The sequence below is a fragment of the Culex pipiens genome, chromosome 1 (genome assembly GCF_016801865.2).
Source record: "Culex pipiens pallens isolate TS chromosome 1, TS_CPP_V2, whole genome shotgun sequence".
NCBI classification, from domain to species: domain Eukaryota; kingdom Metazoa; phylum Arthropoda; class Insecta; order Diptera; family Culicidae; genus Culex; species Culex pipiens.
Genome location: NC_068937.1, coordinates 87,346,277 through 87,418,365, shown reverse-complemented (window position 1 = coordinate 87,418,365; position 72,089 = coordinate 87,346,277). Strand labels below are relative to the sequence as shown.

General features: G+C 37.6%; 1 pseudogene; it reads right to left on the bottom strand.

Moving 5' to 3' along the window:
- Window positions 1-52,787: 52,787 nt before the first annotated feature.
- Window positions 52,788-57,654, bottom strand: LOC120426901 (uncharacterized; annotated as a pseudogene).
- Between the last annotated feature and the right edge of the window lie 14,435 nt (window positions 57,655-72,089).

Genomic DNA, 72,089 nt, shown 5'->3' with positions numbered 1-72,089 from the left:
CCCTGTTCCGTTATAATATCTTGATTGAAAAGCGAATCGCGTCTTTAAAAAGTCATTTCTATATCATCATAGATCGGAAGGCTGTTGGCGGTTATGTTATGTCGTTAAAACGTTGTAATTTAGAGGCGCGGTTGAATTATTAAGAGCAACTATTAATGTCCTTCCCATAGCTCCGCATCGCAGCACGTCTTATCCTTTTTATCTCTTATATGATCAAAATAACTCTAAACATTTCATTATCAACAATTTTAATAATGCACCTGTTAATTAATGATAATGTTGGTTTTATCTTTCCGCAGCCGGCTGTCTAAGATCTAACCATTTTAGTATAAATCTTCAGCATATAATAGCATATACAGATCGCTGAAGCGTATGATCGGTTGTGCTGATAGGATATTACGGTCCTGTTCAGCAACGGAGAAGGACAACCATGCGTGCCCTCTCATGCTCTATTTCCAGAGCAACATTTGAAAGGGGCGGTACGACATTGCTCTTACGGCCTTTCATTACACGCGTTTAAATGGGACGAAAGGCCGTAAGAGCAATGTCGTACCGCCCCTTTCAAATGTTGCTCCAGATTTTATGATGTGATTATTGCATATTATTTTCAGGTGTTTAGTGGCAGTTTTAACAATTATTTATTTTACAGCTTCCTGGAATCATCTTTAAGTTTATTGCCCATATGTATTTATTCATTCACTATATACTTCACTTTGATTTCCATTTCAGTCCTTACCTCATTCCTCTTCCTTTATTATTCCATTCCTCGTACCATATATCATCAAACTAAATAAACTCATGACACGAACAAAGTGGAACCGGGGAGTTTAGACCACTCGCGCGTCCAAGTAGCCATCGCCATTTTGACATTGTTTTAGTCGTCGCGGGTGTGTGGTACCGATCATCTTAACCATCGTAATGGACTTATTTCCGGTGAGAAAATTCCAATCGTTATCCTTATTTCTATTCCAAATACAATCTAGTTTTGCTGCTTGATGTACGTCGCGATCTCGTTCGTTTACTTTTCTCGGTTGTCCTGATCGGTCGTTAGTTTGAGTATTTGCGTGTTTATCGGTGTAAGAGTAGGACCATCCGGTAATGTTTGTTGAGATAATTCGTTTGAGGTTTCAAGACACTCCTCCCCGTGATTATACAAATTCCCGCCTTATGTTTTAAGTATGGCCTGATAAATCATTCATATACGTAAATCATTTAGCATCAACTCGTGTTACCAGTGTTACGCGGAGTTTAATATCTTTCTAAATAATTAAACATAACATTGGTTCTATCTTTCCACAGCCGGCTGCCTAAGATATATACCATTTATATAACTCCATATCAAATAAACGGGAATTGTCTCAACAGCAGCATCCGATTGCTTGCCTTGAGAATAATATATAAACTATCTAATAAAAAAATATACGATTATTTGGGTCACATCATCATCTTCTATGATGAATCCTGACCATTACCCTTCCCTACTAACAAAATCCCAAGTAGAAGTAGTTTTCCGGCACACGCGGGGGTGTGGATATCGTATAGAACCCACCCTTGGTAGCAGCCTACAAACTGACATGGCGGGCGCCGTTGGTGGCCAATGACTGTTACCTATTTGCACACATTCGTGTTTCAGCGACCTTGGTGTTTTATCTTTTCGGCGCATTCATGCATGCTGTTGATAAGGGAAACACCACTAGATCGTTGAAGCGTATGATTGTAGTGCTGATAGCATATAACGGTCCTGTTCAGCAACGGAGAAGGACAACCATGGGTGGTCTCTCATGCTCATGCTCATGCTCATATTTGGGGTTACTCCGATGTAATGCAATCATTAATATTGACAAGAAAGGACTTGGGCGTAATCTAACCACAAGTTCTTCCAGGATGCTTTCTTCGGACTGGCTGCGCTTGTGTTCGATTAGATTAGATTAGATTAGATTAGGAAGTCATTTCCATCTTCTTAAATATTACGATTCAGCATGAATTTTCTTCGGAAAAATCGACAAAAAATCACACTGCATCGATTTTCGACGCTTCGTCGCCATGTCGATAAGTTTTCAAGTTGAGCTTCGAATACTGGCGCGAGAATGCTGGCGCATATATTTTGTGGCTCGACTTATACTCGTTTTGTAGTAGCGATGTTTCCTACAACATGTAAGATACCGTAGCTTTTCGGTTTCTTTTGCCCTGTCCGTTTTTGCATAACTGTCCAATGTTTATACAAAAACTTTTGTGACATAAGACATTCATTCGGCTACAATCAATTTGTTTCCCGTGTGCTCCTAAATCGCTTAAATGTAGACTTCATTTTTTCGTGATTTCGTAAGTTTATTTTACTGGGTTCATTGGATTCCAATAGGAGCTTTCTAAGCTTTTCATCGTTTATATCGTTTTCAAAGTTTTCAATGCTGGCGATGCCAAATTAAACCCCGAGTAGGCCGCGGGTAATCGGCTCCCCTCCCACTAACATTTACACACAAGATCCTCTGTAATTACTCTTAGCTTTAAGAAAAATGTAATTACAAAAGCCGACTCGGTCCTAACCAGGTCCCAGCACCGGAAAGGACCCACTTAAAATAATTTTATGAAAAAAAAGAAAATAAGAATGCTGGCGATGCCAATGGCTTTCTACCTAAGGCACTCGCGATTGAGTGTGTTGTGGTGCGGTTGTAAAAATAGCTATCTCTGACTCTGTCACTTTTGTAAAAACTGAATGGCTAGCTTCCCTGCACCGTGCGGCACACGCGGTTCACTTGTACCTCGGTTTTGCTTGGCTTGGTGCGCTGGTACGATGAACCAAAATACCAACACACAAAAAGGCTCGTACCGAAGCTAGAAAACCAAAACCGCGGTGTGCGTTAAAAATATTCTTTTGATGAAGATTGCGTTTATTATTTCTTTTGGAAATCATATGGGTAATTCTCTACCAACTCACACGAAATCGGGAAAAGTTGCCCCGACCCCTCTTCGATTTGCGTGAAACTCTGCACTAAAGGGGTAACTTTGTCCCTGATCACGTATCCGAGGTCCGTTTTTTTGATATCTCGTGACGGAGGGGCGATACGACCCCTTCAATTTTTGAACATGCGAAAAAAGAGGTGTTTTTCAATAATTTGCAGCCTGAAACGATGAGATAGAAATACTTTTTTTTCGTAAAATCGCGATAACTCGTGATGTTTATAAGCAAACCCCTTATGTTTATATAACAATTTTTTTGTAATTGTTAGCTCTACAACTTTGTAAAACATTGTTACACTCTAAAAACTAACCCTGCAAAGTTAGAAATAACACGAAATTTTTAAATGAAAAAATTTGTTCTAAATGAAAAAAATGACCCTTCTGGGTCAATGTAGATTCGAAAAGAACGTTAAATTTCCCATAAAATGACATGTTCCAAAAAAATTACAGTTAAGTAATGGAATATGGCGGAGTTTTTAAAACTTTTTAATGTATTTTTCGATGAAAAATTTGTTTTTTTTTTTGGAATTTTGAGTACGCCATCAAATCGGGCGTCTAATTTAACATAAAAGTTCCTTTGACACCAAAATTCTATCTCATCACCGTTTCAGGCTTCAAAAAACGGACCTTGGATTCGTGATCAGGGACAAAAGTTACCCCTTAGGACAAAGTTTCACGCAAATCGAAGAGGGGTCGGGGCAACTGCTGTGTGAGTTGGCGGAGAATTACCCATATGAATTATAATACTTTGCTTTCATCATAAGACTTTCTTTTGTGCTGACGTTATAAATAAACAAAGTCGATGTTATGAATTGAAAGAAGTTTTACCATTGTTATATTCTGTAGTAAGAAAGGCTCTATCTCACCCCAGGTGGGATTAAATCGGGGTTTTCGAGTAATATGACCTAAAAAAATTGTAAAAATGTGAACTTGATGAATATTCACCAGAAACTGATGAAAATTCATATTCTTCGGATGTAACATTGCACTTTTTTTTGACACATAATGTGTGACCATTTCCTGATGAATATTCCCATCATTTTTTTTTGTTCTGTGTATATTAGGGTGCCCAGAATATGGCACTTTTTCTCAAAACCTCGCTCCACAAGCTGAATATTGATCCTTGAGCTATTTTAGGACTCTGGGCCAAATATGAGCAAAATCGGTCAACATTTACCCATTGATACTCGGAGGTGAAGTTTGTATGGGAAAAATCGAAAAAATGTATGGAAAACCCAATTTTCGTACGGTTTGGTTTGCACGGTGCGCTACTTCCATCCAAATATTCCCAAAAGTGAGATTCTTATTGAAAATTTAATGCTCTACAACATTGTAGAACATATCAAAGTTGTAAAACTCGATCCTGAAATGTTATTAGCGATTTAAAAAAGTCAATTTTGTATGAAAAACATTTTTTTCACCAACTTTAGGCTCGGGTATCAATGGGTTAATCTCAACCAATTACGCTCAAAATTTGCACAGATGCTTAAAATAACCCAAAAAACCGTTTTCGCTTGTGGAGAAGGGGGTCTTTTTTTCTGGGCACCCTAGTGTATATACATGTAAATCGTCAAAAATTTCCGAGGTTGGTATGAGCACACATTTAGTTTTTTTTCAAATCTTTTTAAAGGGCATTAAAATAAACATTTTCATCTACTAACAAAATAAATTTGAAGTCATTTGGCTGTATCATTGCCGAGATTTTGCTATTTGAAGTTAGCAGTTTCAAAAACGGGTGTCCCGATATCTCAACACTGCCTTGAAAATTTTTAGTGAAGGCTCGTCAAACCGGTCCTGTCTGCAAAAACATAATTTTTAAGAAAGATAAAAATATTGTTCTGTTTTTCATGTAAAAAATCGTTAGTTTTTGATTTCTGTATTTAAAAAAAATCATCCCAAATTTCAGCCAATTTGGTCCATTCCATCTCGAGATATCGTGGCACCCGTAAACAAACTCGGTGTTTAGAGAAAAACGTTCACAAAGTTTGACAGTTCACTTTGCGCATGGTAAAATTTTGAGCTTAAATCGTCTCGTACTCAGTAAATCATGAAATATCTTCATGAAATTTTCAGGAGTGAAGGAGTGAATCACATAGAATGTTTTTTTGAAAATTAATAGCTACCAAAATGAGGCCATTGCAACTGTTTTTTTTTTTTAAATTTTATCACCTTTGTGATCGGTTTTTATAGGATATATTTGGCTATAATCTTTTAAAAAGAATTGATTTAGAATGGTTTTAAAATGTGATGATTTGATATAACCTCTTTTTGTTTGTAATTCTAATACAATCTATGTTGGATAACTCAAATTACACATACAAAGTTTTTACTTCCACATTTTGTTCTGTCAACATTCCCCATTCCCCAATATTACCATGATTTGTTTGAATGTGTTATTGTAATAAACACTAATACTTAAAAAAAACTGAAAATTGGCATTAACCTATCCTGGGATCAAAACTTTTCCGGATCAAACTTTTCCTCCCCTCCTCTCTTTGGCGCTTACCTATCGTGTAGTTTGCCAAAAGTTTTCTTATAGCACATTTTGCTAAAAGCACCGGTGCCAGTTCGAAACTTTCCAGAGAGAGATTTTGTTGTGGTTTTAAAAGTTCTTGAGTGTAGCCTCAAAAATGTTTGGTTGTTTGGGGTAATTGAACCATCAGTTTCACACTGAGAAGCTTTTTTGATCGATTGAGAGCTGTATAGTTTGTTTTGCTGTTATCACATATCGGATGATTTTTTGAATATAGAATACTAAAATATGACGAGATCTATCTCAGAAAAAAAATGGCATCTTTAAATTAATTTGTTTAAGTCCAGCTAAATGTATCAACTTAGATCATTGGATGCAGATATTAGGTACCAAGCAAATGATTATCTATACATTTTCTCAATAGAGGCTTGCTTAAAATGAAATGTTATTAAACTTATTGTATATTATCTTTCATTAACCAGAGAAAAAACAATCTCTCTGCAAATTCTGGTATAGATTACATCCTAAGAGATTTCACAGCTTAAATTTTCAGCTGTTCTTTGCATATTAAATTTTTGCAAGTTTTACGATGGGATGTAAAAAGACGCTTTCTTACAGCTCATTGGCAAATGTTACCAGTCATATCAGTTTTAAAACTTTAAAGCTTAGTTAAGTACCTCTATAGTCATCCCCCCTTGTCTATGGATTGGTATCTTTGGCAAAAATATGATTGTAAAATCGCATGCAAACAGAAAAGCTGATATGGTGAAAAATACAAGACAAAATGTGTAAAATATATTATAGGGTAGCGTAGTCATCAATGAGACACTTTCAGTTTTCAACTTTCAATTATTTATGTATTTTTTTCATTATCATTTTATAACGAGCTTTACATTGCATTTTCTTTCTTTCAAAATGTTCAAACATTGACCAAAATATGAGATTGATCCGTCCTCTACAGCCAGATCTATTCAACTGTCTCATTGTGGACGCACTTGACAGGAATAATGAGACAGGTCGTCGCCATCGTGCTAACTTGTCGTACGTGCATTTTGGGCCAAATTGAGTTAAGAACGCCATTTTGTGCAGCTCACAATGCCTCACCTTTTGACCTTCACAGATCCCCAAAATTCGATTTCAATCCTGAGATATTCAACAAAAACCGAAAAAACTCCGTGCATTTTTGTCACTTTACATATGAAAGCAGTTTCAATCTTGTCGTGCTATCTTGTCACTCCATGAAAATTGATGTAAGTGCGACAAAAGGCCAAAGAGATTTCAGGCCAGGAAAGTCAGGATGCGTTTGTCGCACGTACAAGCTAGACTACCGTAAACATTTGTAATTATAACTCAGGACTCCAGCAACCAACTTCAACCAAACTTTGGGACAATGCACAGAATGGTCATCCAAACAAAACGTGTTTGTTATTGTTTACATTGCGTGCTCTCGTTTTTGTATATTCAAGGTCAAACATTAAAACTCGTTTTTCTCGGAACGTCAAAATGGCGGGTGCGACAAGATAGCACGACGACGTCGAGGTGGGGAACAATGAGACACTCTACGAAAATCAATACTTTTCGAACTTAACATCATGTTTTTGTGTTGTATCATTGCAGGTTTTTTTTTGATTTTTTTTTTCATTGCAGGTGACTTGTCTTGGACATTCAAAAGCAATTCTGCAAACTTGAAACTTCAATTGACAAAAGTTAACCTAAAAAGTATTTAAATTATATAAAAACCTTATATTTATACCAATAAATTTATATTTTTGATTAAATGAATTTAAATCTCGATAAATGTGCCAAAAATTACCTCCAATGCATGTTTTGGAATATTGCCATGGATTTTGAACAGTTTAATGAAGAAAAATCAAAATGTCTCATTGTTACCCATAGCTAAAAAGAGAGGGGAACAATGAGACAGCTCTGGATTCTGGGTGTATTCTAAAATTTGGTCAAACCTAATGACAAGACATTGAAGCTTAATTCATGCGCTATGAAATGACGAAAGAAATTTGGAGAAATATTAGCTTTTGTATGAATGGCAGCCTATGAGCGAAAATATAATTTTTAGTCATAATTTACTTTTACACCCCAGGATCAAACATTTATGAATAACTTTGCAAGGAAGTGTCCATATCCAAAGCCACTATTATGTGAAAAGGGTATCCAGTAGACACAACTTTCTCCCAAATATGAGACTGATTGGATTAAACAACGAATTGTTTGAGCCATTTTATCATTGTTTCCCGTGTCTCATTGATGCCTACTCTACCCTACTGTTAAATAGAATATCCATGTGACCCACCGGGAGCGAATGACCCATAGGGTTAAAGTTCCCCTAATAAAATCAACAACAACAACAACATGTGACCCACACCTTTGTCTGTATGGCTAGCTGCCCGTTAAAGGATTTATAAAATGATAATTTTTTACCAACTTTCCAAATACATATCCAGTCGTCACCAATGAAAATATCACAGCTAATAGAAAGAACAACGCATTTGCATATTTTATCTGAACCGCTCATCATCAGTTTGGGCCCAAAAAGAAAAAGTTAAAGGATTTAAAGAAAAAGGAACTACAGGAGTAAAAATCTCTTTCTCCACGTAGCGTTCACTGTCGCTGTCATGTGACGAACCTTTTCCGTTAGTGGCTGATACAAGCGAAAAAATGATGTTTCCGGAGGTTGTTCCAATACTTTCACTCCTATCAACTATGGGACACCCAAGAGCTAGAACGAATAATATTGAGCTAGAGTGGTTTACCTTCAGGGGGTTTGCCTGAGCAAGTGTGACAATGCATGTCAAAAGTATAGAAAAAGCGAGAAAGGGACGGAGGGGTTTTTTTCATGATGTACTTTATGAATGAAGCCTTAGTGTTGAGATAAAAATTAAGAGCGAGTCCACGAGCAAAGCATATTCATCTCGCATCGACATCACCAATCTGCCTGAAATTTTCAGGGGTTGTTTGTACATATAAAACTAGCATCTGGCCAAAATATGAGCACTCTAGGTCAACGGGAAGTGGGGCAAATCGGGACACAAAGTTTAAAGGTTTAAAAACGTCAAAAATCTTAAAAAGGCTATAACTTAGGCAAAATTCAATTTATTTTCAAAATTCAAAATGCATCTGAAAGGGCTCGAAAAATGCAACAAAATGCAGGGTAGAGCATCCCGATTGGTTAAATCTAAAAGGAGTTATTGGCATTTTAGTGAAAAAATAGCATAATTTTCAAAATCAAATAAAAAAGTGTTCCATCCAGATATCAACTCGATTCGACCTGCAGCTTGTAGGGGACATCTGGGACTACCATCTGAGACTGAGAACGCTTTGTGTAAGGCAGTTGAACATATTAAATAGACACTTTTACTTTTAGTGATTTTTTTGGTTGTAAATTTTTGCTCGGGGGACCCCTTAGATCCCATTTTCTGGTAATAATTTTATCATATTCGTGTTCCTGAGACAATTTCACAATAGAAACATGCATAAAAATGTTTATCTTGATCCATTTTAACCCTTTAAAAAAACGACGTCCCATACAAAGGGGTATGCCCTGTTCGTGGACTCGCTCTTAAATTTTCATTAGAAATTGTTTATTTATGGTTTTTTCGATGCTGATTTTTTAAAATTATAATTAACGTCATTTAACGGTTCCAGGGTACTGGACTTTGCATGCAGCAAAATGCTCATCACTACAGCTCCTCGCAATGATAAACATTTTTAACTTTTGCCAACTCGGCGAGGCGAAAAACTAAACGGAACAGAAAAAAATATCCCGTCCGTAACAAGAGGGGGCAAGTGCAGGTTGCATAAGCATGGTTTCAACTTTTTCCACGTGAAATAATAAGCTGCTGCAAATTTGAATACGAAGCCACACACAAGTTGTCTCGTAAGTATTAAAACGCAACGTTGGCAGATGAAAATGAACGTATAACATTGGCTCGCCCGTAAGAACAACTTGCTGGCGCATTATTTTCCTCATTTTTTAATCATAACAATTTCTATGACAACAAAAGACGAAAGATGTCGATGGTTAAGTTGCAGTGCAGTGGAAACTTTCATATTTGCAGGCTCCTTCCTGTGCTGTGCGCGGGAAAATTTATGAACGTCAGAAATGGAACGCTGTATTCTAGGAAAAGCTATTTCCATAAATGCAGAGCAGTGAAAACAGATTTTTCTGCAACTTCCAGCTGAGTCCTTGCAACATTTCATTATTTTTTCCGAGAAAACGTTTTCCTTCATTCCGTTTCCCCAGAAGACCATGGAACCATGGAAAATGAGCTGACTGCACTGTGCAAGAGAGGTTGCATTAACATTTCTGCGTCACCTGGTGAAACAACAGTACGTCCGCTTGTTACAACACTGAAATTCAAATGCAAATGGATTTTAACTGGAAAATGTTGAGTCTTGCAAGCATTTGATGCTCAAGTGGAGGCAATGCTTTCTAAATTGCATACAGAAAAATGTGAAGAATTGAAGCGGTTAAATGCAACTCAACTAAGCTCATGCTAGTGGATAGCATATAAGAAATCAAACTGTAAAACCTTATTTTGCGCGTCGAGAAGTGTTATTTACCTTCGGGAAGTCGCGTGTTTTCGCCTTTCTTACAAGTGCCCTTACAAACTGTGTACAAAGTACACGTACGCGACCTCCGGTGGGTTTAGGGAAACATGGTTATTGGTTAAAAAAAGTTTCTAGGTTAGAGCTACAATAAAAATGTAATTAAGGGTGCACAGCAACCAAGGAAGTTGTTATCTTCTTATTCAAAATTTGTCAAACTTACGGACCCAATCGTGCAAGAATCTGATTGAAAAAATAGTCAAACCTTGTTGTAAATAACTACGAAGACAGTAATTTAGGGGATGAATAAAAAAATATATCGATAGTTCCCGTAGTTTTGAAGATACTAAAATGTCTGTAACAGAAATCTGGGTGCAAAAGCTATGGTTGATGTGTACCGTTAAACAAATTTTATAATATTTTTGAAATTGATTTGTAATATCTGGTCGAGAACAGTTTGAACAACCACTAAAACGCATAATGATTATATTTTTCATAACTTGAAATATATAATCAAAATTCAAAACATTTTTGTGTCGTTTTCAATAAGATCAAACAAAATAAAATAAAATACTATTGTTGTCCACTTCGGTACTACTTTGATGTAAGAAGAAAAGAAACCTTAACATGTACAAGTTGAAAATGCTAATGAACGTAAAAGCTTTAACAGTACACACAGAACTCCAAGCTGGTTGAGCTCCTTTGAGTCCACTTATCTAACTTTAACGATTGACAAACGAAACTTTCATCTTGAAAAGGAAAACTGCTCTGGTAACTGCAAATCCCTTTTCGAGTTTGGCCATCTCGTTAGCATACAAATTCAATTCTAATGGTTTATTTTCAGGAGTAGGTCAACCATCACCGGCTCGAGTTGTTACTTTTGGTAGCCAATGACAAAGTGAAATCCGTGACCACACATAACAGTTGTCGCGCTTCCTCTTTGATTTTCGTAAACTTTATGATCGTGATCACGATTTCAAGATACATTTTTCAATATTTCGTGGTTTTTCTGTATTTTTGAAGGTATTAATGCTTCCAAATCATTCATGAAGTAGAGGCCCTGACATTTTCTCGTATATGAACATTTTCCATTTAAATAGAAGTATTTTGTTCAACCGGTCCATAGGGTGCAATTTAATTTGATACTTAGCTTTGTACATTTTATTTCCTTTCATTTTCCTTCCCTTCAACAATTCCTTAAAAAACTTGTTGGCTTAAAAATAAATCATTCCTTAAAAAAAAGACATTTAATTTAAAAATTATTTTACTTCACTCATATATTAAGATAATTATAGATTTTTGAACCATTTTTCAATCTTTCGATACTTTTGTTTTCAATTTACAGAAGATAATTTTTCCATAAATTAACATAGTCTCACTTGGTGTTGGAAAGCGCGTGAAAGCTCTCTAGAGTGTGCAAAGTGGCCTCATTTACGCTTCTTACACGTTGCACTGAAAATGCACATGCCAGCGAAAAGACAAACCACTCGTCGGTTGGCACTAACTTTTTGTATAATTATGTAAATCACTGTACAATACGTACGGAGATACATTTTGACGCAGCGCAAAAATAAGAACTTTTCAGCAGCTCTTCTTTTTCTCACTATTTACCGGGAAAAATTTTTCTTCACGAAAAGGTAGAGCTAAACACTGGTTTGGCTAAACTTCACTGACAATATCTTGGCCAGCCTTTACAAGATTTTAAAGGCGAAGTCATTTAGCAGCTATTTAGCATATGAATAAGATTATGCAAAGTGTGTTGAAAGTGTTGGATGTGAAGATAATTAACATGATAAGAGTTTTTAAAAACAAACGAAACTCAATGATTTCCTTACAAATAGTCAATTGATTTTCGATTATTAAGTGGTGAATGCAATTGAAATGAATCTAAAAACTACTTGCATTAACACAAATAAAAAAATATAAAAACAAAAAAACGAAAGAAAGAAAACTTCAACAGCTAATATCTTATAACACTTTTGTGCATAGATGATTCTAACAAATAGTAAAACTTCAGCTCCGCTCACCTCTAAAAATTACAATAATGTCACCTAATCAACATTGCAAACTGGCCTTCGCAAACTTCCTCTGAACCTGCAGTCATAGCTTTGTTTTTCTCATTATAGAAAGAACTTTCAAAACGAATCAGCTGTTGGCAGAACAAAATTCAAAATCAACGATTGGCAAAAATTGACCCAATTTCGCCTACTTCCGGAAATTCGGTTGCAGAAGGAGAAAAAAGAGGTTGCGATGAGCGTTTAATTTTTTGTTGAATTTGAATTTGGGTTCCAATATAAGCGTTAATCATCTGAAAAATCGATTACAGAACCCTTTTATTTGCGAATTATTTTTTTCCGAGAAAATTACTTTTAAACATTTTCACACGAGTCTTGAAGAGGATTGATGTTTGCTTTATTAATAACTTTTTTTTGCTTTTTTATTGTACAGCATGAATTGTTTTAGGCTTAGGCTATTATCTAACCTAAAACAAATTCTTTAAAAACGAACAAAAAGTATTAATTTGATTAGTTTTTGACAGGCGCAAAACTTTGCAAGAACCATCAGTTGAATAATTCATCGATTTGGTCTCAGATGGTGTTCGACTCGGTGTTATTCTAAATCGTACAGCCCACACGAACACATTTTTCTCTGCCCACCCATCATGGTTTGATGCTTCCGGTTTTGAGAAAGATCCTTCCAAGATGGCAAATATGGTCGAAAGCCGGTAGGCTAATTTATCTTCGCAGCAGCCCCTCCTTTCATCATCTCATGGTAGTAATAAATAAAGTTTTTCCTTTGGATCTCTGAGATCTACGAGGAATTCAAGTTTTCTGCAAGGTGCTACAGCAACTTCGATTAGATGAAAGAATTTCATCATTAAAAAACGAGCTGCCGTCTGAAAAGTACGATACGAAAATTAAGAATGGAATAAAATGTACCCAATTTAAATTTCTGAGAGACGATTTGCGAGTGATTTGATTACCATGCAAGCTCTGTAATTGAATTCTGTCAGCACAAAAGTGACAGGCTAAGTGTGTGAGTAATAACTGTCAGCAGCATTATAAAGCAATTTATCATCATTATTTCGTATAGTTCCCTCACAAGATCCATGTCCCCACAGTTTATGTACAATAATAGAGACATTAGCTTAGGTGTCTAGCAAACACCTTGGCATTGGTTTTCTCAACAGATGGCCGCAGCAACGGCAGCTGTTCCAAACCAAAGACTGTGTAAAATGAAACAGACAGAGAGGACGTAAGCTTAATGTATAAGTAAACCACATCAGACTTTAGGTATAATTACAAACAGGCCACGCCTCACCAGCATTAGCCGCAGTGGATTGTTGGGTGCGTCGAGGTTGGATAGAGGACGCAGGTGAAAGTCTCTTTCCTTGAGGGCACAGTAGATTAGGCTATAATGAAGGACTAGGTATTTTATTTTTGTTTTTCATCTTGGAGCACAAAAGTTTCTCGGCTAGCCTTATCGAGTGGATCCATTGGGAATCGGGACAGAAACCTGAGATTTTTTGGAGAAAAAGATGAAGTTAGTGAACAAAAATGTGTGATGAATAACCGTCAGCTGTCTTCGAGTGTTTTAGTTTAATGTATACCCAAGTAACCGCGAGGCACTAAATAGCGGCATTAAATCAGCATTATATTGGCATTTAATACCAGCAAATAATGCTTCAAAACATTTAATCAGCACTTTTCCCTTGAGAAATATTTCAAGTGGCGCACAGTGATGCTGATTTAATGCCACATCGAAAGCTCGAACAAAAATAAACTGCTTTATCGACGTCAAGGCTGGAAAAAAACAGCTGCTCCACACACTTGGTGGTGGGCCTCCTTTGTTTTTTTTTTTTCTCCTGTTGCGTTTCATGTGTGAGTGTGACACTTTGATGTAATTCTTGCATTTTTCTCGTCGATCTCCAGGATGCGCGCCAGCCAACTGATGCATTCTGAAATGTGTGTTTGTTATGAAACTTTTAATCGATGTGGTTGATGCATCGAACATTAATTAAGACATTCTTCCTGCTGTTTCGAAATTCTGGTTCATGGTTCTGGTTCAAAAACACGTTGTCTTTTCCTTGAACGGAAATTATTTACGAGTCACTCAGCAAATTGCGGCCAGCCAGTAAGTGCAGTGCAATCAATTACAAAAAGCTTGAGGTTAATAGGTACATGTACTGGCTAACGGCTAACAGGAACTGTTTTTCCGAGGAGTGCTTGGTCCACGGTTGGCAAAATTTCACAAAGTGTATCAGACTTCCGGAAAGCAGCTTTTTGCTTGCGAGAAAAGTCATTCAATTTACCAGAGAACTTTTGATAATGTCCTTTGTGCTATGGGCATATGTTTTGAAAAATTTGGCTTCATTACAACCTGCAGTTTTCCACAAAACAAAAAAAAACACTTCAATCAGCGGGAATTGAACCCAGTCCATGCAAAAATAAAACTGATGCACGCCTTAGCCCGCACGCTTATTGGAACGGTTTGACGGGAGAAGGATAAAAGTCAATAAGAGCGTGCCTGGCTGAAATGTTTCCCGTATCGATGGGTTACTTTGTTGATAAACATCAAATGCTTTGAAGCACATTTTCAAGGTCGTAAATGGTGATTTAATGCCAGTTGTAATGCTGCAAAGTCTTGGTACTTTGAGGCATTCGCAAAGCTTATTTACTACTTCAAAACATTCCAGTGCTAATTTAGTACTGAATTAATACTTCAATTAAGTGCTTGTGGTTACTTGGGTATATCCAGAATTATTATACATACTTATGTAGAGAAGAGACATGCAACATCGTAACGCCTTCATGTAACAACTGCACAAAAATGCGATTGATCCATCTTATCTTTAACAATCTTTATCTATCTACTTCGTCCACGCCATACGATAAGCTTCATCCATTCCATTCTTAAGTGGGTAGGTGACTAATCTATTGTTAAGGGGTTACATACATGTAAACCGTCAAAAATGTCAGAGGTTGGTATGAGCACACAGTTAAACTATTTTTCAAATCTTTTTGCGGGTTTTTAAATTATACATTTTCATCAATTAACAAAATAAATATGAAGACATTTGCCGAGATATAGCCATTTTAAGTAAGCAGTTTCAAAAAACGGGTGCCACGATATCTCAACACTGCTTTGACCAGATCGGCTCAAAATTTTGAAGAAGACTCGTTAAACCGATTCTGTGTGCATGACGAAGGCCGATTTTCAAAAACTTAATTTAAAAAAGGAAAAAAATATTTTTATATTTTTCAAATAAAAAATCGACAGTTTTTGATTTTTGTATTTTTTCAAAAAGCAACATTTCAAAATCGGGATTCGTCATGCACATGGGATATGTCTTGAGAGTCTTCACCCAAAATTTCAGCCAGTTTGGTCCATCCCATCTCGAGACATCGTGGCACCCGTAAATCAACTCGGTGTTTAGAGAAAAACCTTCACAAAGTTTTGACAGTTCGCTTCGCGCATGGCAAAATTGTGAACTTGAATCGTCTCTTACTCAGTTCAGTCACGAAATATCTTCATGAAACTTTCAGGATTGATTGAAAATCATCTTTGAAAGAATTTAGTGATTTTTCTATAATATGAAATTTTGTGATTTTCCACATGTATGTAACCCCTTAACACTATAGCGTCTATAGATGAATGGTTTTCCGAGACGTTTGAAATTATCTTCCCATTTTAGTGTTGTGTTGATTGACAGGAAATAGAGATCAAGTGGTGCTCAATTAAAAAGGTAAATACTGGAGTGGGATTCATGGACTGCAACCTGTAACCTGTCTGATATTAAATTTAACCTTATTTAAGACAATATTTATAAAAGTTTCTTGTACATTTTGTACAATAGAAATGCGCGATTTGGGAAATTATTGAAAACAAATAGATGAGCATTCAAATTTTAATTGAAACTTCGATTAACTTCACGGTCACATAAAAAAATAACTAGTAATTAATTCTTAAAAAGTAACTAAAAGTATTAAAACAGTACATAGACAAAAAGAGTTCCCAACATCGTAAACAAGCGTTCAAAAAAAATGGGAACCACGAACGAAGTGTTCAAATTTCATAGGACATTTTAAAACTACTATGTACTAAAATAATTTGAACTTTTGAATCAAATGAAGACTACTTAGTGAAGTATTTTTTTCATGACTCATGAAGAGCATCAACAAAGCAGATTCAGTGACATTTTTTTCTAAACTTGATTTTAATATGGTAAGAATAATGTTAACATTGAATACCTTCCCTTCACTAAGCAATCGAATCCAGAAGAGAAAACATCACCAGTTGTGTGAGTCCGAGCCGGAATTTGTACCCCGATCTACCCCTTACGACAGACCACCTAAAAATGCAAAACATATATTAGAAGCGAAACTTGACGAAAATTTACTAATTGATATCGATATCACATTTCAGAAGCAACTGCAACTGAAGAAACCGGAAGATAAATTATTGTTGAACAGTTCGCCTTTCATTGCCTTGTACGGGCCAGAACATTCCCAAGTGTCGTAACCAGGCGCCAAACGAAAGCACGCACACGGACAATGATTGCACTGATAATTGTCTTGAATTGCGGGGGCAGTTTTGGCGAGAGGAAAAGTTTTCTTTTGAATTACACCCACGAGCAGAAGTGCCGCATGAAGAAAAATCTTCTTCATTCAGTGGTCTACATCGACAAAAGAAAGTGAATTGCCATGGGCCCCTTCCAACTTTTGTCATTATTCTTGCAACGATGATTTATTGCACTGCGGACAAATGTGAGGCAAAGAAAGGCTAAACCCTTGAATTGAAAACTTTAAAAGTTTAAAATGCTCTAATTTCCCTTAGGATTTGAAAAATAACATAATCCTTTTTTGGTTTTGATATTTTCTGTTACCTTTTCATCATTCACTAATTATATGATGTCTTCACCTCAGTTACAACCAAAATTCATGAGGGTTTCTGAAAAGTGAACCTATTACATCACATCAATTGAACTAGTGCGTCCATCCCGTAAATTCCCGGGACAAAATTCCTAGGATTTTTCCAAAACCGGGAATTCCCGAAACTAAAACAAATTAGTCTGGAATTTCAAATTTTGTTGTGGAAATAGATTAACAGTTTAATACCTCATAATCGATAATAATATTAAAGCTTTAAAATTTGTATTCGACATAGGGGAAATATACCCTTTCTAATCAAACACCAATCTTCGTCATATGGAGAGTTTGATGCTCGATTAAAGCTCCAAAAATACTATTTAGGCTATAAACTTACCAGCAACAGCACCGCCTCAAGTAAGCACGCAAATTTATGCCATTTACTGGCCAAAAAGATTAATTTTAATGCACTTTTGATCATAATTTCTATTTTGCGAGACCATTTCTCATCATTTTGGTGGCACACACATCCACACGCAAGATCAGAGGTTAACTGCTTAACGAGAGTCACCATCATTATCTTTTCACTTGCGCAAACGATTTCAAAGCACTTAAGATATAAAATTGCTTCCAACTACCGGCAACATGTTCTTTTGCACATTAGTTAGTCACTCACTTGAACAATAATCTCGAAACATGTAAATAATTAGCAAGCGCCATCAAAAAAACAAACGCGCTGTATTTTGACGTTTCAATTTTGACTACCCATTCCAATCGAAGGCTGAAGAAAACCGAGCGAGAAGCGAAGGCAAATAGAACAAAGGGTGGCCACCAACAACACCAGCAGCGCCTGTGAAGTGAGCCAGTGATGCCAGGAAATATTCTCTATAAATGCTACTTTTCGTGAGTGTTCGCATAAAATTTCATCAATTTTGGCAGCACGAAGCAGATCCAAAAGAGCGCTGGAAGAAAAAAAGAACTAAGCTGAAAATAGGAAATGGGCGTGGCCCAATGAACTCGACTGATTAGAATGCGTTTGGGAAATATTTTTTTTAAATGCTTGTAAAAGGAAATAGCATAACTTTTAATAAAAGTGAAGATAAACAGAAATGCTCACAAAAAGTTGCTCTACTCCTTGGTGTATTTGGTTTTAGAAAATTTCAACGAACACTCCAGATTATCCAGCATCATTCAAACACGACCGCTTATTAGGCTTAAAATGGGTATATTTCCCCTATATCAGAATTAATTTGGTTTATTTGGGAAAACTGTTGAAAATTTATTTTACCGATCTGCAAAATGCTAGGCGCTATTAATATTTCCTATCTGATTTTATACATTTTTAAAAGATTGAGATATCCACGTATATTTATGATTTAAAATTTGGAAAAAAAAACTAAATCAAATCAAATTATTTTTCATCAAACACTGGCCCCACAATCAGGACAAATGAAACGAATTAAGACAGCTATTTAGCAATTTTTGGCATGTTGTTTTGAATGACTTTTAATTTATTGCTCTGAAATTTCCGTAACTATTCAGACTGCATTCCTGTTTTTTCCTAGTTGGCGGTAGTTACTTAAAGAAAATTTGTAAAATATGTTTTTTGCAAATTATTTTTGTGAAAGTTGAACTTTTCAGCACTAGTATCAATGAGTAAAATTTTAAATATATTTTTTTTTATTTCAACGGTGAATTCATTTAACACATGGATGTTTGTAAAAATTCCAGTTCAAAAGTTTATTCGGGATTCAAAAAATGTTGTTAGCAACTTGTTGAAAAATTTGTTTTTTCCAGCACTTGTCGTATTTCTAGATTACTTTTTCAAAACAACCAATACACCAAAAGTTTCCTTTGTACATAGGACATTTTGAAAAAATAATCCATATTTATCCGATAAATAAACGACTCGAAAAAATCTTCTTTTTGCCACTTGTTGCATAAACTTTTATTATTTAAAACATGAAATTCAAAACTTATCTAAAATTTTACACTTACTGGTGTTATTTCATTTGTTGTCGCCTCTTGTTTTTTTTTAAAGATATTTTCAAAGAAATTTTTTAAGCTTTTCTTATCATGTCATATGAAAAAAAAATATATTTATATAAGTTTATTTAATTTGAATCAAATTGTAGTTCATTTCAAAACCCAAAGTACAACAAAAAACAAAAAAAAACTTATTTTAATTTCATTTAAGCTATTTAAAAACTGTCGTCCTTGTTTAGATTGAAGTGTAGATTATCACCAATTAATATGATTGAGCTAATTCTATGATTTTAAGCTTGAAAAACATAACAAATATAATGAAAACATAGATTTTATGACTGTTTCAAAAATTTCCCGGGATCCCGGGAATTCCCGGGATTCCAAAAATATTTTTCCCGTTTCCCGGGAAATTTGGACGCCCTAACTTGAACTGAAGTTTCTTTTACTTTTCAGTTTTGCTTCGTTTAATAGGCCACTGCAGAAAAGTTCTTTTAAATTTCAAGTTTAAATCCTGAATTGAGCAAATTTTTGGTTTAAATGCTGCACTAAGTGAAGAACCATTCTTATCTTTGAATCTTTTCGGCTCTTATGTGAAAGAGTAAAAAAAAAGCAAAGTAATCCACTTTAACAACCCCCGGGTCTTTTGTGGTCTCTGTTGCAAGTTTCTGCTCATTTCTAGGCGTCCGTAGGTTATGTGTGGTGAGTCACCCAAGACCTCTTTTACGCAAATGGACCGACGTTTTACTTCCCCATCCGGTATCCGGTATGTTAAAGAGTTAAAAGTACTAAATATTATGAAATAACAACAAAACTGTATTGTTAAGAATTGGTTATAATGATTGCATTTAAATTGAATAAATGCACACGGACAAAAATCAGTTCCAAAAATCTTGGAAAAGCGTTCATGCAATCGAAAACCTATTTTGAGAGCATTTTTTGTTCGTGCAGAAGTAGATACACAGCTAAAAAAGTAGTAATCCAGCTGCGTGTAAAAGGCCTGGGTGTAAAATAAATATTGCATTATTTTATGCAATTTTATGTGATTTTACACCCTGAAATATGTAGCCCATCAGTATGGGAAAACTACTTGACCGAAATGTCAAGCTCATATATGCGTTTATCCTTACAGCTTTACATAGGTCTGTTGGCCGAGTGGGCTAAGGCGCCAGTCCTTACTGTTGGTGCTGGGTTTGAATCCCGTCGGTTGCATTTTTTTTTTGTTTGCAAAAAATGTACATGCAGTGTGTAATATTAAGTGTTTATTTTGACGAAGGTGATGTGCATGCTTTTGCATGCGATTTTACCATTGGATTATTTGCTGTGTACTCAAACATGACCAAACCAAAGCAAAAGAAAACAACTTGCATGAAAACAATACCTTATGAAAGAATAGCAGGAGATATTGGTGGTTGAGAACTCTCGAAAGAGTAGCCGCGGCGCATATACTGCTGCTTGCTAGTCTATACTCGGAACGAAGCACGGTTGCGGTAGCCCCGATGGTAATTGCATTCCGAAACCCGGGAGTTTATGGAGCAAATCGACCGGCTGCATCTCATATCCTTGCACACTTTTCCGAGGCTTTAACCCCAAAGTGCGGCTTGCAGCACCCCAAGCCAGTTTGGACTGCTCTTTGCAAGCCTGATTTTGGATTCAAGTACCTGGTCCCGACTGCCGAAGCACCTATATACCCCATAACGAAATGTATCCACTGTGTGGCAGCTGAGCATTACGGTTACTCCTGACCATCACACCCACTCGAAAAATGTGCTCCTTTCGAGTCCTAAATAATACCAAACCGGAAGTGGAGGGTTGCTTTATTTGGCCCCCAATTCCCGATTTAGGGGTGGGTTCTCGCTGAAAGGGGCTGGAATGCAGGCCAACATTGAACTTTCTGACCAAGATTTATGTTTCTCTGCTCTTTGCTCTTCGGTTCAGGCAAGGTACAGCCTAACTCTTTTGAACATATTGTTGCCGATGCATTTGTTTGCTGAATATTACCACATTGACTGAGCCATTTTCTACAATTGTAGATTTGTATCTTCTACATCGAGATTGGACGTCATGTTGTTGAGGAACGTCAGTTGGGCATTTTCTGCTACATAATGTTCGAAAAACTTGAATTACCTTGTGGTCTTGACGTCCAGCAACATGTAAATACTAGGGTGGTCCAAATCCGGACTTTTTTGGGGCTACCCCCTGAAATCAAAGATTGACCCATCACTAGGCTAAATTCCAAATTTGAGCTTATTCTGACCACGGGAACCTTTCCCTCCAATCGCTTAAAGTTTGTATGGGAAAATTCGTCAAAATGTATGGAGAAAAGCAACTGTTTTACTTTTTTACCTGTGGAAGGCGCCATAATTATCCAATCTTCACCATTTCTCAAATGTAGAACCTTCATTATATTTAGAACAACTTTCCCGAAGACACCATATTTTTAGGATTTTTTCCCGCGAAGTTATTAGCGCCCAAAACTGACCCTTTTTGCGCGGCCAGCTGTAAGGGGCTACCTAACAACGATGTTTATTTCCAATTCGTACACGCACGTGCTCTCTCTCAGGTTCAAACTCTCTCACGAGCTTGCTCGCCTGCCTGTTTACCTACAAGCGCGCGCTGTTTCTCTGCTTGGACTTTTGTCGTCGTCGTCGTTTTCGTTTGCTATTCGCTGCGACGTGTTCTTGACATGTTTATTATAATTTTGAACTAAAATACCAGGTTTGTTTTGAGATATAAAATTCAATGTAATATGTGATCAACAAAACGAAAAAAAAAACAACAATAGATATCATGTTATAAGAGCGTGTGAGAGAGAATACAAATTTGATGAATTAGTTCATCCATGAATCGTCATCTGTTCTGATCCAAACCTATTTGCAAACGTTTTGGATTTTAATTTATCTGCTTTTGTTACAAGAAATACCATGCAGTTTTTTTAGATAAAAAAGGAAGGAATTTTCATTAGATAGATTAGATAGATTTTTTTTAAACTGATCTGAATGTAGTTAACGATTGTGCAGAAAGAGATGTTTCCTGAATCGAAAAATGTACAGGTAAACTGACAAAAAATGATAAACAGTTGCAATATTTGTTGCAGGTGGTCTAGGAACACAGAAAGAAATTTCCATAAAGAATAAAAAAATAACTCTAAAATTAAAATTTAAATAATAATTTTACAATGATTGCTGCAAATTTTCATTCATACTCTCTAAAGAGTATGAATGAGAATTTGCAGCAATAATTGTGAAATTGCCTTGATTTGTACTAAAGTATATTTTTGTTAAAGCAAACTACCTAAAGGAACAACATTTGTATTACCTGATTTTTTTAAAACAACTGAATCATTATCATGTTTCTTTAGCATATACGAAAAACTGCGTGTAATGCTTGGAAAAACAAACAAACCTTGTTCTCATTACATTTGCTGTATTTTGTTAACTGAGCCTAAGCTGTCTTTTCTTTAAACATTTTTTTTCAGCGCAGTTTTTTTTTATTTTTGACATAATTTAAGAATGTATATGCTAAATATATCTCAAAACAACCCTGCTATTTTAGTTGAAAATCATAATAAACATGCCAGAAACGCAGCGCAGCGGATAGCAAACGAAAACGACGACGACGACAAAAGTCCAAGCAGAGAAACAGCGTAAGTAGTAAGTAGCCCCTTACAGCTGGCCGCGCAAAAATGGTCAGTTTTGTGCGCTAATAACTTCGCGGGAAAAAATCCTAAAAATATGGTGTCTTCGGAAAACTTGTTCTAAATTTAATGAAGGTTCTACATTTGAGAAATGGTGAAGATCGGATAATTATGGCGCCTTCCACAGGTAAAAAAGTAAAACAGTTGCTTTTCTCCATACATTTTGACGAATTTTCCCATACAAACTTTAAGCGATTGGAGGGAGGGGTTCCCGTGGTCAGAATGAGCTCAAATTTGGAATTTAGCCTAGTGATGGGTCAATCTTTGATTTCAGGGGGTAGCCCCAAAAAAGTCCGGATTTGGACCACCCTAGTAAATACTTACAACTTGTATACTAAAATCTAATCTAATCTAATCTAATCTAATCTAATCAGACCCTAGCGCAGCCAATCTTTCGAAGGGATCCTGGAGAGTGCGTTAGGTTAGATGACGCCTTGCACTCTTCTTGTCATTCATTAACATTTGTAGTGCGCCATTGCATTAGAATGCATTGAAACATTACAAGTGTTAAAGCGGCCAGGCCTACTGCGTAAAGCCGTATCGCAGAGATGACTCGTAATTGGGTTGAGTTTGAGCACTGAGTGTTGGAACCAACGTTGCCAGATTATTTTATGGGAAATCTGTATTTACTTAAAAATAAATCTGTATTTTATCTGTATCATGTCAAATTCAAAGCCACAGAAGATTTTTTTAGACTTTTCACAACAAATTTAAGCTTTTTAATCATATTAAAGCATAATTCAATTACTAAATTATTGAAATTTTCAAATTAAATCATTTTTTAAAAATCTGTATATACAGATTTTTGGGATCAAAAAATCTGTATAATTCAGATTTATCTGTATATCTGGCATGGCTGGTTGGAACAACAACACAATTTTGAATCGACAGGGGAGGAAGAAGCGTGGGGACACACCACCATACGCTCCGAGATTTGGTTGTATTCGTTGGGAGCACCATGCTAACAACGTTTGGTACTCCGGGAAACTCTGGGATGGGACATTGTATTTCCACGAATGCCCTGGACACTTTTTGCCACTTACCAATCCAAAGGACGGAGGATCGAACCCCGCCTCAAGCGTCTTTGGTTTTTCATTCATATTCATCATTTCAAATATATGTGTTCTTAACTTTCTCGTTGGGAGCAGATGGGAATCGAACCCAGAACCATTCGCTTACAAAGCGAACACCGTAACCAGTCAGCCACGGCCGCTCCTATACTTACAACTTGTATACTAAAGCATATTTTGTCAATCTCAAAGCAGCTCTACCATAAGTTAGAACAAGTTACAAATGTTTAATAGTTTCGGCGAAATCGGCAATTAGCCAACAAATTTCAACAACCAGTGAGTTCCCTGGTAAGAGAGCATCGTACGAGATTTCAAGTTGAAACTCGGAACGTCTTATGCGGATGCTGGAATCGAGTTTTGCACAAATTTGTTCAACGTTATTAAATTAGACTTCCGGCTGGATTGGTTCCGCCAGCGCTAACGACGATGACGACGGGGATGATGTTCGTTTTCGGCGTCATTTCCGCACAACTCGACTGTTGCCAACGCCATAGTGGAAACCACTGTATGATGTATGGGATTACGCTTGCGGTGTCGTGGTGAGTTTTATGAGCCAACAAACCTCAACCCTTCATTTCGTGATGCTATGATGCACGGTTCGTGATGGAACTCAGTCGTTACATTTGGTGCCATTCTCTGCCATTGGGATTATGCGTTCACTTCAAGATATGTTTCATCCAATTATCATAATGGTTTTTTTAAATAAATTTTTCAAATTGTCTTTGGTTAATCAAGTTTTTTTTTTTTCATCAAAATAGCATTTTTCACTTAGTGAGGAACTTGAAAAACCTTATGAAATATGGTCATAGTTTGTAATAATGTTGTTTGGCGGACCTTGCTGACCATTTGTCAAATGGTTACCATACGTAATAGAGCTATTTTAATGTTTATAATGGTCAACAATTTTCTCAAATGATTATCCTAAGTCATAATGTTATTATGAAGTTCAAATGCTTCACATTGATTCGTGAGTAACATATAGAAACAATAAATAACTTTTTGAAAATTACCAAATGCCAATACAGAATTTTAATTCAGTTTTGTTTTCAAATGAAAGAATTAAACTTTTTGGTCTGTAACTATGAACTAAGTTTTTTTTAGAAAGAATTAAGCATGTTTTCCTTTAGAATCATGGACCTGTAAGAAAAAAAATCTATCAATAAAGCCAATTGAAAATTTCACGGTTCCATCAAATCTGATAAAACATTGCAACAAGAAATTTGTTAAAAGTTCGTTGTCTGTGAAAATAATTTTATTGATTTATTTATTATTATAGCAAGCATAGACATCCCGGAAGAGTCTTGCCACAGTTAAGAGTAGTATTTTCATGTAATAAATACAGACAAAGCACCTCCGTGTACGCACGAGTGCAAGCAGCAGTCAAGTGCTCAGTGCTCCATCGTTTTTTCGAAATTTTTCGCCGTAATTTACCGGGATTAGCCGCGAGTTTGCTCCTGCAGCATGCCAAGGGCCGGCCGTGGCCGTGGCAGTTCGAGTGCGGCCTCGAAAAACCCGCGAAGTTCGTCTACCGGCCGTGTGCAAAAAGGTAAACAAACCAACGCCGCGTCGTCCGCCATCGCGCCGGGGAGTGTGTGCGCCAAAGGATTCGACCCGAAATTATTACACGCTAATTACCGCGTCCAGGATCGCAGCCCTATTAGGCTTCGTTCAGCTACTTCCGGCAATCCGTCGACCGATGGCGCTTCAACATCCGCCAAAATTCCCACCAGTAACAATTTCGCGAGACTGAGTGACGAGGAAAGCAACAACAACAACACCGACGGTAGCACTACCGACGACGACGACGACGATGGTCGTACACGGAAGAAAGTGATTTCGCCAAAAAAAAGTAATTACTCCAAAGGAACGACGACCACCACCAATTTTCGTTTTGGACACGTTGGCGGACGATGTTGACGAGCAGCTGGAAGGCCTCGTGTACTGCCTCAAAATAGGTAAATCGTCAGTGCAAGTGTTCACATTTGACCAAAAGAACTTCGACCTGGTTGTGGAGAAATTGAAGCGTAAAAACTTCAAATTCTACACATTCGACCCCGTGCAGAAGACCGCTGTTAAGATCATCTTGCAGGGGTACCAAGACCGCCCGACCTCCGTCCTCAAGGAGCACCTCTCGGGTGTCGGAATAACGCCGCGAGACATAAAAGTCCTCTCGCGGAAGACAACAGTCACAGGTACACACACACTGTACCTGTTGTACTTCGATCGCGGCACCGTCAAACTTCAAGACCTGCGGCGGACTAAGGCGTTGGACGGTTTTTGGGTAAACTGGCGGTTCTACTCAAAGAACCCGTCGGACGCAGCACAATGCCACCGTTGCCAGAAATTCGGCCACGGCTCGCGGAACTGCAACCTCCCGCCCCGCTGTGTGAAGTGCGGTGAAACACACCTCTCTGAGGCGTGTGCACTGCCGTGCAAGGCGGACCTGGGGGACAAGGCAGAGCAAACCAAGGCGCGCATAAAGTGCGCGAACTGCGGCGGTAACCATACCGGTAATTACCGCGGATGCGTCGCGCGGAAGTCCTACCTCGAGGAGCAGGAAAAGAGGAAGAAGAAAGCAGCAGCGTCCCATCCTCCTCAGCGAAGTACGAGCGTAGCCGTTCCTGCAGCTGGCCAGTGTACGGTTCCAGCGGACAACCCAGCGTTCCCTCCTGGATGGGGGCGGTCGTTTGCGAGCGTGGTCGCTGCCGGTAGCGGCGATGCGACCCAGCAAGGAGTCACCGCGGAAGATCTCTTCACCCTGCCGGAGTTCTTTGCTCTCGCGGGGGAGATGATGACGCGGTTTCGGACCTGCCGTAACAAGGCGGAGCAATTTCTGGCCCTCGGGGAGCGTATGATCAAGCACATCTATAAAGGATAAAAAATTGTGATCTAGTTTTAAGCTTTCTCTATTTCTATCCCCTTTCCCTTGCAATTTTAGTAAGTTTTTTTTCTTATCTTTTTCTTACTTTCGGTAACCCCTTAACTACAAGCAACAATTGTTCCAAAATGGATTATGATGTACACACAGCTGAAAGGAACTCCAAAACTCTGTTATGTATTTCAAAATAATTGATAATTCACCAATAAAACCGAATTGAATTGAATTGAATACAGACAAAGACACATTTTGTACAGCTCTCTATTTAAACGCGCTTTTCAGAGTTTAGGTACTCCCCCCAACACTTTTAATCTTTCCATCTCACCCGCAGATTTTAATCCAGTCTTACACTATAGTGGATGGCTCCATACTTGGAAGTTGTTTTCCTTGCTCCATGACTGTGTAAGTTGCCTTTCACGTGTGTTGTTGTTACTTATCAGCTTTTCGTGCGCGTGTTTTTGTCACTCGTTCTGTCTGAAACGTTCAGGTAATCTTCTTTGCTATCGTTGTTTTTGCATCATTTGTGAAGAACCTTACCTTGCCAGATCAGGAAAAGATAATGTTTACAATGGGATTGAATAGGTACAAACAAAGGTTCAATTATTTGTAATTTGGTTTGTTTTGAATGTTAAAGTTTTGAAAGGAAAAATTTGGAGAAAAAATTTTGCGTGTAGTTAAGGTATGTGACACATTACATCAACATCATTTATTTTAAATGTTTAAATAATTACCCTACAAATACATAAAAAACAAATTTTAAAAATTGACTATCGCTAAGCTATCGCAGGAATTTTATTAAATTTCAAATAAACTTAAAAAATATGCCATCATTTTGATCCTTTAAACTTTATCCTGTTATCTTATGCCCAGGAAATGCTTTCCTCAGAATCAATATTGAATTTCCGAGTCCATGCTCCACTCTCAGCTACTTCCGATCACATGCAATCGACTGAACGGTCTGTCGCCTCAAGAATGGGATAAGTGATAAAAGATGCTTGAATTTTGTATGTGTATATGTGGATGGTTGTGAGTGTGATTGGGTAAAAGTTATTCAACAAATTGCTGCCCAAAAGTGACCATAAAAACTGTCGGAAAATAAAAAAAAGAAGTTTTTGAAAGTTTCTCATCCCTCCGGATACTTTCCGGAACACTTTTGCTTTGGCAAAAATTGTGATTTGAAAATATCAGAAATCCAATTCAATATTTTTTTACAGCAAAACATCTACACAGTTTGCTTGGATTTGAACGGAAAGTAAGAAGGATGGAAATCTTTAAAATGTTTAGCTGTGATGCTCGACTCGACTTTCCTCACCAAGTTTTAGATGATTTGATTGTTCTTACCTCGTTCAGGTTTCAACATATTTGATTCGAATTAAGGGATTGGCATAATAAATAACTACGAAGTCAGAAAATCGTTTTTTTTTTTTCTTTGATTCCCTTCAGCATATTATATTTCATAGCACGTAATGATGATAGGTATTAGTGTTTTACCGTAGGATGAATTACTAATTGGGGAAGTTGCGTCGTAAAAAACTTTACTGCATGATATGAAAATTATATTCCGCCCATTCCACTCCGTCATAACCGAAACTTACCCACCATCGTCGAAGGTTGATTCTCGTGGATATATTAAGAAAATGAACTTACTATATTGGTGAACCAAACTATGAAGCGTGGTGGTAACGCTTCCATTTCATAAGCGATAGATCGAGAGTTAAATCCCTTGTTCACGCAGAAAAATATTTTGTACGATCAGCCTGTACGAGGGTTGATTCAACAACAATTTTGTTGAATATAATCAACGCCGATTTTGCGTTGAAACAAACTTTTGTTTTTCTCAATTCCACAAAAATCTTTTGTTGTTTTGAAAAAGTTGCTTTGACATTTTGCGTTGATTCAACAAAAATCTTGATTTTCAAATCAACAAAATGTTTTATTGATTCAAATATGCCTTATTTTTCTGCTTGTTATAATACAACTGGCCGTTCCGTTTTCTCTTTGGATTCAATTTGTTTAGTAAAAGGACATAGTACATCATCACAATCTGGACCTTTTCCGAAAAACTTGGAGATTCTGCTTTTAACTGTTTAACATAAATTAAATCAATCTTATCTAATCTAATCTAATCAGAGAGAATTCTGAGAACAGATCACATTTTACAGAATCTATAGGAAGGAAGGATGCGTGGACATACCAGATGCTCAAGTTTACAGTTTAATTTGTGCTATGAAGGATGTGTTTAGAGTAAATATTTTATCAATTAAATTTTAAAGCGCACTAAAATGATTCTTAAATAAATTCCTGCCTCCTATTTTACTGTTCTGTGTGAGTCGATTAAAACGGCAAAAACGTAACTTTTAATGTAAAAATGCATTAGTATAACAGTTTTAAAAATATCATCTCAAATGAACTTCAAAAACCCTCTCAGAAAATTCATTTAAAATATACTGACAAGTGTTCATCATCTTCTCAAGAGTTTTATAAATGTTCTCCTCTCACTTCACCCTCGCTCTCAAAACATAATGTAGGATGCGATGTTTTCAAGTAACTTGTTTTTCCCGGAATGAATCTTTTTTTCTGTAGCAACGCTAATGAATGGTTCAGTCTCTCACAATGAATTCACCATCCTAGTCGAACAAATAACGGTCCCACTTTCCGACGAGGGTGAACGCATGGCTCAGATCACCATCAAAGTCCCAGAGGAAACCCATCAAATTGCACGAGCTGACGCGGGAGGAACGCTCAGAAAATGGACATTACCGGTGTTCTGATTTGCCGGGCTGCACTTTAGTACACTCGTGGCCATCGAAACGGTGGGTCGCGCGTCCATCGTGCGTCAAAATAAATTGTTAGGGCGCAATTTCGACCACCGTCGAGTTTTGAGCGTGTGCTTGAGTGGATTTACGTGCGTGCGTTGTGGGACATTCCGGCGACCACATCCTAGCGTGCTCTGAGGGTGATATCCTACTGGAAATTGAGCTGAATGGAGTGGACTTTTGCCGACGCCTACTGAGACACAATTCGTGGGGTGGCTGAGTACACGTGCGTGGGAGTTTGCGATTCAAAGCAGCTTAGGCGATTTTTTTTTCTCAGTGTATTAATTGAAAACGTTCGCTCGATAGCTTAACTATCTTGGCGTTGCTTGTTTCAAGATTACGTTACCTGACTCTGAGTATTCAAAATATACGGTAAGCATTCCATTATTTACAATAAGCACCCTTCTGTTGATCAATAGTTGAATTCACGCCTAATGAATTGTATTTCAACTGACCCGGACAATCAAATAGGCATGCCATTTCCTGTTGCGATAACTGGATAAGCGTGTACTGTCCATGTCCGCATAAATGTCCCATATGCATAAACAGCAAGCTGAGAAAAACGCATTTGAAGTTTGTCCCACACATAAGGCTTCGTGTAAGGTTTTCGCGAAAAAACAAGATTCCCACCTGATTTATGCAACAAAGTACCGGTTGTTGTTGGCTTTTTCTGAAAGAGCACACGATTTTGAAACAAACTGCATCAATAACTCAAAAGCGATAAAAATGCCTATGGGACATTTATGCGATCAGGGGCAGTGTAGTAATGCATCAATATAGAAAGACCCAACAGCGTTCACAGCGTGAAATGCCACCGGAGTGTTGAAATGTGGCATCGACGTGCGGTTCCTGTAGGTGTTATCTTTTAATCAAGGTAGTCAAGTTAGATCATTCAACATTTATGCGTTATACCACCTCATGAATTGTTTTTTTTTTTTTGCATCATTGATTAAAACATAAAGAAAAGGTGCAGGTGATGTTAGTGATTCTGACCAAATTTTCATACACGGTTTCAAATTTTATGAACAACACCATGATTTATGACCACCAAATCAATATCTATTTTCAAGGCATAACCATAAGAATGTGACCACATTTGAATTTGAGCGATTTAATGTTATATTATGAAACCACAAATAATATCCTTTATATACCAGTCGAGAAGTGTTTCCGAAGACCTTTCTTGACACAAGGTCTGACCGGGGTCATCAAAACGAGTGGTTTGGACGCCTCCACTTGGATGTAATACTAATGACTTTCGGCACTCTAATAGTGACTGGAATGAGCGAACCAGAACCATGTCATTGTGTATTCAAAAGTAGAGTACATTTCTAAACAAAAAAAAATCTTCTACAAAAGCAGACATATCAAAATTCAAAACGAAAAAGTGTTCCTTCGTATGTCTCTCCGCATGAGAAAGTGGTAAAGTTGTCATAGGGGAGCGATCCCCAAGGACTGGAAGTTCAAACAGAAGGTCTTTTCGTTCAAACACTTCCCCTAAGCTTTAACAACCAGAGGGTGGTAGACATGACAAATGTGCATATACAAACACCTGTACTCGCCAAAACTACCTTTTCATGTCAGGGCTACCACCTTTTCATGTCAGGGCTTAGTACAACAACCACCCGAAGGGCTTAGTACAACACACTTAACGCAAACCGTTATTGCAAAGTCGGAAACTAGTTCTGTCAGGTGGAGTTCTGCTTTTAGATGTGCAGAACTGACAAAGACGCTGTTGAAATTACGAGGATTTTGCGCTTCAATTAACCTCCCTTTGCCAGGCTAAAAAACTACGTTTCTACCAACAACATCGCATTTTAAAATGTGACTGATAGAATCAGAGAAGCCAAAACTAACTCCTACACAGTAAAAAAATCATGGTAATATAACATCTGGGAAGGGGTAAATCTTTTATGTTAGAAAAAATGGGTAATTTTACCACTTTTCTGATGTAAGGTCACTTTTTCAGTCTAAATTGAGGTAAAATTACATCATAAAAGTGGTAATATTCAACTTTCCAAAATTACACCTTCCAAATTTACACATTTTTTTACTGTGTACAGTAAAGCTAACATATGCACATCGCTAGAGTGTCCCGTTTAAGGAATTAACAATATTAATTTATAACTTGAATTCTGATGAAGGCTCACTGCTTATTTTCATTTTTAAAATTGTTTTAAGTCCAAAAAAGATGTTTTAAATTTAATTCAAACCCCAATTAACTTCATTTGACCACCAACTAAACTTTACGTCCTGTCCTTTGACATTCATAAGATTCATACCCGTGCCTTTGACCATTGATAGTATTGCACAAATTGGCGCAGCTACCTACCTATTTTTGTCTAAGAAATTAAGCCAGTGGGTGTCAACAAGGTTTTTTTTTCCAAATGTTAAATTTTTCGTATCGCCTTAATCATTATGTAAGTATGGACTCATAATTATTGTTGCATTGCAAGAGCACGAATGAATGCGTGAGAAAAGGGAGCACATTTGTTGAATTAATAATTATGATATATTTCGTATCCTCAAATCTCTGAAAGTATTGATTGAAATACCCAACACGGCCGGAATCACAAGGCAATTTGCAATCTATTGATACACAAAAGGTTTTCATGAGATTTTTGTGAAAGAAAGTGAATGTCTCCGGTGTACGTTTGGATTAAAAATTCTGAAATACTCCAAATGTTCAGCAATGGCAATAAAGGAAGAATTATATTTCTGTATTAAGTGTTGGTTAAACGTCAGTTTCTCAAAGCTTTGAAAGCTTTGGTTTTATCATCCAACAAATGGGGCGGAAGGCGAATTCATATTATTCAAAATATGGCACGCCAACGTAATGCTGGAATTTTTCGCAAACAAAAGGGTATGGGCTACTGAAGAAAGGACAGTTAAAAATGGTGCAGTAACATCCGAATCAGTAATGCGGGAATTAAAAAAACCAACTTCTGTGGAATGTTTGCAGGGATCCAGAGGCGTCGAAACGAAATTCTTTCTCAAGGCTATAATTTAAAAAGCAACAACAGCAGTAGCGCAAACACCGCAACCGCGACGCAGCGCTCCATCTGGCAAACAAAACCCGCAGGGTAGCTTCAGGCACGGAGCTTGCATAAAAATTTTAATGAAAAATTCATTTGTTTCGAGTCCTGTACTCGAGCTTTTTGCAAATTCAGAAAATTTCCTATGCCACCAACACCACATCACAAAAGGGAACATTCTTTTGCTTTTGTTTTGTCTGTTTTTTTTTTTTATTTATTTATTGCCCAACATTATTCAACAACCATAGCTATGAAAAAATCTGGCCAGGGCCATCCAGCAACTAAACCAGTTTCGTGAACATCACAATTGTCATCCATCTGCAGGTTCGTTACTAAGCTGATCCGGTTATTCTATGTTGTTGAATTTGGTAACATCGAAATGTTTCCAAAATCGAAGAAGGTCCTGGGATCTAATCCCGGCCGGTACCTTTGAAATTTGGAATCAGGAACTTGAACTATGAATACCGTCATCAGGGGTGACATTGGGTCCTGGGGTGAGATTGGGTCATACAAATTTCAGCATTTTTGTATGACCCAATCTCACCCCCAGTCCCAATGTCACCCCTGATGACGGTATGAGAAAAAAAGTTACTTAATCCACCCTTAGGTGGTTGGTGCCTTCCTCACATTTAAAGGCTAATGCTACCCAAAATAGGGCGGACCTTTCAGTGTTCTATCAATTTGACTCATTATTCATACCATCAGATTGGGTAGTCAGATCTTCATATTTCAGGGAACTTATGTGCTTACAACTTATTCTAGGGTAGTCAAATCTCCAATTCAATTCGTGCTCGGTGGAAAGGTCTTTTGAATATCTATCCTAAAATAGGTACTTTTGGATTACAGGTCCATTCACCAATCAGCGACTACAACGAGCAAAAAAAATGTTTACGGATGGATGGCCCCAAACATAATCTAATTAATCAATCAGCTATCTAATTACGCTGTTAAGTGCCATTGCTCTCGCCACTGTCTATGTTCAGTGCAATGCACTAGAGGTGGTGGTAGCCTTTTTGATCCGCCAATGGAGTGTCGAGTGTGGTATTATCTCGTTTCAAATATGTTTAATCAACGACACAGTATGCTTCAGGAACGAGAATACTCACTTCAAAGGCATGCTCTCAGTTTCTGGTCGTTCTAGACCAGTGGTTCTCAACCTTTATCGTTCCATTCCCCCCTTGACTAATTTTCAAGACCTTCATTCCCCCTCCCCTCGAATTTTGAAAAAAAATCAATTATCATAATCTTAGATTCAATGTTTACTATAAAATTTAAGTTATTATGAAAAGCAAAAAAAATATTAAAAAAGCATGAAAATCCATTTTTTTATTTATATTACCAAATAAACAAACTAAATTTAACAACATTGTACTGGAATCAATTCTGAATGTTAACCAGTCACATTTAAAAATACGTATAAAAGTTTTACTGTCGAGTTTAAACAATATTTGAATTCTTTACACAATTTGTTTACAACCACTGCTCCTTGAAAAAATCCAAGGGTCTCGTGTTTGAATCAATGCAATATGGAGAAAATAAAAAAAAATATTTGAAAAAGTAAGGACGACGTAATTCACAAAAAAAAAACATTGAGAAAATCTCTTTTTTGAAATGCGGTATACATACTACAAAAGTTTTTAGTTTAATTTATTTTCAAAGAACCGTTAATTTTTAGATGTGTGCACAAATAATCTCTTTGAAAATTAACTCGTAACTCTAATTTTAGGAAAACATTTAAAAATTATGATTCGCTGTTGTTTGAAATAAAATCCAGTGTCGAAAAAAAAAATTACAAAGCATTTCTAAATTATATCTTTTTTTGATTTTTTTATTGTTTAGAAGCTTAAAAATATCCACAGAATAAAATTTTCAGTATTGATTAATCTGAAAATTTTGTGGTTTGGTTGAGCGTTTTAGCAGAATGCATTACTATGAATACAAAGAGACGAGTTGTTCCTTTTAATTCCGCTACATATTTTTAATATCTTGACAGATACGTATTTCGTCTACTACTTGCAGACTTCATCAGTGTTCTGTTCTCGACTGAAGGTTCATCGCTGGTGTATCCGTATTTGTAGTTACTGTAGGTACTACCTCCTTGTTCTTCTTTGGTGCCTGTATAGGTAACAGCTTAAACAGCCACGTTGAGCCGTTACCTGAATCCTTGTTGAGTAAACGTTTGTTGCCTGCCTTGAAGATTTCCAAACTTTCGGCGACAGCAAGCTTCGATGGGTTCGTGATGTGTCTTAAGATGACCGCGTCGCTAGTTGTGATGTTATGTTTCTCCTTGATGATGTGTTCGGCTACTGCTGACTTGAAATGGGGGACAAATCCTTTCCGTATTTCCTCCTTGGCAATTCTGACATCGGTGTCTAAATGTTCGCCCAACCTGGTTTGCAGCAATCTCTTAGTTTGTCCAATGTAGCTCATATCACAGTGGCCGCAGGATACCTCGTAAATGCCGGGTTTGCCTAAAGTCGGTATGGGGTCTTTCGTTGAACCTAAGATGGATTCCAACTGGTTGTTTCTACTGCTGAACACTAAATCGATGCCATATTTAGCCAGTTTTTGTCGTAATGGGCGTGTTATCCTGTAGTCGAATTCTACTGCTGCTCTTCGTAGTGGCTCTACTGGTGGTGTAAGGGTTGTGAGTGACGTTCTGTGGAGTTTTCTTTCCTTCTTATCGATGATTGCTTGGATAGTTGTTCTGCTGTAACCGTTGATTTCCGCTGTTTCAAAAATGTACTCCAATTCTTGTTGTTTTCCTGCTTCGCTGAGGGGTAAAGTTGTCATCCTATGTATGAAATAATGGTATGCTGCCATCTTATGTTGGAATGAATGGTTTGACGTGGCTGGGATTGTTCTTCTGGTGTTTGTTGGCTTCCTGTAGATCTCGAAAGAAAACGAAGATGGGCAACCTGGTTCTCTTAGGATCAGGATGTCTAAGAAAGGTAACTTTCCTTCGACTTCCATTTCGTAAGTGAACTTGATGCTTCTGCGTGCACTGTTTATGGTGTCCAGTACCGTTGTTAGTGAATCCCTTTTGATGATGCAGAAGACGTCATCCACGTATCTCCACCAACGTTCTGGTAGTAGGTTACCCCTCAGCGAAGCAGGAAAACAACAAGAATTGGAGTACATTTTTGAAACAGCGGAAATCAACGGTTACAGCAGAACAACTATCCAAGCAATCATCGATAAGAAGGAAAGAAAACTCCACAGAACGTCACTCACAACCCTTACACCACCAGTAGAGCCACTACGAAGAGCAGCAGTAGAATTCGAATACAGGATAACACGCCCATTACGACAAAAACTGGCTAAATATGGCATCGATTTAGTGTTCAGCAGTAGAAACAACCAGTTGGAATCCATCTTAGGTTCAACGAAAGACCCCATACCGACTTTAGGCAAACCCGGCATTTACGAGGTATCCTGCGGCCACTGTGATATGAGCTACATTGGACAAACTAAGAGATTGCTGCAAACCAGGTTGGGCGAACATTTAGACACCGATGTCAGAATTGCCAAGGAGGAAATACGGAAAGGATTTGTCCCCCATTTCAAGTCAGCAGTAGCCGAACACATCATCAAGGAGAAACATAACATCACAACTAGCGACGCGGTCATCTTAAGACACATCACGAACCCATCGAAGCTTGCTGTCGCCGAAAGTTTGGAAATCTTCAAGGCAGGCAACAAACGTTTACTCAACAAGGATTCAGGTAACGGCTCAACGTGGCTGTTTAAGCTGTTACCTATACAGGCACCAAAGAAGAACAAGGAGGTAGTACCTACAGTAACTACAAATACGGATACACCAGCGATGAACCTTCAGTCGAGAACAGAACACTGATGAAGTCTGCAAGTAGTAGACGAAATACGTATCTGTCAAGATATTAAAAATATATAGCGGAATTAAAAGGAACAACTCGTCTCTTTGTATTCACCGGTTGAGAAACACTGGTTGAGAAACACCGGTTGAGAAACACTGTTCTAGACGTTCTGTGTCGTCTGACGTCTATCTCAAGGACCCAGAGCCAAGAATGGTGACACAGGACGGAAGCCATATGTGCCAAATAGGCTCGTTTGCATTGTTCAAAGGATTTCCGTTTTCTGGCTTCAGAGCTCTTGTGTTGGGATCGGTTCATCCACTAACGGTACATCACCAACACATTAGAGATTGACACACAAGCACAAACTCATGGTTCCCGGTGAATACTACTACGCATATAAATACGTTATCAATTATGTCTTCATCAAAGGACATAGCGTGTGTCGTGCTGAACAGAACAAGGTCCCGACCTTGACCCTGCCGAACTATACGAGATGTTCAAGGATAGTATAGAATCATGCGAAGGAGAAAAGGAACCTCATCCGCATAGTTAGAATGACAGGATGGAGACGGTTGGTAGCTTTAGTTGGACTCAAAGCAAGCACTCATTCATGTAATTCAATTTTGCCAATCCCCAATTCCCCGTTTACGCTGTCACGTTGCTCCAGTTTTGACGCGTGCTTTGCCACCATGGCTCTGTCAACGGACAGAATTTACTATGCACATGCACATATGTGGAACTTTAGGTTCAAAATCGAGGACAGTACAGGTGCTGCCTCTCGCGGTGGAGAGCTGCAACTTTTCTACCAGTTTTTATGGCAGTTTTGTGCACCGATGGGTCATCCATAGTGCGTGTAGTAAAAATATTTTGAATTTTATAAAATTATTAAAATTAGCAAATTATGAATTTTTAGTTTTGGATAACAGCATGTATTTCCAACCGGCACATAATGTTGACTCAACGGCATTTCGGCGTGCAATTTAACTTCATCATCTTTGACTGTAATAAAACTCGGAAACTTTCAAAGGGCCAAAGGTGACCGCCTTGGTCATCCATGAAGTATGTCACGCTAAAATCGGCCAAAAATAACCCCCCTCCCTCCAATGTCACACGTTGTCACGCTAGCTCCATTATGTAACCTAGTAAGTAATGTAAATTAAACATTTTTAAAAGTTAACAATAATTTAAAAGTTAATTAATATTTTTTACAAAATTTTGGTTGATTTGTATAACGTCATTTAATCGTAAACCCTCATCCGATCAAAACTGGTATACTGAGAAGATGCCTCAAGTAAACAAAATTGCAGCGTGCCATGATTTGAATTTTCATTTTTATTCTTGCGCGCCTCTCGTGTATGTATACCGTTTGTTTTTGCATATTATCTATATTTTATATAGATAATATTATCTATTTTTCATGCTCCAAAATGCCTACTTTTCATGCTCCAAAATGCCGGAAAAATCTGTGCAGTTAAAAATTGCATGTTCAATAATTATGGCTCATCACTCTATTCGTTTGGGAACCGGTATTTTGCTAGTGCTGGTAAAATGGCTTGAATTATTTGACATCGAACAAAAATATGGGAGGTCGTCTTCCTCCCATCCCCCATTCGCAACTTCAAAATTTGCTCCATTCATTTTGAAAACCACGATTTTATCAACCCATCAGTGAAAGCACGAGGGTGAGTAAGCTTTAACTGTTGAAGAAGAGCATAAAAATGAATTGTTGGCAAAGAAATCACTAAAGCTACATAATCTCCACAAATCTATCATGTTTGAAAACATTAGGTCTGTCTGTCAATCTGCGAGTGGTATAAGAGATTCAAATTTGAGAGTTGTTTATGCTGAGTAGGCTGTGCCTAGCTTGGACAAATTTACACTATACCAGCAACAGAACTCAACAATCGTCACACTTTTTGGGCTAACAGGATGTATGGAGTTCCAAGGTGTGGAAGTTCGCTTTTGCTCGCGCTCCGTTGTTTTCTGTTATTTAACGTGATAATTGTGTCTTATTGTAGCTTAATTGTGTTCTAAAACTTTTATAACTACGTATAGTAGTGGAATAGAGTGGTTTTAAAACAAATATCGTGGTTTATTGAAGGAAAAATCAAATTTTGCGTGACCGGTCCAACGCGGTTTAGTTTGTTTTTGTTTTCATTCGGGAGGCAGCGGGGAGCTTTTGTGCGATTTCGTTTTCTGCTGTTCCTCGGCGAGAAACGTCAAAAGGGTCGTCGTGCGTTACAGGAGAGCTTTTAGGTCAGGGATGCCAGCTCGTGTTTTTGAATATCTGTACATTCGAACTGTTATGTTTGTACAAGCTAGCAATGAGAAAAAGTAAACAAAATAAGAAATTTAATGCAAAAGAAACTTTCGCGTTCGTTTTTCGAGTACGAATCATTTGTTTGGACATCTGTGCAAAGGAAGAAAAAATATGCAGCTGCTCTTGTGGATTTGATAAATCGGCCAATGAAGGATGACTCCGGTGAGTTTGTTCCGTGTTAATGCATGGTGTGTGTGTGTGTGTGTGTGTGTGTGTGTGTGATTACTTGCGTGATACAAATACAAAATATGCTGTTTTCTAGCACCGGCAGAATTCTTCAAAATGAATCAGGATACACATGAATCGCGCGTTTACAGCAATATCTCCTGTTGGATTATTAGTCTAAATTTTCTTTAAAAATTTTCATGTTCTATTCAAGAATCGTGTACAGATTAGATTCTGTAGGTTTCGCAATTTCGATTTTTTCTATATACTTTCTTTAGTCATCATGAACGGAATTTGCAATTGTCGTTATGACTTTGTCAACAGAATTGATTTATTTATAAGATCCCTTATTTCCACAGCCGGCTGTCTAATATTGGATCATAAACAATTATTCGCGTCGGGATTAAACATTTAAAAATACTAACAACAAACTAAATAGAAACTGATTCGATAGCAACATTTAGTTGCTTTAGAATAAACCTTCGATCGTTAAAATATTAATTCCGCACATTCACTAAACGGGAAATGTCTCAACAGCAGCATCCGATTGCTTGCCTTGTGAATAATAGTTTATCCGTTAACCTGATTTATGCCACTGGTCGTATCGCTTGCTTAGGGCGACTCCCAGACCTTTACCTTCCACAACTACCAACTCCACGCGACACTTACGCAGCCCTGTTGTTTAAATTCAATTAAATTTGGTCAAACGGTCAATTTGATCGAGTTCCACAATAGGGTTGGGAAAAAGAGCCTGCGGTTTCGCTACCTTTTTCTAAGTAAGTCAAGCATCAACATTTCCCGTGCTCCGAATCCTTTTTCCTCTCCCGGTGAATGGTGGAGATGGGAGCGGCCGGCAATGGATGGCTTTCATGGTGCTGCCTGTCTTGTTCGGGTAGAATTGGTTTTAATTCCCTTTAATCATTTTCTAAGCAACCTGGGCTGGACAATCATCACATATACATGAAGAAATCCAGTCTGCAACCCGCTAAGATCACCATCTTTTAACTTCTGATAGTCTGAAATGGAATAAATCTTAAGTAAATTAATAGATAGTTAAAAATATTATTAAAATTAATTCAATCTAGCTTACAAATTTAATATTATATGATGTTATGCCTTTTCTGTAACCATTAGTATAGTAAATTTAATTTATGCTAACGTGTAGACTGACATTTTTACCCTTATCCATTTGAGAAACGGAGGTCTATTACCGTATCCTTCATTCCAGGGAAACATTCTTCTGTAAAGCACAAACAAAAACAAATACGCCTACGAAACTGTCCATGACCATTCCAACAACCCGTTCCTCAATCGAAAGTGTTTCTTTCTAGGAACAAACCTTTCGGCTGTTTTTGTGAGCTCTATTTATTCGTACAATTTGATAACGATGCCGATGTTTGGGATAGTAGACCTAAAATTCCTCTTCCCTACACAGAAAAAAAAATCATGGTAATATTACATCTGGGAAGGGGTACATCTTTTATGTCAGAAAAAAGGTGTAATTTTACCTCTGGAAATGTGTAATTTTACCACTTTTCTGTTGTAATGTCACTTTTTCAGTCTAAATTGAGGTAAAATTACATCATAAAAGAGGTAATATTCAACCTTTCAAAATTACAGCTACCAAATTTACATTATTTTTTACTGTGTATGGTCACTCCCCGGAAAGGTCGTCGTGCCTAACCCCATTCTTGTGCCAATCTTTATTTATTGCCTCCTTGCGTGTTTCCGTAGCGATGTTCTCCTGATTTTTCTGCGCTCTCCTTTTGGGATGAGAGAAACTTTCTTTCCGGTAATCTCATTTTCAATTTAGCGTAACATTGTCGGGGACATCTTGCGCGCCGAGAAGGCGTTGTCTCGCCATCATCATCTATGTGAATTGAGGAAGGAAAACTTGTGGAAAAACGGTTTTCCCTTTGTCAGAACGAGAATGTCTGAGTTGCACACCCTGCAGCTTAAGAAAGTTAGAGTTAAAGTTTGTAGACAAATTTCTAAGTTTAATACTATTTTTATTGTGGATTTTTTTTAAAGTTACAAATATCACTACTAAAGATAGCATCCACGTTTTACAATTTTAAGTTATTTTTCATTATGGCCTTTTTGTGCAACCAAGTGTAGTCCCGTCGACGGTGTCGTCGGTTAGCAGCTTAACAACGTCTCTTCCTGTTGAAACGTTAAACATTGCCTTTGGAGCTCGGTTTGGGAAGGGAGGGATGTTTGAAAAGGGTTTCGAAATTAAAGCTGATCAAGTTTGAACGATGGTGGTGGTTGCCGCACGAAGTGGATCTCTTTTTCCTGGCTTGTTATCTGCTAATGTGTGAAAAACGCTTCTGTGCGAGACGAATAATCGATTATTCTCAAGGTAGGGGAAATTCTCGTATGTTTGGCAGGTTAAGCCCTCGCTCCTAACTTCATCCAATTTGCTGTTTTTCACTATTTAAACAACTAATTTTTCAAAACTTTTGATAGAAACTTGCTTGCTCACTTCTTATTGAGCTATTTATCACTCGATTTCAGTTGAAAACGCTTTTAATTAGCTTTAATTGAATGTCAAAGTTCTGACCTACCAACATTAGAGGCACGCTGGAATTAGATGCTATTCCCCTACTCTTTGAGGAAACATGTGATCATTTCCGTTCTTCATTCGTTCTTCTGTTACAGGAAGGAATTGGTAGAGAATGGAAAATTGGATGCAGTGTGAAATTTCATGTGTCTAATTTATGTTCTGGGTATAAGAAAAAAATACACACTAGAAAGTTACTTTACTCGAGCAGAATTCAACATGTGACGTGTTTCAAAATCGCTGAGCAACGATTTTGCAAACAGTCATCACGGCTGATGTTGGTAATTCACACAGAGATTAAGTCTTTATGAGCCCTTTGTGTAGCAAAACATACAGCCATTACCATAAAATCCCATGAAAAAATTATGAAGCGTAAACAGTAATGTTATCTCTCAATATTTTCATTCTTTCTTGCTAAACACATCTTACTAGGAACAATCATATAAACTCAACAGGAAAAATTACCAGCCCCAACATAACGAGCAATTTTCTCCAGCAATCATTTGCGTGTTTGAAAGACAAAAGCCAAAAAGTAAGGCCATGTTTGGGGACCGCACATCGATTTTCACAAAATTGAGCTTCGGTTTCCGATCCTTGCCTGCTTTTGGTGTATCCTTTTTTCGCAATTTTCTCAATGACACACTCACATCTGCGGCATCCACTTGAGCGTGTACTTTTTAGGATATGGCTTGTCGCTATGGTTATTGCTGCTTGTTGCTCGAACCTCAAGGATCCGAGGTGGAACGGAAAGCCTATAATTAGGTTTGTCATGGTGACAGCCCCTTCCACTGTTCCCCAGCGGGAGAAAATCGCGTTGTTTCGATTTTTTCTAAATGAAATCACAAAAAGTGTTGAAAAGTTCGAATCGATCCTGATATTTGTGTCTCATCGAGTCATTACCGTTTATTTTTAAATTAAATGGAATGAACTGCAACGCTGAACTAGTTGATAGAATCATCCTCTCCGTATGCTGTAGTCATTACTCAGCAAAATAAAAATGGCCAGAATGTTCCCCTGGTTCTACTAAAAATAACTTGACTTCAAATACAAAAAGTTTGACAGAATCTTACGTAGCCACGTGACCTTTAGAAAAAAATCTTTTAATCTTCTGAATCCTTACGATCGGTGCGTTTTTGAGTTTTCTGGTTGATAATGTGATTTTTTACCAGGGCTGTGGAGTCGGAGTCGGAGTCGGAGCCGGAGTCGGTGGAGTCGGGTTTTTTTGGGGACCTGGAGTCGGAGTCGGAGTCGTCAAAACTCGAACAGCTGGAGTCGGAGTCGGAGCCGGAGTCGGCTAAATTTTATGAGCTGGAGTCGGAGTCGGAGTCGGAGTCGGCTAAATTTTATGAGCTGGAGTCGGAGTCGGAGTCGGAGCCAAAGATTTCTGATAACCCGGAGTCGGAGTCGGAGTCGGAGTTATGTTAAATTCAACAAAACATTTTTTTATTGTTCAGTTTTTGTATTTCAGCCTAATATACAACACTTTTAATATTTTTAATTGTTTTTTGAGTCGCAAGCACTGCATTGCCATTTTTTTCATCTTTTTAGAAATTTATCAGATGCCATTATGTTTTTGAATCTACACAGCTAAAAAAGTAGTAATCCAGCTGCGTGTAAAAGGCCTGGGTGTAAAATAAATATTGCATTATTTTATGCAATTTTATGTGATTTTACACCCTGAAATATGTAGCCCATCAGTATGGGAAACCTACTTGACCGAAATGTCAAGCTCATATATGCGTTTATCCTTACAGCTTTCCATCGGTCTGTTGGCCGAGTGGGCTAAGGCGCCAGTCCTTACTGTGGGTGCTGGGTTTGAATCCCGTCGGTTGCAACTTTTTTTTGTGTTTGCAGAAATTGTACATGCAGTGTGTAATATTAAGTGTTTATTTTGACGAAGGTGATGTGCATGCTTTTGCATGCGATTTTACCATCGGATTTTTTGCTGTGTATTTATTGTGATTGGGAAGCTCTAATTGTGTTATTTCACTATGATCACTAGATGATAATCCCCTCTTACCCAAGTATGTAGTATCATAACTAAAGAATAATGAACAATATTGGTTTTGTAGTCAAAAATATTTAATTCATTCTTGACTGCTTCCTTTTGCCGATATTTATGTACCTTTTCAATTCAAATTTCACCAAATGTAATCCAGTTCTTTCTAAAAAAATGTCGAATGTCTTGGAAGTTTTAAGTAAATCATTTTCAGGGAAAAAGTTATGAGATACATGAAAAGATTAAAAATAATAATCACTGTATTTGAGCATGAGCATGAGCATGAGAGACCACCCATGGTTGTCCTTCTCCGTTGCTGAACAGGACCGTAATATCCTATCAATACAACTGACCATACGCTTAAACGATCTAATGGTGTTTCCCTTATCAACAGCATGTATGAATGCGTTGAAAAGATAAAACATCAAGATCATTAAAACTAGATCTGAAGCAAATAGGTTACAGTCATTGGCCACCAACGGCGCCCGCCATGTCAGTTTGTAGATCTCGGGGGGATTGGGACGGGAATGTTAGTTAGCACAGGTTGCTACAAAGGGTGGGTTCTATACGATATCCACACCCCCACGTGTGCCGGAAAACTACTTCTACTTGGGATTTTGTTAGTGGGAAAGGGTAATGGCCAGGATTCATCATAAAGGATGATGATGCGACCCAATAATCAATAAATTTTGTTTAATGATGTGATGTATTATGCATTCTCAAGGCAAACAGTCGAAGGATGCGGATGAGATTATTCCCGGTTATTTGGTGTTGAGTTTAGCATAAATGATTCAATCTTAGACAGCCGGCTGTGGAAAGATAAAACCAAATAAAATGCGAAAACGCGAAACCGCTCGGACCGAAAAACACACACAATCGGGGGGAAAAAAGACGGAAACGGCAACGAAAATCCGGCTTGCTGACCGCGACGCGAACCGTTCAAATTCTCCAAAGCAACTGTCAAACATCCCGAAATCACCCGGGTCGAAATACACACACAATCGGGGGGGAAACAAAGACGGAAACGGCAACGAAAATCCGGCTTGTTTACCGCGACGCGAACCGTTCAAATTCTTCAAAGCAACTGTCAAACATCCCGAAATCACCCGGGTCGAAATACACACACAATCGGGGGGGAAAAAAAGACGGAAACGGCAACGAAAATCCGGCTTGTTTACCGCGACGCGAACCGTTCAAATTCTCCAAAGCAACTGTCAAAACATCCCGAAATCACCCGGGTCGAAATACACACACAATCGGGGGGGAAACAAAGACGGAAACGGCAACGAAATTCCGGCTTGTTTACCGCGACGCGAACCGTTCAAATTCTCCAAAGCAACTGTCAAACATCCCGAAATCACCCGGGTCGAAATACACACACAATCGGGGGGGAAACAAAGACGGAAACGGCAACGAAAATCCGGCTTGTTTACCGCGACGCGAACCGTTCAAATTCTCCAAAGCAACTGTCAAACATCCCGAAATCACCCGGGTCGAAATACACACACAATCGGGGGGGAAAAAAAGACGGAAACGGCAACGAAAATCCGGCTTGTTTACCGCGACGCGAACCGTTCAAATTCTCCAAAGCAACTGTCAAAACATCCCGAAATCACCCGGGTCGAAATACACACACAATCGGGGGGGGAAACAAAGACGGAAACGGCAACGAAAATCCGGCTTGTTTACCGCGACGCGAACCGTTCAAATTCTCCAAAGCAACTGTCAAAACATCCCGAAATCACCCGGGTCGAAATACACACACAATCGGGGGGGAAACAAAGACGGAAACGGCAACGAAATTCCGGCTTGTTTACCGCGACGCGAACCGTTCAAATTCTCCAAAGCAACTGTCAAAACATCCCGAAATCACCCGGGTCGAAATACACACACAATCGGGGGGGAAACAAAGACGGAAACGGCAACGAAAATCCGGCTTGTTTACCGCGACGCGAACCGTTCAAATTCTCCAAAGCAACTGTCAAACATCCCGAAATCACCCGGGTCGAAATACACATACAATCGGGGGGGAAACAAAGACGGAAACGGCAACGAAAATCCGGCTTGTTTACCGCGACGCGAACCGTTCAAATTCTCCAAAGCAACTGTCAAAACATCCCGAAATCACCCGGGTCGAAATACACACACAATCGGGGGGGAAACAAAGACGGAAACGGCAACGAAAATCCGGCTTGTTTACCGCGACGCGAACCGTTCAAATTCTCCAAAGCAACTCAGAACACAGAATCTAATAATCACTGTATTTGGAAATCGAAAAAAAATGTCAGTGATAATATAACTCTTCCAACAAATAATCAACAATTATAATAATATATTACTTGGAACTCAACATGCGCATTTTGTTTATAACTAAGTACATATAAATCAAAGTGTTGCATTTAAAATAATTAAAACTGACAAAAAGTATCATCAAAAATGTTGCAACTTATTTTGAACTAATCATTGAATATGTTAAAAATATTGATTATCTTTATGTTTACTATTTCTCAACTAAAATCTAAGAATGTTGATCCTTAGACAAACTATTTTGATATCGTTGCAAATTATCGTTGAACCAAAAAATCCTAATAAAAAATTTATGGAAAAAAATATAGGATTTTTATATTTTTTCTGATATTATTAATTCTTGATATTTAAAAAAAATCGAAATCTAAATATTATTAAACCGGTAAGAATTTTCTCATACTGTATGTCTCACACCAATATGACGGAAGGTGATTATCATTGAAAATAAATGTACCTAAAAAATTTCTTCTTGCAAAGGTAGCTTAAGGGTCCATTTGAAATATCCATGACTTAGAAAATATTTACCTGTGGATTTTTGGTTTTTATCCAGGCGCAGAAATATCGCGCGCCTCCTTTTAAATATATAGAACATTTAAAAAAAACCAAGCGTCCTTACCACAAAGAAATGCAATGGTGCTCTTAAAAATAGTATCGTTTAAAATTGTTATTTAAAAAACAAGGTGACTTTAAAAGTCACTGACGAAGTAACGATGAAGTTGACTTTATAGCTGTCGGCCATCATTGCTTTTACCAACCACTAATGTCTTTCTTTTATCTACAAGGACTTCGCCACCCTGGGCTCCTAAGTGTATGGAAGTATGGCACGGAGCGACGGCGCCGAATACCCATATTTACACAAAGAATTTTAGAGCGCCCGCCGCGGGATACGAACCGGGATAATATAACTGTCATCCTAAAAGTGGGCAAATTGAATTTATCTGTTAAATCGATCATTGAGGCCATGTTCTTTTTAATGATTTATTAAAAAAATTGCAATTTAATATTTATATTTAGGCCATTGCAAATATTTTTTGAATTTTATGTCCCTCCGCTCTGACCAAAGCCGAGGAGGGGGGGGGGGAGGGGGGTCAAAAAAATAAAAAAATATAAAAATTGAAATAATTTTTGATTTTTGTTTCAATAACGTATAAAAATGTAACCTACACTCAAAAAACTGTTCACCACAGTGCTGCATGAAAAGGTATGTGGTTTTTTTCCAAACCTATTCCCATGCGGTTGTTACATGAAATTCATGCATACCAAAAACCAGCTGACACATACATAGAAAGCAAGTTTGCATGGGTCACTGATGGATTTCACCGGACTTTCATGAAGCTTTAACTACATTGTCCTGTGCTATTTATTGGAAATTAACGTGATATTCAAGCGCAGCAGAATGTAGTAGCTGGATTTTCATGCGTTGTTGCTTCGAGGGTCTTGTGATTTATTACTTGTACTTATTCTTTTTCTCGTCATTTTATGGAAAAAAAAAGGGTTGTCTTTTAATTTTTTTTTATTCCTCAATTTTTTGTATCACTCTTACATAACGTTTCATTTTCACTTCACACTAAATTCACAACATACTCAAATTGTCTGCTATTTGCCGGGTCAGGAGGCATTTTCTACGAACAATCTCACACTCACACGCCTGGATCTCGTTTGCGGAACGCGGATCAGTCTCTCTGGTCAGTTTAGCGATTCTCCTTCTGCCGGACGCGACCAGTGCCTACCTTCTTCCCGGCTTGTTTGACTCTCTTGTCCTGGACCGAGTGAACCTTGCTCCCCTCCGGCTTCCGCTTGGCCATGTTGCGGTGATTTGCACCGACGTTGTTGCACTGGAACTTCGGTTTTCCTGGCCAAAATAAAAGCAAATGAAAAAGTTATACAAAATACGACGAAATAATGGGGAAAATACTTACTATTGCATTCATAAATCTTCCTTCGAAAAACAGCGCTGGTATGTTCCGGCACAAACAGAAAAAAAAAATGTTACGTTGATGAGAATCAGCAGCTAACTGACCGTCCTCAGACTTGCAGGCCCATCTCAAAATTTTCAGACAGGAATTTCACGCAACCTTAAAAAGCTTTGTTCATCACCATCATTTTTCACTTCAATGTTGCATTAAAAGGCTAGTGACTTTTTTCCAAAGCAGTTTCCATGTGGACATGACAAGAATTTCATGCGAACCAAAACACAGATGACTGCATGCCACGCCTCCAATTTTTCAGGCATGAATTTCACGCAACTTTAGTTGTTGCGTGCAAATCAGGTAGGGTTGACATGAATGCAATGCGACAGTTGCATGATTCAAGTAAAACGTTGTTCTGGATTGAAAATTATCTGCCACCGGAGTTTTCATGCAACCCTGTGGTGAAAGATTTTTTGAGTGTAGAAACTTTTATCCGTTTTGTGATTCGAACTTATTTTCCTTGTGAAAAACATGACTCTTAGAGTGTCTTTAAACAATCCTATTGATATTTTTTAAATCAAAATAAGAGTTAAAAAACTATTAAACCACTTAGCAATATGTGGAGTCGGAGTCGGAGTCGGAGCCAACTATTTGTTGAAAGCTGGAGTCGGAGTCGGAGTTGGAGTCGGCTAGAGTTGGTAGGCCGGAGTTGGAGTCGGAGTCGGTTGGAGCTGAAAGCCGGAGCCGGAGTCGGAGTCGGAGTCGGCTAATTTCAGAAAGCCGGAGTCGGAGTCGGAGTCGGAGTCGTTTGAAATATGACCCGACTCCGCAGCCCTGTTTTTTACCGAGGTTCACAATTCACAAAAAGTGCTCTACACGCAACCTAGACTTCGGTCAAATTCGCCGAAATTCTCGGTAAATTTATCAGAAATTCTCTGATAGAGCGTCTCTATCAGAGAATTCTCCGTCAAATTCTTATCAGAGATCTCCGTCAAAATCGGTCAAATTCATTCGCCTCGGTTTTGACGTTTCTCTCTATGTATTGTGCACTCACATTCACCATATTTTTTGATAGTATTGGTGTACATGCAAAAATGAATTTTGGTTCCAAATCCCACCGCTTGGGCAGCGCTTTCGTCGCGCGTGGCTCCAGCCTGTATATAACTGTCATCTCGGAAGGCAATTTACTGATGCACACACACACACTTTTTCAAATAAAAAGCAAGGAAAAAGTTTATTTCATTTAGGGGAAATCTACCCTTTCCAATCAAACACCTATCTTCGTCATATGGAGAGTTTGATGCTCGATTAAAGCTCCAAAAATACTATTTGGGCTATAAACTTACCAGCAACAGCACCGCCTCGAGTAAGCACGCAAATGTATGCCACTTACTGGCCAAAAAGATCACATTTAATGCACTTTTGATCATAATTTGTATTTTGCGAGACCATTTCTCATCATTTTGGTGGCACACACAGTGACACACACGAGAATCTCTCAAACGCTTAATGAATATCGCCAAAATTACCTTTTCACTTTCGCTTACTTTTTCACGGCGCTTAAGATATGAAATTGCTTCCAACTACCGGCAACATGTTCTTTTGATCATTAGTAAGGCACTCACTTGAAGAATAATCCCGAAAAATGTAATAAATTAGCAAGCGCCATCAAAAAAACAAACGCGTCAAGTCGTTTGACGTTTCAATTTTCACTTTGCATTCCAACCGAAGGCTGAAGAAAACCGAGCGAGAGACGAAGGCAAAAAAGAACAAAGGCTGGCCGTCAACACCACCAGCAGCACAGCCAGCGATGCCAGGAAACTTTCCCTATAAATGCCACTTTTCGTGAGTGTTCGTTTGAACTGTCAGCGCAAATGGCAACACTCGACAGAGTGTTGGAAGAAAAAAGAACTAAGCCGATATTAGAAAAATGGGCGTGGCCCAATGCATTCGCCTCGATTAGAATACCCTTGGGAATTTTTTTTTGTTAAATGCTTGGTAAAGAAATAGAATAACTTTTAGTGAAAGTGAAAATAAACAGAAATGTTCACAAAAACTTGCTCTACTCGTTGGTGTACTTGGTTTTAGTAAAATTCAAGGGAGACTCTAGATTATCCAGCATCATTGAAACACGACCGCTTACTAGGATTAAAATGGGTAGATTTCCCCTATGATGTGGAAAACTACAACATTTTTTTAACCGTGCGGCTGGCATGCAGCGACTCTGGCAGGTTCCGTCGGATGGTGTCTTTGGCAAGATTTGCCATGTTTTATGAGACCGGTCCCGTTCCGGCTTGGAAATGATTCTGGAACTGGAATAAAACTGGAAAAAAACTGGATGTCAGTATTTTATTTCTGTTTGTTGGTTCTAAAACTTACCTTAACTATCTGCCGGAATGATTAAATCCTTCATCTGTCGGAAGCGGTCATCAGCATGACATCGGTGTCAACCTGAGAACCGTCTCGCAGCTCCTGATGTGCTGGAAGAACCGCAAAAACAATTCACTTTAGCATTAGGAAAATGCGCTTTTATGAAAAAAATTACCGAAAATATTATCGTTGACAAGCAGCCCCGTCGTAACTGGATACCTTTTGTGGGTTCAGGTTCGGGCAAAAAGCGCAAATTAATTTTGAAACCGAATTATTCGTTTCGTTGCTTTTACACACAACGACTCGAACAATTTCCACGAGATGGAAAAAATTTGACAGTTCGGTTCTTAGGCAAATTCTTAACCCTCAGCTGTCAACGACATTAACCCTTGTGTGTTCATGAAATATTTAAAAAAGGTTTGAACTGAAAATGTTTAAATGTTTAACTGTTTAAATGTTTAACTGTTTAAATGTTTAAATGTTTCAAAGAAAATTCTAATGACATAACAAATAAAATGAGAAAATGAATGAAACATAAAAAACAGACAGTAAAAAAATGTAATGAAAATTTTTATAACAAATTTAATTAAAAAAATTAATTAAAATTTATTGGAAAATTCAATAAAAAATTTCATAAAAAATTAAAATAAAAAAATTAATAAAACATTTAATTAAAAATGTTATAAAACATTAAAATAAAAAATTGAATAAAAAATTTAATAAAAAATTTAATAGAAAATTCAATAAAAAATTTAATAAAAAAATTTAAAAAAAATTAATAAAAAATTTAATAAAAAATTTAATAAAAAATTTAATAAAAAAATTTAATAAAAAATTTAATAAAAAATTTAATAAAATTTTAATAAAACATGTAATAAAAAATTTAATAAAAAAATTATTTTTTTTTTTTAAATTTAATATTTTTTTTTTAATTTAATAAAAAATTTAATAGAAAATTTAATAAAAAATTTAATAAAAAAATTTATAAAAATTTAATAAAAAAATTAATAAAAAATTTATTTAAAAAAAAATTAAAAAAAAATAAAAAAAAATTATGAAACTAATAAAATAAAAAATTAAATAACAAATTAAAAAAAAAATTAATTAAAAATTAAATAAAAAATTTATTTCAAAAATTTAATAAAAAAAATATTCAAAAACTCAATGAACAGAAAAAAGGAAAACAAATTAAAGAATAAAATTAAAAAATTATAAAATTTGTTAATTTGACAATTTGACAATTTGACAATTTGACATTTTGAAATTTTGAAATTTTGACATTTTGACATTTTGACATTTTGACATTTTGACATTTTGACATTTTGACATTTTGACATTTTGACATTTTGACATTTTGACATTTTGACATTTTGACATTTTGACATTTTGACATTTTGAAATTTTGACATTTTGACATTTTGACATTTTGACATTTTGACATTTTGACATTTTGACATTTTGACATTTTGACATTTTGACATTTTGACATTTTGACATTTTGACATTTTGACATTTTGACATTTTGACATTTTGACATTTTGACATTTTGACATTTTGACATTTTGACATTTTGACATTTTGACATTTTGACATTTTGACATTTTGACATTTTGACATTTTGACATTTTGACATTTTGACATTTTGACATTTTGACATTTTGACATTTTGACATTTTGACATTTTGACATTTTGACATTTTGACATTTTGACATTTTGACATTTTGACATTTCGACATTCTGACATTCTGACATTTTGACATTTTGACATTCTGACATTCTGACATTCTAACATTCTGACATTCTGACATTTTGACATTCTGACATTTTGAAATTTAAACAATTTAAAAAACAATTATGTTAAATTTATCAAATAATTATTTGGGTAACGTAATTTTTGGATGCCCCTTTTCACATAATCGCTGAATGCTCCCCGTTTGAGATGACGGCAGCCCTCTGTCACTGCCGCCATGTTTATGAAACCAAAATATTCGATAACGAACATCAAGAAAACAAAGAAGAAAACCACGGTGTCTGCTGTCAGATTTTGAAAAATAAACAAAGTGCAGAGACGCTTTTTAAATTATGTTCTTTTTCACACGTTACACTTGCTGCGTGTCCAGGACTCTTTAAATAATGTTACTTCCGAGTGGAAATTTTGGATCCTCGGTCCCAGAATCGGATCGAATCGGATTTTTGCTTTTAATTGGTTAAAACTACTCCTGCTTCTCCGGCTGCTCATCCAGCCATCCGATTTGATAGTAATTAACTATTCTGGGGTTAAATATGAGATGAGCACATGGAGTCCCTTAGGGGGATTGCTCCATAGGGCGGCACGTGTCTTCCGGAGATTTCTACACAAACTACAAATCTTTCACTTTACACTTACCGGAAACGTCACTTTATCAGGGGAAATTAGCTGGAACAAGATCTCTTTGAACAACATTTAAAGAAAAGACGACACAACTTGAAATAGATTTAGACCATACATTTTTGTTTATTGGGGAGTAATCATGGGTAACAAGGGGAAAACTGATCCAGGAAGGGAAAGAAAAGGGGGATTTACTAGTACTTGCGCATTTTATTTAAGAAAACCTCAGCATGGTAGACGCTAAGGGTCACGTTGCGGCCGTTGCTGCTACTGATCCCAGTGAGAAAAATCGAGCCAAATCGGCTCGATCCTCGAGCCAAACTCGACTCGAGTCTCGACTCGACTCGACTCGATTTAGGCTCGAGTTTGGCTCGAGGATCGAGCGGGAATCGACTCGATTTGACACAAAAAACTCGAGCCAATCGAGCCAAGGAAACGTCAAACAACAGTGCCATCTGCATTTGGTATTCTGAACTATACGAAGCGCCTCCTAGCGGATTATCGTGAAACTAATTTATAATTTTTATGCCGGATTTACCTAGGTAAACTGGAGCATCAAATGAAAACGGCGGATTGACTTTACTAAGCCAATCGGCCCTTTTCATTGTTGGCACCAACTTATTAGAATGTATTATTATTTTTATTTGAATCGTATTTAAATTTACATTTCATTTAACAAAATATGTTATTAATTATAATTAATTTAACGCCAGATTGCCTTCTTCTCTTCCGCGATTGTCTTCTCTGCTTTGGAAGATTTTTCTTCCACTTTGTCAGGTTCACGACCTCCTCAACGTCATCATCCAGCGTAACCACGTCATCATCCGTTGAGCATACTCTTGGCTGATTCCTCCCCTCCATGACTTCGTCATCGACGACGACCTTCTTAACAAGTTGCTTGAGTCATTCCTGTTCCGCTTTGCGATGCAGGATTTCCAGATAAGGCCTCGACCAGCAGCTGTTAGCGTTCGCGGTCGTGCGGGTGACCAGCGCCAGCAGAGCTGCTCCGACGTAACCGGCGAGTTCGTCGTAGTCGATGGTCTCCTCGAGTTTGGTGATTTTTAGAATCTAAGCGCGCGCTTCGCGCTCTGGAGTTTCAAGCCAGATTTCCTGTTTAAAGCGACCGGAGCGACACAGGGCCGGGTCGAGCGCATCCCGCCGGTTGGTAGCACCGATGACGAGCACCTTGTCACCTTCTTTTCTTCGATTCGCAAAGGCCGTCCAAGCTGCATAGCAGCTGCGCAACGATTCGTCGTTCCATGTCCTTCTGCGCGGTGACGCGGTTCGCTGAGATGGCGTTGATATCGTCGAAGAAGAGTAGGCACGGCGAGAGGACCGTTGCCTGATTGAACACCTCCTGGATGTCCTGGATGCGTTGTTCCGACTTGCTGGAAACCCCCGCGACCAAATTGTGGCCCCCTTTGCCTGCCTGCATTAGAGAAAAGAAAAAGGTGGTTAGGTTAATCTTGAAAAAGTGGGTTTTTGGAAGTTCGATGAACTTACGCTCTCAGCACGGTGTAGTACTCGACGGCAAGCTCAGGCACTCTCGTCCGGGCGGGCAGGCTGGGATTGCTGCGGAGTTCGGCGGTGACACTGGTGCTGAAGTCCAGATGACGGAACGGTGACCGAGGGTTCGGGTTTGCGATTGATGGAAATCCGCTGACCAACTGTGGACTGATGCTGGCTCACCGATTCCGCCGCTGACTTAGGCATCCCGGAGACGCTCGTCGCGTATCCCCCAACCATAGACGCCGACATCATGCTCCCGTTGAACGTCATACTGTTGTGGTGGTGCGACAGCTCATCGATCGTTTGCTGTTGCTGTTGTTTGCGCTGAACCACACAGATCTTGCACAGGTCCCTAAACTGCGACACCTGGCTCTTGTCCGAGGCGAGCTTCAACTGGAACCCGGGCGGGGAGTATTCCTCGCGGGCGGCGGTTGGCGAGAGGTAATCTACTGTTTAGGGGGTGTTGGCATATTCGTTCGCTTCATGACTTTGTCATCGACGACGACCTTCTTGGCAAGTTGCTTGAGTCGATCCTGATCCGTCTTGCGACGCTCGACCAGTAGCTGTTGGCGTTCGCGTTCGGTGAGCATTCGCTTGATGGCGGTTGTGACTGCTGCGACGTAACCGGGGGCTAGATTGGCGTTGGCGTCGTAGTCCATGGTCTGCTCGAATTTGAGGTTTTTGCAGATGATTTTCAGAATCTGAGCGCGCTTCGCACTTCTGAATTCCGAGCGAGATTTCCTAGTCAAAGCGACCGACGCGACGCAGGCACGGTTCAAGCGCATCCGGCCAGTTGGTGGCACCGATAACGAGCACCCCGTCACCGCTTTCGATTTACGCCGTGCAAGCTACTTAGCAGCTGGGCAACGACTCTTAGTTCAATGTCCTACTGCGCGGTGACGCGGTTCGCCGAGATGGCGTTGTTCTCGTCGATGAAAAGTAGGCACGGCGAGAGGATCGCTGCCTGCTTGAACACCTCCCGGATGCCAGGCTACAACTCGCTGGAAACCTCCGCGACCAACTTTGTGGCCAGTCCAATCTTAAGCTGACCAGCGATAGCGTGCGCAAGCAACGTCTTCCCCGAGCACAAATCCACGCGGAGGCGGCACTCCGGGTGCTTCACTGCCGTTCTACGCATAATTGTCCCATGTCATTTTTGGTCGATTCTGACTTTTTGTAATTTTTTGGTTTAGTTTGACGTTTACTTTTCAAAAAACACATAAAATCTAGTACTTTGTTCGGAAACTCATTGAAAACAACACCAAGTCTGTTTGTCCCATCGTTGAACTTCTACGCATAATTGTCCCAACAAGTATTTTCTTTCACGAAGTTATCAGTTTTACGACGTATTGTGTCTTCTTTACCTATTGTTTAGCAAGAGGATTTGAAATAAGAGTGATAAACTGCTAACTGGCATGATTAGGGACTTATGGGGTGAATAGGGACCCACGGGACAATTATGCGTAGAAACACAAAAAACGGATGAAAAATTTCAATCGCGTTTTTCTCAGTTGCACTTTTTTGAACATGGGACAATTATGCGTAGAACGGCAGTTCACGTGCAGCAAAAACTCGCGCAAAATCTTTGCCATTCCACCAACATCATCGTAGTACGTGTCCACCAGCTTGGAATCAAATCGCTTTGATCGCTCCGACCGACCTCCTCTGCCTGCCTGCACTAGAGAAGAGAAGAAGTTAGTCTTGAAAAAGTGGGTTTTTGGAAGTTCGATGAACTTACGCGTCCAGCACGGTGTAGTCCTCGACGGTAAATTGATAGTAGCCGATCCTTGGTGGTTTTCCTTCGCGGCAAGCTCGGGCACACTCGTCCGGGCGCACAAGCTGGGATTGCGGTGTAGTTCGGGGTATCACTGGTGCTAAAGTACGGCTGACGGAACGGTGACCGGGAGTTCGGGTTGGCGATCGATGGGATCCCGCTGGCCAACTGGGGACTGCTGCTTGCTCGTGGTCCCACGGTTAGTGGGAGGGCCGGCCGATGGGCCGGTCTTTCCAAAGGAAGGATGCGTCTGGACGAGACCGTGCGTGGTCTTGAAGCTGTTCTTGGCGGTGGGCAGGGAGTCGGTGATGTGCGAGTTCCACTAGGATGGAGCAGGCGTCTGGTCGGCGGAGAATTTGTCTTCTGTGAAAGGGATAGAATTGGTAGTAGTTAGGAATAGTTAGTCATGTGTCCTTAAATAAGATTGTTGAAGGCTGTAGTATTCGTACTCCTTGTCGTCCTCAGAAAGCGTTTCTTCGACCAGGTCGTGACGTCACTTCCCATGCGTTCCTTCGTGGACAGGTACGCTACAAACTGTTTGCCACTTTCGGTCATCACCCCGGATCATGGCCTGGAACATTTCCTCTATCCAGGCGGATGCGTTCTTGCCGATCGGAGCCGGATCTAGTTCGCACGGTACTTTGCGGTTGCCAAAATAAGCTGTCGCATGCTTCCTCGTTAGCAAATTGGCCGCTGAAACCCTGTGGCCGGTGGACTCGGATCCCCGTCGTCCTCGTCACTCCGAACCTCCGGCAGCTGTACCGGTACCATCGGCGTAATCAACAGCACCATCTTTTTAAGCTCCAGCGGCCGGCTTGGGCGTCTCGTTGCAAGTGGCCGTCACCTCCTGGTCTCTGCTCACGCTGGAGGAACTTTTGTCGCCCTGGCGCGACCGCGATCAGCGTTTTCCTGCTGCTGCCTTTTGCTGCCGGAAATCGTTGAGGTAGATTGGACGACTTAAGGTTGGTGCGGATCTCTCAGATCTCCTCTACGGAGAACGAGTGCGGAATTAAGCTTGTGTTGCTGTTTTCGCTCGACTCAGCCGCCAACCCTGGATTGACCGAGGTCACTTTCCCACCCGCATTCGTCGTCGTCGCTCCGCCCCAGTTGACCTTCTTCGCCATCATCATCCGCACCGAATTGCCCTCATCCCTGTCGGACTAATCACTCAGACAGTAGCATGGATTCAGCAGCTGTGGTGCCCCAGTGTGGATTTTTGTACTGCAGCCGCAGCTGGCGCAGGTTCCAGGTGCTGTTGCACGTCGCATCCTGGCTGTTTCTTCGCCCATTACGTCGACGGCTCCCTTTCTTTTCCGACTTCATCTTGCTCAAGAGCTTCTTGTCCTTTTCAATCTCCTGCCGCTAACGGTCCTCGGGCTGCTTGAACGAATCCAGCAAATCTTCGTCGTCCTTGATGGCACAGCCCGGTTGGGCATACGGATTGTTTACTCCTCCAACGCTTCCGGCAGAGCTGGTGATCGTTGTGACTGATAGCGCTTCCTCTGGTCGTCGTACTGGACGAAGTCGATCGTATCGGGGACGACTTGTCACTGCTGCAGCTGCTAGTCGCGGACGGGACGCTCGGACTCGAGGACAGCTGCAAATGGTTCGGAGGGGGAAGGTTCAGTCTTTACAGTGATGATGCCTCGAGATCGACTGTGTTGAACCAGCTGACCGACGGTCCTGGTGAGATTCGGCGTGCTGGAAAATATGCTATTCAGATCCTATTCGATTTGCCGAACATATCCTCCAACGCGGAGGCCGTTGTTTGACAAGACGTTGGCCGTAAATTGACGCCAACTTTTCACGGTTTTACCGGCGTTCCAGGACCGCCCTAGGACAAAGTGCTGATCGCCGACTACGACTATTGCTGCAAAAGGAAAGATCAAAACAAAATTGTCCGTCGGACGCAGATTCAAAAACTTACCAGGTTGATCACGAAAAAAAATCTTCCCTATGAACACGCGGTTGCGAAGGAGCAAACAAAAACAATGAAATTTTTGCTAAGTCCGAGTTTGACAGCTCAAAAAAGTACATGCGACACCTACACTTGAAAAATAGAACTAAGTTGGCTCGAGTAGCTCGAGTGGACCTTTCACTGGGATGTTACTGCTCGCCTGGTGATCTCCTTCGGGTCATCGCCAGTGTCACACCGATGGCTTCCTCGGTGCTGCCACCGGACACGTTCATGCTTCACCCCGCAGGGCCACTTTCCCACACTTGGCAAGGGAAATCTTACAGTTTTTGGTAGCTTGCCATATGGTTACGGATGGCGGTTCGTTCCGCAGTCCGGGGAGTGGTACACGCGCGCACTATCTTCGTGGTCTAGACCCGAGCGAGGACACACCAGTTCGAACAGGGTTCCAGATTTGACGGACGTTACACTCATGCGATTCGTGTCGCAACACTTCACGCGCCCTGTTCAGACCACTTTTCTTCCGCATGCACTGTCCACCACTCTCACTCGGGTCGGGCGTACGTTACGGTTCCGGAAGTATAAAGCTCAGCCAGGATCTACTTCACCGTGGTGTGTCTTCAACACAGGTCACCTAGGCTTAACGTGGTGGACTTCACAGAACCCGTACTAATTGTTTTTAAGCTAGATTTTATTCGTGTAACGTTTCACTGTTTTTAACGGCACTAGCTTTAAGTTTTAACTTTTTAGATTTAAGAAAATCTGCGAAACTACGCCCTTTTCATTTGGTGACGGATGAATTGGGCGGCTACCGGTTCTTCACTCCTCCGGACTCAAATAGCTGGTGAAAATTAGGGCCCTATACGAGGGCGTTCACGGCTTTTATAGCTTTTTGCCAAACGCCAATCCCGCGTGTTCGAGCTCAACGTCCGGTTCCCCTTGATGACACTGACAGCTGGCGATGACAGACTGGCGATGACTGATGACAACAGTAGAAGCTCGAACATCACAGCGATCACAATGTTTAGGTTGGTGTCTTGGTTTAAATGAATGTCGACTCAGTGTATAGGGTTGGGTAACAAATTTAATAGGAAAAAGAATATAGGTATTTTAATAATTGCCAGCAATAAATAAGTTGAACTAATAGGAATAAATAAATGAATAACACCAAAAGACACCAACCATTCGGCTATTGAGTATTTATTCAACAAAGTTTCGAACATGTAAACACGGAGAAACTCGTTCAATAAATACACAGACATTTACTGACAATTTTGACTAACTCTATTTACAATTTTTTTTCTACTCAAGTTGTGTAATGGTAAAGTGTAAAGATGATTGTGACCAAGATAAACTGGTTACAGATTCAAGAGCTTCTTTGACTCCGGCCTCATATACACACGTAATATGTCTGGGAATCTGCCCTAGATAAACAGGACTACTTCAACCGAATTTTATAAAAAAAATACACCAAAATATTATTTTTGGTTAACCTCTTTCGCGTTCGCCATTTCCCTATTTTGATGTAAACAATCAGAATACACCAATACTACTTCATCTAAAGCTTTGTTGATGGTGGGCTCTTCACACATACTAATGCACATTCTCTATCCAATGCATTGTTTATGGTGGGCTCTTCACGCATACTAATGCGTAGGCTCTTCGAGGTTTTGGTGACTGTCAAACGTTCCAGACGTTTACAGTGGTGCCAGAGGGCTGGATGACGGCTTATAACGATATCCGCCACCAGGGGCGCAACGATTTTTGGATGAATTAGGGGTGAATTCTCGTGTACGATTCAATGTTGTGCTCATGTGTGCGTTTAAGTTGCTTTCTTGGATGAACTCAAACCAAAAGTTGACCTTGAATAAACAAAACGTTACTTAATCCACCTTAAGGTGGTTGGTGCCTTCCTCGCATTCATGTTGTATTTAGGTTGTATTTACAAATTAATTAAAGAGTTTTTTTTTATTTATTTTTTTCATTTTTTTATAATTATTGATTTTACTTGAACAGCAATTTTCAATTCTTTTTTTTACCAACTCTCCAAAATAAAGGAGAAAAGTCTCATGAGTTATATATTTCAGTAAAAAGTTCGTGTAAATATTTGTCGAGACAAAATGATGTATTCAGCAGCATAATTTATACAGATTTTTTCCAGAAGAGACGCAGACACTGCTTAAGCAATGTGGCAACCGGGCGATATGCATGCAAGGGGGTGTGGCTGCCAATCCCCCGCTTAGACCAAAATCCCTACGCATGCTGCGACTCTCGCGCGTAAGCAAAAAGGCCCGGCCTTTGAGGTTATGCAAAAATCACCCTTTTTTGTAGCTACAAAAAAACTTTTTCATGGCATAACTTTAAAAGTACTTCATTAAACAGAATAAAATTTAATAGGGTCTTAGGGGACCCCAAAACGAACAGAATAAGGCGGATCCGGCCAAAATCGGTTCAGCCAGTTCTGAGATAATCGTGTGGAAAAAATCATGTCTACACACATCTCCACAGACATTTGTTCAGAATTTGATTCTGAGTCGATAGGTATACGTGAAGGTATATCTAGGAGTCGTATTTAAGAAGTTCATTTTTCGAGTGATTTTATAGCCTTGCCTCAGTGAGGTGAGGAAGGCAAAAACGAGAGCACGCAATGTAAACAATGAATAACACGTTTTGTTTGGTTGACCATTCAGTGCGTTGCCCCGAAGTTCGATTGAAATTGGTTGCTGGAGTCCCGAGTTATAATTACAAATGTTTACGGTAGTCTTACTTGTACGTGCGTCAAACGCATCCTGACCTGCAATCCCTTTGGCCAATTGTCGCACTTAAATCAATTTTCAGGGAGTGACAAGTGTCGTGATCGGGGACTTTCTTTTATAATAAAAACACAGATATTTTGCAATTAACAAACAACACGTCTTATTCCACAGAAATTAACCACAAAACTGATTTGACAATCTTCATTCTCTCTTTCGCCGGCCGCGCGCATCTCGTTGTTTTCTCGCTCGTTGTTCTCTCTCGCAGCTAGCTAGCGCGCTCTCGCACGCAATCCACAATCAGCTAACAAGGCAATATTCATGAAGGTGCGCACTTTTTGTTGCGCTCTTAACTCTTATTTATAAATTATATCAATCTTATAATAAATACTCATTTAATAATTTATTACATATTCAATCCTGCAACCCATAATCCCTACATTCTCCCTCTTTTCTACTCTCAAGATGACGAATATCAATCATAATTCCTAACAGAAAAATTGCATGAATGCTAAATCAATCAATGTTTTATTTTTAAATTTCCTAAAAGATTTTCGTCGGGTTGCTCGACTTTGTTTTCATGCTGATCTAAATACGAAAGCGCAGTCTTCGAAATGTTTCATCTATGTTGTCCAAGAGACTGACATCCGATCGCAGGAGTTGTAGAAAATGCGCTGATGAGGTTGAAAATTTAAAATACCTGAAAATATAAGAAAAAGAAAAACGAGGAGAAAAAAAAAACCACAAATATTTCTCAAATAAACGCAGGTTTATCAATTTTTTATGCAACACGGGATTAGTGATTGTTAACCTGATTTTCTTTAAATTTCATGTAATTTAAAATTAAAAAGCAAATTTTACAAACATTGCTGAAACAACACAACACGATTTAAAAAAAATAATTCAAATTCAAAAGCAATTTTTATTATTTTAAACATTTCGAATTAAATGGAATCACATTATTTTTATTTATTATCATTTTGTGAATATGAAATATAAAACAATGTGTTCTAAATTCAAAAATCTAACATGTTGCTGACTTAATTAACAAATGAAGCATAATCCTGGCGTTTTTAAAGTTTTAAATTTATGTGTACCATAAAAAAAAAAACAAAGAATAAACATTTCTAAAAATATATACAATGTGGTAATTTATTTAACTTATTAAAAAAAATCTGAAACAAAAACTATGACAGGCACAGATATTGTTTTTACTCAAATTTACACTTTGAATTTATGTGCGCCCGCCATGGAGTTCAAACCGATCAATGGATTATGAGCCCAAGCCCAGTGCCACGTCCTAGAGACCCTAAATAGGGAGACTGGTCTAAGCTTGCTAAAGCGATCTGGCAACGTATGTTTTGAGCTTGGCAACAATGATAAGTTTTGCTGGGCGTAAAGGATCTCTACCACGTCCGATTGATCCACCAGACGGGACTTGAAGGTAAACATAAACTGATTTTAATATTAAATGCAGACGTGACGAAAAGTATATGTTTGTAATTAATACCCAAAAACACCCAAAATGGATCTACAAGCAAGCTTATTCCTTCCTCATTTTCAATATTTTTATCTGTACTTTTCTGTAATTTATTCCCAACCAAGCTGTACAGCTAAAACAAACAACATTTTTTTTTTAAATAAAGGCTAGTATGGAAATCGGAAGGAAAGGGGTCAAGAAACAGCTTTACGAACAGCAGACCAAAGGAGAGGGAGCGTTTTCTTGGGGCATTTCTTCACCCTATCTGGCTTGCTTTCGCTTCAACTGCTGCCCATTTGAATTTTTTTCTTGACCGGTTCCTTCCGATGTGCCTACACCGCTTAACATTGTATCAAAAATTACCGCATTTTAACTAATTTTGAAACTGTTAATATCATGGCAAAAATTACTAAAATGCAAAATCAGTAATATTTTTGAAGAATTTGTTTTCATCAGTACCGGTACACTTTTATAAAATAAAAGATAGTCCATATTTCAGTTTAAGATGATTTCTTGAAAAGCAATCTCAATAAATGAAGCAAATTGCAAAAATAATATAAATAATTCAATTAATGCTCAAAATGTGCTTTGCTGCACAAAATACATTTTTTTTATAAAAAAATAAAATCAAATGTTGTTTATTTTTGCCACAAAAGCTTTCTGAAAAAACATTTTTACCGATTTAACGATTTTGTTCTGTAAATGCATGGTAGTATCAACATTTTTCAACATTTATATAACACATTTTGAACTTTCTATTAATATTCACTTACGCGATCTTTTAACCAAACAAACGATAGTTTTTACCGAATAGTTTTTTTTTTCGCTGTTGTGTCTACTTAATAATATTTTTGTTTATCTTGAAACAAAACATAGTTCAGAAAATATTATTCTAATGAATAAAACAAAATCATGTGGTAAATTGTTACAATAAAAATAAAATATATAAACTGAAATAAATGCCGTTCCGCTATGTTCGATTTCTATTATATGTCAAATAAATTTTCTCTTCAAATTGTATTTATTGTAGCCAAAGGTATGGATTCAAGCACTTTTGATATTACCGTAGATTAGATTATTCAATGTTACATTTAATCATGATCAAAACAATGTTTAAGGTCATTTTATTTATAAATACCTTCAAAATGTACTGTGCTTACCGAATAACAACAAAAAACATATTTTATTCAATTATTCTTGTAATGCATAGATGTATAGATTGCAATCTGACTACTTTCTCAAAGGGTTCCAGCTCAGGCGAAACATTTTTCAAACTACCTTCGCAGAGGTCTGTCAGGCTCCAACACGGAGGAGACAATATCCTAACCATAAATTCCTTCAAAAAGTATCTTGCTTATCTAAAAACAGCTGAAAGATTTTTTTTATGTTTTATTTTTAAATATTTTGTTTTATTTTTCTCTAAAATGGGTTCCAAGCCACTTTGATATATTACATGAAACTTAATTTTTTTAATCACGATCTTTACGATCCCTGTCAATGGTTTCTTTTCTTTTTTAAAATTTTAACTTTTCCTTTGCTGATAAACTCCTGTTATGTAATTTGAAAAAGTTTGGTTTCATAATTAAGTAAAATCGATTAAAGAACCCCAAAGTTTCTTTAATTTATTTCAAAATAATGTTTCTCTTAATTAAATTTTGATATATTTACTTTACTAAAATTCTGAAAGTTTTTTTTTAACTCAATAAAATGATACATTGTTAAAATATAATTCTATCGAAATTACTGAATGATTTTGAACTATTTTGATACAAATCACAGATATTGCATTGAGAAAAAATAATATAATTAATATAAATATTTCCTAGTTTTTTTTTAATTATGTTTTTTTTTCGTTGCTCAATTCAAAATTAATATTTAAATATTTGTATTATTTTCTCTTGTGACGCAACGCTCTCACAATTTAATTATATTTTAAGCATTTCTGATGATTAATCATTCCTTTATATATTATTTAAAAATACATCAAATTAATTATTAAGTGAATTATTTTACCTTTTTTTAACTAATAATGTATTGTTCATGTTAACGATTACTTAAATTTTTACGTTCCTGTGAAATAATGTTGGGTTTCAAGAATTTTTTTTATCACAGCTGAGTAAATCGATTTAAGTAACAATTGGGTCCTAAAATTAAGCTTAGATTGCCGATATTATTATTTACAGCGATAAAGCTTATTTTTCTGAGTACAATGACCCTTTGTACGACCACAAAGAGTTTAAAATGGATTTTTAAATCAATTTTGAAAAATTAACCTCGCGGTCCTTCTTGACAGAAAAGTTCCTACTTGACAGTTCGTTCCATGGGGACCATAGTTGATCCATCGAAAAAATGTTGTCTTGTCAATATATTTTTTTGCATTAAAATGAAAAAAAGTGATCAGAAATGGTTTTTAATCGTGTTTTTTACCGTTGTACATAATAATTGACATAGGGCTTTAGTACCCAATTAACAATAACAATATCAATATCAATATGGAATACTTAATCATTAACGTCTTTCAATTTAGAGGTTTATCTTTCAAGAGAGGACAACTCCAGTGTTAGTTATAGTGACAACCGTTTTAGTCCTATTCGATGAATTTAAAATCATTTTTTTAGGTAGTTCACAGATATAACGCCAAAATACATATTGCTTTATATGTGGATACCAATAAGTGCTCACTATCACATTTAAATTTATTTATTCATTTTCTTAGGTCAATTTCTTTTGTGATGTTAAACACGGTCCTTAATTGAATGAAAAGATTTGCTGAACAATATATTTTTAAAATCCATAAGGCTCCTTCTGCGAAGTTATTTAAAAAAAAAAAAAACATCACAAAAGTCTATCGGGTTCCTTTATCGAGGAGATTGTTAACTGACTGCTTTCGCAAAGAACTCCAGCACAGATTATTCATTTTTTTAATCTGACTACCATCGCAGAGGTCTGTCAGGCTCCAACACAGAGGAGACTTTTTTTCTGACTACCATCGCAGAGGTCTGTCAGGCTCCAACACAGAGGAGACTTTTTTTTCTGACTACCATCGCAGAGGTCTGTCAGGCTCCAACACAGAGGAGACTTTTTTTTCTGACTACCATCGCAGAGGTCTGTCAGGCTCCAACACAGAGGAGACTTTTTTTTCTGACTACCATCGCAGAGGTCTGTCAGGCTCCAACACAGAGGAGACTTTTTTTTCTGACTACCATCGCAGAGGTCTGTCAGGCTCCAACACAGAGGAGACTTTTTTTTCTGACTACCATCGCAGAGGTCTGTCAGGCTCCAACACAGAGGAGACTTTTTTTTCTGACTACCATCGCAGAGGTCTGTCAGGCTCCAACACAGAGGAGACTTTTTTTTCTGACTACCATCGCAGAGGTCTGTCAGGCTCCAACACAGAGGAGACTTTTTTTTCTGACTACCATCACAGAGGTTTGTCAGTCTCCAACACAGAAGAGACTTCAAAATTAACTATGACTAATCAATTATAACGGCAAAAACGTTGCTCAAATCAAATTTCAAAGCAAAACATTGATTGTCAATTTCTACATAATTCTATAAAATTTTCATTAGAATTCTAAAACGATAGTTTTCAATTTCCACAGCATCAAGCAACAATCTAATATTGCATCAAATTCACAGTAAAAATTTATCGTCAATAATAACAACAATCAAATCTTCATTCAAATGAGAACTTAACATTTTTTCATTAACCATAAAATTAATAATCAAATTTTGCATCAACTTCAAAACAAAACATTGGTCATCAATTACCATATAAACAATCAAATATTGCGTCAAATTTAAAACTCAAAATTGCCCATCATAAAACCACAATCAAATATTGCATGAAATTTAAAACCGAAAAAATACCGTTCTATAATAACAAAACTCAAATTCAGAAAACAAATCTTGGCCTTCGATTGCCACAACAAAAAGCAAATCTATCATCATATTCAAAATAATAACTGGTTTTCGATTACCACAATATCAATCAAACTTCGTATCTTACTCAAAACAAAATATTGGTTTTCATTTATCGCAAAAATAAGCAAATTTGTCATCTTATCATAACAAAACATTGGTCTTTAATTCCCTCATCAACAATCAAATCTTTCAATCAAAATTAAACCTGTAAATTTTGTAATTTGTGATTTTCTTGGACTTTGCATCAAGTATTGCCACAACAAGCATATCATTCATTAAATTTAAAACAAAACTAACAAGAAGCAAATATTTATCTTATTCAAAAATAAACATTGGTGTTCAATTACCAAAATAACCAGCATCCAATCCAAATAAAAAAATAAAAATAATGATCATCAATAATAACAACAATACATAACAATCAAATTTTGCATCAAATTCAAAACAAAACATTGGTCGTCAATTATAATAACAACAATAAAATTCAAACAACAAATTTGATTTCAATTACCAAAACAACAACTAAATTAAAAACAAATTATCTACCTTCAATCACAAACTAATCCTCCATCAAATTCAAAACGAAATATTGATTTTCAATTTCCACAATCTTGTCAAATCTTTTGTCAAATTATAAGTAAAATATTGATTTTCATCAATCACAAAATAAGAAAAAAAATTGAAATCTAATTCGTAACAAAACATTGGAGTTCAATTTCCACAACAACAATTAAACATTGCATCAAATTAAAAACAAAACATTGGTCGTCAATTAAAACAACAACAATCAAATCTAAAGCAAAAATGTGATTGTACCAAAACAATCAAATTTCGAGCAAATTATTTGCCTTCAAATTCCACAATAAACTTAAAATAAAACATTGGTTTTCAATTATCACAACGAAAAGCCAAACTTACTACTTCAAAACAAAACATTCGTTCCCAATATCACAACAACAAGCAAATCATTCATTAAATTCAAGACCGTCAATTATCGCAGACAGTTTTATGCCTTTTATCAATTTCAAATAACAAGTTCAAGCACAAATCTACCTGTTTCAAAACACAGGCAAAACAACAAAGCTAAACTTTGGACCTGGCAGGTAAACAAAACTGTTGGATTTCACAACACAACAACTCAAGCAAAACAAATGATTTTTCATGAATCAAAAGGTTCGACTTACCGGACTGTGCCATTGTCGTGATCGGGGACTTTCTTTTATAATAAAAACACAGATATTTTGCAATTAACAAACAACACGTCTTATTCCACAGAAATTAACCACAAAACTGATTTGACAATCTTCATTCTCTCTTTCGCCGGCCGCGCGCATCTCGTTGTTTTCTCGCTCGTTGTTCTCTCTCGCAGCTAGCTAGCGCGCTCTCGCACGCAATCCACAATCAGCTAACAAGGCAATATTCATGAAGGTGCGCACTTTTTGTTGCGCTCTTAACTCTTATTTATAAATTATATCAATCTTATAATAAATACTCATTTAATAATTTATTACATATTCAATCCTGCAACCCATAATCCCTACAACAAGATAGCACGACAAGATTGAAACTTCTTTCGTATGAAAAGTGACAAAAATCCGCGGAGCTTTTTTGGTTTTTATTGAATATCTCAGGATTGAAATCGAATTTTGGGGATCTGTGAAGGTAAAAAGGTGAGGCATTGTTAGCTGCACAAAATGACGTTCTCAACTCAATTTGGCCCAAAATGCACGTACGACAAGTTAGCACGATGGCGACGATGTTTTTGTGATGAATCACGTGGCATTCGTCTTGTTCTTGCTCGCATTGCATCAGTTGTGATAGCTTCGTGCATTATTGAGTACATTCTGCCTTTCGTGACTGTTGATTCCAATTCCTTCAAGTGCAAATGTAATGCTTGGGAACATTGAGATATGTACTCGAAAAGCATGACTTATTTTCTATTTGAACACATACAACAAAAATGTCCTCAATGCAATTCATATTCATATAAGTGTTCACGAACAAATTGTTTAAAAAAAGAGAATATCATCGAAAACAATTCATGCAGATCTATTCTGTTAGAATTGGGACACCCAAAATTTTACTTTTGAAATTCTAAAATGCCTTGAATGTTTGTTGTTCCAACAAACTGAGATGGTGGCACGTCTCACATCATTCACGGAGAATAACAAGTAAGTAGAGTGGTTGTCCTACAAGAAGTCTGCTCACAGAGCTTCTCCGGGGAATTCTGCGAGACAGCAAAGAATACTTTTTTTTATTTATGCTACAGATTTGAGTTATCGGGGGTTTGATTTTTTTTTTCAATTATTCCAGATTTTATCATTCTTTTATATTTTGAAAAATAATGATAAAAATTCAGATGGGTTGGGAAAAAAACAGTTTTATACTTAACGTAACATTTCAACACATGCTATCTTACCACAATGTCCCTAGAAACGACACGTTGTTTTATAATTGATATTTATTTTAATAATAACTCACATCGCTGTTATCACATTCTTTCCTTTGGGACCATCCATAAACCACGTGGACACTTTAGGGGGGGGGGGGGGGGTTTAGCGATTGTCCACGCTCCATACAAAAAAGATTTTATTTTGTATGGACAATTGTCCACGAGGGGGGGGGGGGGGGCTAGAGATTACCAAAAAAAGTGTCCACGTGGTTTGTGGATGGTCCCTTTTTGCCTTTCTAACAAAAGAAAGGTTTAAGGTTTTCTTGTATACTCTTATCCTGTGCTACAACGAAGTCCATCACACACACATGTTCAAAACCAACAACTAGGAAACAATGTGTCATTTGTCAGTGTCTTGCGAACCTTCGTGGTGAACGGACACTAGAGCTGCGGTATTTTTTACTACCTAAGCTCAGAGTTATTTCAAACAAAATTCACAGTCTTTTTAAAGACTACCTGAGTTATTTTCCAAAATTCTAAACAGTCTTTTCAAGACTAACCCCACCTGAAATTTTGTTGTATTTTACAAACGAAGCCATCTTTTTAAGAGAACTCTGCTTGCAAAATGCGTCAAAACAAAGGTAAACGCAAATCTTCTGAAGATTTGGTCGTTACGTCGGTGAAGCGTTTGAACGCTAAATCGGCTAACGGAAACAGAAAAAGAAAACAGCGTCTTCTGAGGTCTGATTCTGATTCTGAATGTGAGGTCAATCCTCCAATTCCATTGGCAAACAGTTTCGGTGTTTTATCCGAAACTGTTGACAAGGATCCTTCTCCTCGTACTAAGCCTTCTGCCGTCGAGAAACGAGTAAAGGCTCCGCCAATTGTAGTGACTTCCGTCTCCGATTTGGCCAGCTTTCGAACGCAACTGAAGAATTGCAAGGAAATGTCAGAATGTCAAAATGTCAGATTGTCAAAATGTCAGAATGTCAAAATGTCAGAATGTCAAAATTTCAGAATGTCAAAATGTCAGAATGTCAAAATGTCAGAATGTCAGAATGTCAGAATGTCAGAATGTCAAAATGTCAGGATGTCAGAATGTCAGAATGTCAAAATGTCAAAATGTCAAAATGTCAAAATGTCAAAATGTCAAAATGTCAAAATGTCAAAATGTCAAAATGTCAAAATGTCAAAATGTCAAAATGTCAAAATGTCAAAATGTCAAAATGTCAAAATGTCAAAATGTCAAAATGTCAAAATGTCAAAATGTCAAAATGTCAAAATGTCAAAATGTCAAAATGTCAAAATGTCAAAATGTCAAAATGTCAAAATGTCAAAATGTCAAAATGTCAAAATGTCAAAATGTCAAAATGTCAAAATGTCAAAATGTCAAAATGTCAAAATGTCAAAATGTCAAAATGTCAAAATGTCAAAATGTCAAAATGTCAAAATGTCAAAATGTCAAAATGTCAAAATGTCAAAATGTCAAATTGTCAAATTGTCAAATTGTCAAATTGTCAAATTGTCAAATTGTCAAATTGTCAAATTGTCAAATTGTCAAATTGTCAAATTGTCAAATTGTCAAATTGTCAAATTGTCAAATTGTCAAAGTGTCAAATTGTCAAATTGTCAAATTGTCAAATTAACAAATTTTATAATTTTTTAATTTTATTATTTAATTTGTTTTCCTTTTTTCTGTTCATTGAGTTTTTGAATATTTTTTTTTATTAAATTTTTTAAATATTTTTTTTATTTAATTTTTAATTAATTTTTTTATTAAATTTGTTATTTAATTTTTTATTTTATTAGTTTTATAATTTTTTTTTATTTTTTTTAAATTTTTTTTTAATAAATTTTTTATTAATTTTTTTATTAAATTTTTATAAATTTTTTTATTAATTTTTTTATTAAATTTTCTATTAAATTTTTTATTAAATTTAAAAAAAAAATATTAAATTTAAAAAAAAAATTATTAATTTTTTTATTAAATTTTTTATTGCATGTTTTATTAAAATTTTATTACATTTTTTATTAAATTTTTTATTAATTTTTTTATTAATTTTTTTATTAATTTTTTTAAATTTTTTTATTAAATTTTTTATTGAATTTTCTTTTAAATTTTTTATTAAATTTTTTATTTAAATGTTTTATAAAATTTTTAATTAAATGTTTTATTAAATGTTTTATTAATTTTTTTATTTTAATTTTTTATGAAATTTTTTATTAAATTTTCTAATAAATTTTTTATAAATTTTTTTATTAAATTTGTTATAAAAATTTTCATTACATTTTTTTATTGTCTGTTTTTTTATGTTTCATTCATTGTCTCATTTTATTTGTTATGTCATTAGAATTTTCTTTGAAACATTTAAACGTTTAAACAGTTAAACATTTAAACAGTTAAACATTTAAACATTTTCAGTTCAAACCTTTTTTAAATATTTCATGAACACACAAGGGTTAATGTCGTTGACAGCTGAGGGTTAAGAATTTGCCTAAGAACCGAACTGTCAAATTTTTTCCATCTCGTGGAAATTGTTCGAGTCGTTGTGGGTAAAAGCAACGAAACGAATAATTCGGTTTCAAAATTAATTTGCGCTTTTTGCCCGAACCTGAACCCACAAAAGGTATCCAGTTACGACGGGGCTGCTTGCCAACGATAATATTTTCGGTAAATTTTTTCATAAAAGCGCATTTACCTAATGCTAAAGTGAATTGTTTTTGCGGTTCTTCCAGCACATCAGGAGCTGCGAGACGGTTCTCAGGTTGACACCGATGTCATGCTGATGACCGCTTCCGACAGATGAAGGATTTAATCATTCCGGCAGATAGTTAAGATAAGTTTTAGAACCAACAAACAGAAATAAAATACTGACATCCAGTTTTTTCCAGTTTTATTCCAGTTCCAGAATCATTTCCAAGTCGGAACGGGACCGGTCTCATAAAACATGGCAAATCGTGCCAAAGACACCATCCGACGGAACCTGCCAGAGTCGCTGCATGCCAGCCGCACGGTTAAAAAAATGTTGTAGTTTTCCACATCATAAATGAAATAAACTTTTTCCTTGCTTTTTATTTGAAAAAGTGTGTGTGTGTGCACAGTAAATTGCCTTCCGAGATGACAGTTATATACAGGCTGGAGCCACGCGCGACGAAAGCGCTGCCCAAGCGGTGGGATTTGGAACCAAAATTCATTTTTGCATGTACACCAATACTATCAAAAAATATGGTGAATGTGAGTGCACAATACATAGAGAGAAACGTCAAAACCGAGGCGAATGAATTTGACCGATTTTGACGGAGATCTCTGATAAGGATTTGACGGAGAATTCTCTGATAGAGACGCTCTATCAGAGAATTTCTGATAAATTTACCGAGAATTTCGGCGAATTTGACCGAAGTCTAGGTTGCGTGTTTAAAACAAACGTTTTTGCTATCTCCCTCTAATGAGAGAGCTAGGCAAAATACTTCTACCATTGAAATAGGCAACGATATTTCTTATGCCGCCGCTGTTTCAGGTACATCCAAAAATTTCAAATCCTCTGCCATTCTTCCTGAAATTGGCCAGGTACCTCAAATTCAATCTGATTTTTTTTCGGTTGGCAATGCTTTGGGATCTTCTGATCTCGGCGATGTTACGTTTGAAAAAATGACTTTTTTGCAAAACTCACTGTTTGGTTTGATTCAAACAATGAGTAATGCTCCGGGTAACTCGTTCCGATATCTTCGATATTCCTTCTGGCGTCCCGCAAGGTAGCCACCTGGGGCCGCTCATTTTCATACTGTTTGTGAATGAGCTCAACACTTTGACGGGTTCAAGTACGCTTATGTACGCCGACGATCTTAAACTCTACCGAACTGTAAAATCTCACGTCGACTGCCTCGCTCTACAAGCAGATGTGGACACCTTGCTGCACTGGTGCGACCGGAACGGGATGACAGCGCACGCAAAAAAGTGTAAGGTTCTGTCATTCACCCGTTCGAGGAACCCTATAATCTCGGACTACAGCATGAATGGACAACAACTCGATCGTGTGGACACCTTCAAGGACCTGGGAGTAGTTGTTGACAGTAAGTTGAGGTTCAACCAGCACATTGCCCTAACGACCGCCAAAGCTTTTGCCATGTTGGGCTTCCTGAAAAGGAGTACCAAGCACTTCG